General features: G+C 37.5%; 2 protein-coding genes across 2 annotated transcripts; one reads left to right on the top strand and one right to left on the bottom strand.

Annotated features, from left to right (window-relative positions):
* Positions 1 to 30,838: 30,838 nt before the first annotated feature.
* On the top strand, positions 30,839 to 31,699 carry LOC149683459 (uncharacterized). Its single transcript, XM_089871276.1, has one exon. It carries the CDS (start codon positions 30,839 to 30,841, stop codon positions 31,697 to 31,699), a length of 861 nt encoding a protein of 286 aa, XP_089727402.1.
* Positions 31,700 to 50,385: 18,686 nt separating this feature from the next.
* Positions 50,386 to 55,205, bottom strand: LOC149683458 (sterile alpha motif domain-containing protein 3-like). Its single transcript, XM_089871275.1, has 8 exons — positions 55,029 to 55,205; positions 54,769 to 54,949; positions 54,422 to 54,498; positions 54,134 to 54,350; positions 53,738 to 53,908; positions 53,475 to 53,567; positions 51,680 to 51,718; positions 50,386 to 50,414 (listed from the first exon to the last, which is right to left on the bottom strand). The coding sequence occupies exons 1-8, from the start codon at positions 55,125 to 55,127 to the stop codon at positions 50,386 to 50,388; spliced, it is 906 nt and encodes a 301-aa protein (XP_089727401.1). The 5' UTR covers positions 55,128 to 55,205.
* Between the last annotated feature and the right edge of the window lie 16,884 nt (positions 55,206 to 72,089).

Raw genomic sequence — 72,089 nt, 5'->3', positions numbered from 1 at the left:
TTAATTAAAATACCTAGGCCACAGGTCCAGTTTTAAAAAAATCCTTATTTCAAAAACTGATCCATCTATCCTTATGCCTTACTGAAGGCTACAGTGAAATATCCATGAAGCGTAAGCTTCTATTATAAATCCATGGCCTAAGTAAGGCAACTTAAGCCTTGGTCGAAACTAACATCTAAAATATAAATTAAAAAGGTATCTTAAGTATAGAATTTCAACCGAGACACATAATTAAACGAAAAATAGACCCGCCAGAGAAATTTTTAATAAATATAGTGTTATATTTATTGAAAAATATCAAGTTAAAGTTTCAAGGCGGTGAAAGGGCAAATTAGCGTCGTCTACTGTAGAGTAATGAACAATTAGCGTCGTCTGCTGTAGAATAATCTTTTGAGGTACTTACATTTTTAATTAAATTAACATACTTAGACTTAATTAATTTTGATGAAACCTGAAAAAGGCACACCTTGAATAGTTACTTGTTAATTTGAAAGTATTCCGAAACGTAACTTCGCTTTAGTTTTTAAATGATTCAATGTACAGGAGCACCAAAAACCCCATGTTATTCCTATGGGAAAATCGGCGAAAATCTGTGAATTTTCATTTAACATTACGGGAGGGTGTGGGATCTTATCTAGAAGGGCCTACCGGCCCTCTAGAATATGTTTAAAATTATAATTTAATCGTTTCAAAACTAATATGGTTTTGAACCGGTTTTTGTAATTTAGTTATTTTTTATTAAAATTTGTGATTATCGATTGGTCAATATTGAAAACTAACCAATGGTGGAACTAATTTTTTTAAACTCAATGAAACTGAAATATCAATGAATAATCTACTGAAAGAGGTATCAACCTATTTTTTTTCAAAAGAAGGTAAATAAGGATTAGATGGCTTGCTTCTTCAAACAAGATTTTTAACCATAAATAGAATATTTTGTTAATTTGAGTCAAATTTAGATATTCGGTAATCGAGTTGATATGAATAAAGCTGTTTTTGCTCATGTCTATTTTAAACTTTAATCACAGATTTCGCTTACCATTTCACAAGCATAATAAGCACTACTGAAGGGCGCAAATCTATCTGTGATCGGTAATGGTGACCAATATAGCAATTTGCCCAATTAATCAGTTTGAACTTCATTTGCACATTTCTTAGAAACTCGTTAATTTGATATGTTGCGAGAAATTTGAATGGAATATAAGTAGTTATCTCTTTCAGTAGATAATTTTTGATGTTGATATTTAAGATTCATGGAGTTAAAAAAAATTATTAAGCTTTGATATCAACATCGGTTAATTTACGATATGGGCTTATGATGGTAGTCTGTTTATAAGATTAAATCGTTACTTTAAGTGTCACTAGACAGTATCTACCTCCAAAATCGAGACTTAGTAACTTTATAACCATCTCCTAGTCACAGGATATCCGTGGGTCAATTTCTTACATCATTGACATGTGATAGTGATTAACGGAGGAAGGCTTGCTATAGCTGTCAACTTTTGGCAAGGCCTAATACCGTTTTGCTTGACTTTCGCCGTCAAATTCCTTTTAAAGCATAGATCATATAGTATCCACCCTTGATTTTCATTTAGCAACACACGTTGGATTCGTAAACCTCGACGCGTACCACGATTAGAAGCATTAAAATGCAAAAACAACACACTGACCGCATACATTTTTTTAGTAAATAACATTCACTACAGCTGTTTTGGGGGCTGACAGACGATAAAGAAAAAGCCTTCGGAGTCCGGCCCCTTAAAGGGGGTGGTTTCGAGGGAACGAAATTCAAATGCAAGACGCGTCCCTTGAATTCGTAAATACCGACGTTTAACGCAATTATAATATTGAAATCTTATACAATTAAGTTAAATTTAAGAAAACAAAGCACTACTTTCAAAGTCTAAACTTTAAAAATACGACGATAAGAGAAGGCGAAGTAACGGGCAACGAGACTCGAGAGGCAAACATTTAAATGGCAAAAATTAACGGGAAGCCAAGGCTTAGCGCAATTTCACCGCCTTAAAAAAGGGCCAAGTTTAGAAATAGATTGTGGGACAATAAAAAGGTGGAAAATTATGATATTAGGCTTATATTAAAGCTTGAAACCTACTTTATATTATATTTAAAATCCATCCATAAGCAAATCCTCAAAAAATATGAAAATGACCACGAAAAAGAACCCACTCTCAAATTTTTTCCCCTTAAAAAAAATGGCGGCCACAAACGGGGTGAAAATGGGGAAAAGAGCTATCCAAATGACGATTTGGCCGGCCATTTGGCTTGCCAAATGTTTGGATAGGGTTTGAACCAAATGAAAAGGGATTTGGAGTTACAGAATACGGATTAGTGTCATTTGGGGATGAGCCGACCCCAAATCCAAATCATTTGGATTAGGAACGATCCAAATGTAGTTAGAGAATAGGGTCCCAGGCCTAGATATTAATAAAAACTGTCATTGTAGACAAAGACTGGAAAGTGTAAAAGATAAGGTTTGAAAATGAACTGCCTGAATTAACAGATATTAAAATTTTCACTTTTGAAGACATCATTATAAAACATCAATTATTTTAAAAAATTCTTATCTTACTTTTTTTCACCAAAATTTCATTTTCCCAAAATATTTTTCAGCAATATTTACCAAGTATTTTGTCCTCAACAGTAATTGTCACCTAGAAGGGTTTATGGGATACTAGCTTGGTACTGGTTTTACATTCAACTAACATTTGATTCTAGGAGATTCAAATGCTTGGATATCTGAAAAGATTTCTCTTGAAGAATTTAAATTTTTATATTTTTAAATTGAAAATATTGCGAAGCGGAAAATAATATAGGCCTTTTCTTTGTGATTTAGTTATTAGTGTCGAAAAGATCTGTAGATTGATCGTGATCTTTGAGAGCAACACAGCACGTTAATATTTAATACTTTGAAAGCTTTACAATTTAAGAATACGTTTTGTAAAGTTTTAATACGGTTTATATTTTGTAAGCTCTCAACGATTTTCTCACGTTATAGGGTCAATTTTCTACCTAATTTTAAATTTTTGATAAAAAATAAAATGTAAAGCCGTAGTATTTTTAAAGTAACGCGCATGTTCCTTTTTAAAATACTTTCCCGAAGTAATTTTGTTGAAAAAAAGTAAGATGAGAATTTTTTAAAATAATTGATGTTTTATAATGATGTCTTCAAAAGTGAAAATTTTAATATCTGTTACTTCAGGCAGTTCATTTTCAAACCTTATCTTTTACACTTTCCAGTATTTGTCTACAATGACAGTTTTTATTAATTTATTATAGATGCCTTTGTTAATTTACTTTAACCTATATCTGCCAAGTTAATATTGATAAAGTATAAAAATTTATTACCTGACAATTTGTTTCAATGAAAAACAGGGGTTTCTTTAGTAACTGGGGCAACTAGAAAATTATGCAGCTAAAATGGTTACGTAGATAATAGTATGGACTGTGTTCAGATCTATGCAACATTGTACTAACAATAGTATTTGGACAAAGTTAATTTTGTCTGTTTTCCATCGAATAAAATGAAAATGTGGGGAATATCTTTTTATAATTCGAGGCAGAGTGTAATTCTGTAGCCAGTAAAGACAATTTTAACTCAATATTACGATAATTTTGGTTAATTTTTGCATTTCAAAATGTGTTTTGATCCTAACTTATCTAGACCAAAATGGATATATATATACTAAGCCAAATCATCTCCACGGCACCGAGCTCAGTATCCTAAGCTTGGAGCAGGTAAATCCTGCTGCATCGAAATCGAGGCTTTAACGGTCTGGAGTGGACCGAAAGTTAATTACACACTTAAATTATGCCTACATTTAAGATTAATGGAATAGTCAGATTTCATTACATGGCCTCTTTTATTTCAGGGTTATTAGGGTCATACACATTTTTAACACATTTAAGAATGTTTTGGAAAAGGTGGCAGCTAATTAATAGGAGAATATTTTGGAAAAAATGGCACCTAATTAATAGGAGAATATTTTGGAAAAGGTGGCAGCTAATTAGTAGGAGAATGTTTAGGAAAAGGTGGCAGCTAACTATTAGGAGAATATTTTGGAAAAGGTGGCAACTAACTATTAGGAGAATATTTTGGAAAAGGTGGCAGCTAACTATTCGGACAATAGATAAAATTATGGTGGAGGAATACCAAATTGGGGGTGTGGGTTAGGTGGTAGAGATAGACGAAACCAAAATTTTACAAAATGAAGTATCATCGAGGCCGTAAAGTTGACGGACAATGGATGGGATGATAGACCAAAGAAGATACACGCCCCAGGAATGGAAAGTGTAGCTTCCACTAGTGTAAATTTTTGTCTCTCCCCTCCTAGTACGCTCCAAAGGCAGGCTCGGTTGACCGAGGTATTTCCGGCTACATTGAAATTGCATAGACCGGAAGTTCCTTGGTCAACCCAACCCCGAGACATACCTTCCATTCCTGGAGCGTATATTTTCTTTGGATAGACTGGAAGCGAACGCCGTGGAGGAAGGTTCCGCATCGAATTATGTCCGGATAATTGCCGCGATAGTACTACATTATTGACTATTACTTTATATTGAAAAGAAGTATTTGTCGAGGAGGTGTTCAAACCAAGGACTTGGACATGCAGCTTTGCGAGTATTTGTGGCGCCGTGAAGCTTTACGATGTGGAGATGTGGTGTTTTTTCACTTTCTTTAATGTGTTTAAAATGCGTATGACCCTAACAACCCTGTTAAAGAGGCCATGTAATGAAATCTCACTATTCCATTAATCTTAAATGTAGGCATAATCTGAGTGTGTAATTCACTTTCGGTCCACTCCAGACCGTTAAAGCCTCGATTTCGAGGCAGCAGGACTTACCTGCTCCAAGCTTATGATACTGAGCTCGGTGCCGTGGAGATGATTTGGCTTAGTATATATATATCCATTTTGGTCTAGCTAAGTTAGGATCAAATTCATTTTGAAATGCAATAATTAACCAAAATTATGGTAATATTGAGTTAAAATTGTCTTTACTAGCTACAGAACTCACTTTGCCTTGAATTATCAAAAAATATTCCCCACATTTTCATTTTATTCGATGAAAAACAGACAAAATTAACTTTGTTAACGTTATGTCCCAAAACTATTGTTAGTACAATGTTGCATAGATCTGAACACAGTCCATACTATTATCTACGTTACCATTTTAGCTGCATAATTTTCTAGTGTCCCCAGTTACTAAAGAAACCCCGTATCAAGGCTGCGTACGCTGCTAAAACGGCCAAGTACGCCGGTGAGGATGAGCTATACTTGTTGTTGAGGGAGGCGGTAAGTGTGACCGAAGTCATCTTTGGATCCATCACACTTACCTGGCTGGGCTTATGGTGTAAAGCCTCGTCCAAACTATTACTTGACTTGGGCGTCTCAAAGTCTCAACTGCGCTATTTGAGCGTGGGTGCGGTGCAGGGTTCGCTCCGATGTTGGCGATTCTTCAATCCCATGACCTCGGTTTCTCAAACGCCTAGCGAGAAAACCGGGGTTAGACGTGTAGGAGTAGGTTGAAGTTGTGGCAGCTAATTTAGAACTTCAAAATTATACGATCTGGTGTCCTAAATTACTTTTTTTACAAAATTCCCTTCCCCCACTCCACGAGTGCTATTTGCGTCTATCAAAATTTATAAATCTGGCAAGGTGATCCCTACCATGTTAGGGAGAAAAAACAATTAAGGTGAGTCGAAACACGGTGGGCCCATTGGTAAAATAGACAGCTTCAGTCACGCTTTTTCTCGGCTCCGTGTTTTCTGGCCTAAACTTGAGTTCGTTCGCGATCGCGACCAGGGTTTTTTATTTACACGGGTGCCTGGACGTTTCGCGAAGTGCGTTTGCATTTTTTTTTGAAAATCGATCGGGTGGTTCCTTTTTGATGATCATTTTCGTCGTCAAGACCCCGAATTCGCCACTATTGAGCGGCTTCTCTCAATTATTGGAAGGGGAAAGGTCACAGGGCTAAATTCTGTTCCTGAAGTGGGTTTTGGTTCCCCAGTAGATGTGATTGCTGATTCAAGTTCGAGCAATCTACCACCGCAATCGGAGCATCCATAATGCTCCTACGTCACTTTGGACGAGAATTTTGAAGTAGCGATGGAGTCTACTATGGAAGTAGGGGAGCCATTAGTTTCTGGAGGCGAAAGCATCTCAAAATCAACACCCCACGTTACTAAAAAACGAGTGCAAGTAAACGTAGATTTCAGCGAGGAAGATTTACTCAACGAAACTGTTTCTGAGTCAGTCGTTGAATCTGCCAGAATATTTCAATAATAATACATCATCTGCGAAAACATAATATGTGGTAACTTACCTAATATCCATAGAATTCATTGATGAAAGGAAAAAGAACCGAAGAAGGTCTCGTAGGACTCCTTACGAAAGAGCTGCGGTTTCTTTGGAGGGGAGGCTGCCCAACAAGCCACCACAACAGAGTTTGGTGGTATTAAAATTGCGGTTGAAAGAGCTGCCACTGCTTTGCAGGACCTTGCTCAGGGGCACAGAGAGATGGCACAGGTGATCAAAGAGCAAGCTAAAATGAGGATTGCCGCTGCCTTTGAGAACCATGCTGCGAGTTTCGCTAAGAAATAGTTGTGCTGGGAGAAAAAACGGCCCTTTCAGGGCCATTAGACAGTAACATCCCGCCAAAATAAAAAGAGTAGTTTTTTAAGAATTGAATCGTCACTCATGATGACTTAAAACATCGGATACCCTTTGACGAGGAGATGATTTTAAAAATGCAAACTCTTCATTTTGGAGGTATTTACTGTCTAGTGGCACTTGAAGTTCCGTATTATCTTACAAACAGACTAACATCGTGAGCATGTGCGGAGTATGCTGTCTTCTCGTGGCAAGTGTTGAAAACTTCCTTTTGCAATGCCAAATCATGCACGCTTTTCTACGATAAATTAATTACACACACATATAATTAATATTAGAATTTCATTCATTTCAAAATTAATCCAAAGAATTAAAATAATTTTGTTGCCATTATTTAGTTACAAATTAACAAACAGCCTTATTTAAAATTATTCTTAAAATCTCAACCTAACTTTAATTTTGAAATCACTCTGGAGTATTTGCTGAATGATACACCATGCAGACTGGTCTTATAATTAGTAGAAAAATTGATAAAAAAATCACTTTATTTTCTACTCCACCCTCCCTATAAAGGTTAAGCATAATCCTTATACTGCAGTAAAAGGTACAGCGTCTACACCGATTTATTTTCCTTATCCATTGCTTATTAGGTACGAAACCAAAAGTGATCACCCCCTTTGATTTTAACCCCAACATGCTAAAATTGCTCGCTTGTCTTTTTCCCATTGCCGAATCAGGCATAACCAACACTCTACCATTTCATTTCATTTTAAAACTTGTGTTCTTGAGAGTAGAAAGTTAAAAAAAATAGAAGACTTCCCAATTCCAATGAAATCTGGTTCATCCGACCCGTTTTCTAATTGTTGTTCGTGTCGGTCTGTGTGTACTCGAGCCCATAGGTGCCTAGGGTATCCATGCAAGGCAAATGGTGTCGAGTGCACCGATCGATGTAACTCCGTAGTTGTGGGCAAATAGGTGCTAGTTTGCAAAAACCAGCAAATTACTAGCAACTCACGCGCCCCAGACCCTCAAATTATTGTGGGAAGAGCAGGGGAGCCAACTCGGGACCTCATCGAAGAATTGGAAAAAGGTAGCGAGGATTCGCATTCCCTAGGTGAGGATCCCAACGAAGATATATCCTCAGAAGAACTTCCCGAGCTGGAGGTTAGGTTTTGACTTTTAAAAATTAATATAAAATATGGCCAGTTAGATGGTCCGGGACATTTAACTTTGCGTGGCATAGCGTGAAAGTAGCCTAAGTCATTCTTTGTTAATTAGCCAGATTTCTTTCAAGACCATTTTAACATAAAGCATCTGAAGATAAATATTGGATGCCCGCATGATGCCCCCTTTTTTAGTTTCTTATGATGTAAATTTTATAGGCCACCCCAGCTCCTAAAAAACGTTGTAGGAGTCGTGGTGCCCGTTCAAGACGCCAACGAGACTCCGTGCGCCAACCGGCTCAAAAAGGCTGCGACAAGCCCAAGACCCGGCGATGAGGGGACATTTTCTGTTTTGGGAGTGTCTGCCGAAGCAGAGCCATCGTCTATTAGTGAAAGTATATCTAGAGCCGTTGATCGAGCCGTTGATGTACGTGTAAATATATATATATATATATATAATTTATTTAAATTAAATTCAAAGGTAAACTACATTTTTTCTAGGATGTTATCGACGTTCTAGATATTACTACTAAAGATAGACTTCTAAGAAGACTGGCCCGGTTGATTCGAGAAACAGAAAATATTTTAGGAGAAAGTATAGTAGGGCACAGACACAGTTCACATGGCTCTTAACAACATCTCTGTAAGTGTTTCAATTCTTAAGTACGGACATTCCCTACTGGCACTTCCCATAATTACTTTCACTCTACATGTGTAGATAGTCATTATGATAAATTTATTATATTTAACTAACCCCAAAATTATTATTATGTATAAATACCACTAACCTAACGAACCTGGATAATAAAGAGATCATTGTATGTCATCTAAATTTTGGTCTTAATTATTTCTTGACCTGCTAGCCATAGCTTTTAAAGCTAATCGATTACAGGGGAGAAATAATTGGCGAGCTTGCCAGGACCCGAATATTTCGAGTGTTAGGTTACATTTAATTTAAAATATTGAATAGCCTAGGCTTATAGCCGTAGTCTTTAGGATCGGACTTTTTGGCTTATCGGTAAGTGCGGACTTTTTCCCCTCCGGTAAACCAGTTTGAACCAGTTATAAAATGTGGCGTAATCGAAACAATGCAGCCCCGGAGACGGAAAGCTACTAGGACGCTTCCCCCGTGTTGGCTGCGGGAGCTTGTCGCTCAAATAGATTAGCCAATCAGAGAGGCGCTAGCGCTGGATCACGTGATCCTCGCCGTATCGCCGCTAGACGCGCTTTGTTAGAACAAAGCACTTCACAAAGTGATTTAGCCGTGCGCTTTAGGCAGTTGCGCCTCACTGACCCTGTTGTTTCAAGTATATCACCACCAACTACGACCACTCCGCCCGTTTCTGTAAGTCAAACTGGTTATCCATTTTCTAATATTAATCCTAGGGTACCGCAAATTAGGTTTAGTACAATACAGACAGGTTTCAACCCCTTTTCTGTTGCGCCTTCACAACCAAGGCTTAACACTAATACGCATGCCAATGTTAGGGTGCCTAGCTCTTATGTGAACGGTAGCCAACCATCAACTTCTGGTCCTTCACATTTTGTTCCTCAAGGAACTTTACCAGTAGCGGGTCGGGGTTCTGTAGCTTCCTATGGACCTTTACATTCCACCTCTTTTGATCAATTTTTGCCTTTTCCGGCACCAGATTCATTAATTGCCATGTTAAACGCTAAGCTTACTGAATTAACAGAGCTAGTGTCTACTTATGTAGCTTCCAGTACCACGAACAATGCTACTATAGCTTCAAACATGTCACAAGGTGCTAGGATATTAAAACCGGATTTTAGATTTAATGGTAATTGTACAGAAGCTGCCAATTTCCTGTATCAATTAGACGGCTTTCAATTGCTACATTCTTTAAATGACACCGATATTTTAAGATAAATGCCTACTTTAATGATAGATGAAGCAAGAGTATGGTATCGGCAGAAGAGGATGGAAGAGAAAATGTTCTTACTTAATTTTAAGCTAAGATTCCAGGCTTACTTTATGTCTGAAGATAAACAACGGTTAATGAGGACCATGTTAATAACTACTAAACAAAGTCAGGACGAAAGTGTGGTTCAGTTTATTGAACGTATGCAAAATATGAATTTTGCCTTACGTAATCCTTTCAGGGACTTAGAATTACTTTCCTTGTTAGAAGAAAACTTACGTCCTGATTTTAGTTTATATTTACAAAGAAATTATAATACTATTTTTGAGTTAAGCTTACATGCTCAGACAGTAGAATCACGACTTTATTATAACCCGTCCACACCAAAAATTCGCGTTAGCGCTGTTCGCTTCGCAAGGTTTGCAATGCTCGCAAGCGCCTACGCGTCTCGGCGACACATGCAAAAACCGCCTGTTTTACCTCTTGCCGAGAGATGCTTGCACTAGTATGCGAAGAGGCGCGAACCACGCGTTCGTATTGTTCAGCCAATCAAGACGCGATATCAAAGTACCACGTGATTCTTCCATTTTTTACGTTTCACCAGACGACACACAGGATATGGAGAGATTGACCGTGTTGATGCCAAGGCCTAAATAGATTAGTTTGATTTATTTGAGAAACGTTTGGAATATGGGGATACAAATAATTTAAATGAAATAAATGACGAGGCTTTGATAAATGAAGTAAGGGAATTTCCAGAACTTTGGAACAAAACTTGTTAAGGTTACCGGAACAACAGAAAAAATGATGCCGCATGGGCTCGAATCTCCGAAAGGCTTCACGAAACAAGTAAGGTGGTATCTTTTATTAATTAAAGTAGAATTTAGCCCTTTTTTGTCAATTTTTTTATTCGATTACGGTGATTTAATATCAGAAGAGAAGCTATTACATTATTATTGAAACTTAAAATATCATTCTGTTTGGAACACACAAGTGCCATGTTTAATTCCTACAGGAAAGTAGCAACCTCGATGACGAAATCATTAAGCGTACGTTATTGGTTGATCCATTGCGAACAACGCAAAACTTGCAAAAATCTTTGGCACGCCAAAGAATTTTGCTCTCTTCGCAAGCCTTGCTTAGTAGACGTTTTTTCTGGTATGAACGAAACGCGACTGATGGAAGCGAACAATGCGAATGCGTCGAACGTGGCGAAAGACGCGAAAACGGTTGGTGTGGAGGGGCTATTAACCTTAAGGATGATGATGGACTAGAAGCCAGGTGTACAGACTGGTGTTCATGTGAGATGGACAAAAACAAAGACCAGAAGATGGTGGTGTTAGAAGCCAAGTGTACTGACTGGTGTCCATGTGGGATGGACAAAGTTAAAGACCAGAAGATGGTGGTGTTAGAAGCCAGGTATACAGTCTGGTGTCCATGTGGAATGGACAAAGACGAGAAGGTGGTGGAGTTTGGAAGCCAGTAAGTACAGACTGGTGTCCATGTGGAATGGGCGAAAGACTAGAAGACGGTGGGGGTTTAGAAGCCAGTAAGTACAGACTGGTGCCCTTGTGGGATGGACGAAAGACCTGGAAATGGTGGTGTTTAGGAGCCAGTATGTACAGACTGGTGTCCATGTGGGGTGTGACTCTTGTTGGGTTTGATTGGTGTAGATTCATTGTTTTTGGATAGCCTTTTTGGATGTAACACAAATAAAACACCAATGTAAAAATTCACAAGTAAATTTTTTATTGCAATTTCAATAAGTTGTCAAATTTTAATAATAGATGGTAAGGTATTCAGAATTTGCCATTTTTCTAGGTAATTATGACAATTCTTTTCTGGGAGCAGAGCTGTGCTAATTAATTAGTTAGCTAATTGAATTTCTAATTAAGTAGCAATATTTACTTATTGAAAATGGTAATTGAATTTTAATTACCTTAGTGCTAATTGAGAAGTAATTCTAATTAATTAGTATGAATAGGAAAGGTAATTATCTAATTAAAATTTAATTAGATTTAGGATTAACTAATTAGCCAATTGGATGTTCAATTAATCTTTTAATTTAGTAAAAACTAAAAATCGAGGAATTAACTCTCGATTCATCTATTTGAATATGAAAACGGCCTTATTATATCGATGAGGAAACCTTAATGCTACTCTAAATATTTCAGCTCCTCAAAACCTGAGAAAATACTAGTACTAGTAGAAAATTTCGTAAATCATAACTGTCCCATTTCGAAATTTCGACTGTTTTTCCTACTCGAATTTATAGCAGTGTCCATGGATTTACTACTCAGAGTCCAATAAAGGAACTGTGGCAAGAAAATGAAGAAATGAGACAAATTTTAACATGACGGAAGGCTCGAGGCTTGTCTCATTTTTCGTGAATAACTCACGGCTTTCGTACCCGTTTTTTAATGGCTTTAAAACATTAAACTTTGCATTACCAAAGTACTAAATCCATGGGCACTTTTAAACTTTTATGTTTACTTGTGGTTTCTTTTTTTTTTCTTAATAAGACAAGTAATTAATTAAAAATTAGTTTGACAAATAAATGGCTAATTTCTAATTGGATTTAATTAGTTTCTGTCTAATTGGTTAATTAATTAGTTCATAAATATTTACCTAATTGCTAATTCTAATTCAATTAGTAGTCAGCTAATTAGCACAGCTCTGTCTGGGAGGACTAGCTTTGAAATGGTGACTAACAAGCTACGAAAAGATGCATTTTTCGAAACAAAGTGTGGTTTTATCCAAAATAAATTCTAGAACCCCAGTAACACGAGTGTTCCGCGTTCGAGTCCGTTCGAGGTAGATTCGTTGGTTTATGGTCTAGTCGGTAGTTACGACTAAAATCCGACTCTTATCCAACTTCAGTTGCCAACTCCGCTTTGCAGTCGGCCGTGAGAACTATAAAATAGAGTTGGCTGATAGTTGTATTTTAAGTCGGTTAATGTAATGAAGGATTAGGTCGGCTGCTCGACTCCTTACCAACTAACACGCATTTCTATCAAATAAAAGATAACAATATGGGTCTAGAGTTCGACATATCCGACGGCCTACCGATCACACTGAAAATTTCAAATTTAGTTGTAATGAAGCTTCTTCCGCGTTTCAGTTGGTTCGTGGTAGATTCGTCGGTTTATAGTCTAGTCTGCACTTACAACTGAAGTCCGACTCTTATTCAACTTCAGTTACTAGCTCCGTTTTGAAGTCGGACGTGAGAACAAACAAATAGAGTTGGCTGATAGTTACATTTTAAGTCGGTTGGTGTAAGGAAGGATTAGGTCGACTGCTCAACTCCTTACCAACTAACATGGGTTTCTATTAAATTAACAACAAGGGTCGAGAGGTCGACATATCCGACTTCCTACCAATCAATACTAAACATTTCAAATTTCGTTACAATGAAGCTTCCGCGTATGGGTCGGTTCGAGGTAGATTCGTCGGTTTATGGTTTAGTTGGCACTTACAACGGAAATCCGACTCTTATCCAACTTCAGTTGCTAACTCCGCTTTGCAGTCGGCCTTGAGAACAATAGAGTAGAGTAGTCTGATAGTTACATTTTAAGTCGGTTACTGTAATGAAGGATTATGTTGGCTGCTCGACTCCTTACCAACTAAAATGCGTTTTTAGCAAAGTGCACTAGTATATCAACGGTTTAAGATTATCTTAAACATTAAAATAAATATAATTAATATTATATATTTTCTTCGATAATTATTAACCTAAGTCCGTTGCGACGGTTTGCCATGGTCGATCCGGAAATTCCGTTGGTTGTAACGGTTCGTGCATGTTGCTTGACATTTTAACGCAAGCTAGGGACTTCCTTACTTTCTCTTCAATTTGTTTCGACAGACCAGGCCATAAAAAGCAGACTTGGCTATTGCTCTACACTTTACGATTCCTTGATGGCCGCTTTGGATCTGCTCAAGAGTTTGACTTCGCTGTGCCTCCGGTATGATTATTCGCTGGTCTCGCATCAAAATCCCATCTTGATCGGTTATTTCATGTCGGACTTGGTAATACGGCAGCATTTCCTTAGTGATTTTAGCTTTTCTAGGCCATCCATCTATACTGTATCTTCGTAAATTCATACACGTGTCGTCTTCAGTTTGGGCTTTCCATATTTCAGCTATTCGTTGATCCGTAGCAGGTAGACTTGAAGAGATCATTTGGATGTCAGCTGACATGTCTTCCTGCAGCTCATTATCTTGACCGTCAGTGGCTTGCATAGGGCTTCTCGACAACGTGTCAGCTGCGATCAGTTCCTTTTCCGGGAATGTACTGGACTATATAATTGTACCGCATCATGCGAATTCGGAGGCGTTGTAGTCGGGGTGAGAGATCATTGAGCGCCTTTGTTTGAAGAATCGAAACTAGAGGTTTATGGTCTGTTTCGAGTATTATCTTCAATCCAGTGATATAATTAGCGAATCTGTTGCATGCCCACGCTAACGTGAGGGCCTCTTTCTCGATCTGTGCATATCGGAACGGGACATTTGGGCGCCGACATTTAGGCGCCGGTCATTTAGGCACCGCCACTTAGGCGCCGGGACAGTTAGGCGCCGCGAAATTAAGGCTACGCGTCAATTAGGCGCCGGGACAGTTAGGCGCCGGGACAGTTAGGCGCCGCGACATTAAGGCTCCGCGACAATTTGGCACCGAGACATTTAGGCTCCGCGACAATTTGGCACCGAGACATTAAGGCGCCGAAACAATTAGGCGCCGAAACAATTAGGCGCCGCAACATTGCCGTAAAATTTTCGTGAAAGATTTGAGATATTTAATAAAGGAACATGACAAGTACTTTTAGGCTTAAATTCTTTATATTCAACTGACATCAGAGTTCAACGATGTTGATGTTTATCTTCATTGACTTCCCAAAACAATATGCCTTTTCCAAAATATTGGTGTTTATCTTCATTGACTTCCCAAGATAATATGTGTTTTCCAAATTATTGTTTATCTTCTTTGACTTCCCCTAATAATATGCCTTTTCCAAGATATTGCTGTTTACCATCATTGACTTCCCCTAATAATATGCCTTTTCCAAGATATTGCTGTTTACCATCATTGACTTCCCTAAATATTATGCCTTTTCCAAAATATTGTTGTTTATCTTCATTGATTTCCCAAAATAGTATGCCTTTCCAAAATATTGTTTTTTATCTTCACTGACTTCGCAAAATAATATGCCTTTTCCAAATTATTGTTTATCTTCTTTGACTTCCCAGAATAATATTCCTTTTCCTAAATATTGGTGTTTATCTTCATTGACTTCCCAAAATAATATGTGTTTCCAAATTATTGTTTATCTTCTTTGACTTCCCCTAATAATATGCCTTTTCCAAGTATTGCTGTTTACCATCATTGACTTCCCTGAATATTATGCCTTTTCCAAAATATTGTTGTTTATCTTCATTGACTTCGCAAAATAATATGCCTTTTCCAAATTATTGTTTATCTTCTTTGACTTCCCAGAATAATATTCCTTTTCCTAAATATTGTTGTTTATCTTCTTTGACTTCCCAAAATAATATGCCTTTTCCAAAATATTGTTGTTTATGTTCTTTGACTTCCTAAAATAATATGCCTTTTCCAAAATATTGTTGTTCATGTTCGTTGACTTTCCAAAGTAATATGCCTCTTCCAAATATTGTTGTTTATCTTCATTGATTTCCCAAAATAATATGCCTTTTCCAAAATATTGGTGTTTATCTTCATTGACTTCCCAAGATAATATGTGTTTTCCAAATTATTGTTTATCTTCTTTGACTTCCCTTATAATATGCCTTTTCCAAGATATTGCTGTTTACCATCATTGACTTCTCTAAATATTATGCCTTTTCCAAAATATTGTTGTTTATCTTCATTGATTTCCCAAAATAGTATGCCTTTCCAAAATATTGTTTTTTATCTTCACTGACTTCGCAAAATAATATGCCTTTTCCAAATTATTGTTTATCTTCTTTGACTTCCCAGAATAATATTCCTTTTCCTAAATATTGGTGTTTATCTTCATTGACTTCCCAAAATAATATGTGTTTTCCAAATTATTGTTTATCTTCTTTGACTTCCCCTAATAATATGCCTTTTCCAAGTATTGCTGTTTACCATCATTGACTTACCTGAATATTATGCCTTTTCCAAAATATTGTTGTTTATCTTCATTGACTTCGCAAAATAATATGCCTTTTCCAAATTATTGTTTATCTTCTTTGACTTCCCAGAATAATATTCCTTTTCCTAAATTTTGTTGTTTATCTTCTTTGACTTCCCAAAATAATATGCCTTTTCCAAAATATTGTTGTTTATGTTCTTTGACTTCCTAAAATAATATGCCTTTTCCAAGATATTGTTGTTCATGTTCGTTGACTTTCCAAAGTAATATGCCTCTTCCAAATATTGTTGTTTATCTTCATTGATTTCCCAAAATAATATGCCTTTTCCAAAATATTTTGTTGTTTATCTTCATTGACTTCCCAAAATAATATGCCTTTTCCAAATTATTGTTGTTTATGTTCGTTGACTTCCTAAAATAATATGCCTTTTCCGAAATATTGTTGTTCATGTTCGTTGACTTTCCAAAATAATATGCCTTTTCCAAAATATTGTTGTTAATTTTCATTCACTTCCCAGCTTAGGTTAGGTTTGGTTATGTTTTTTTTATTATTTTAGGATTGTTTTGTAAAAACAGGTAAGGTTTCGTGTCCTTAAATGGGGATTGCGAACATAGTCATACAGTGACGCACAGGGACAATATACGGGTTGCCAAATTGAGAGGTCATTACGGATTTTTAAAAGAAATAATGGAAATATTATTGGCACGTAAGTGTCTCGACGCCTAAATATCGCGGAGCCTGAATGTCACGGTGCCTAAATGTCGCGGCGCCTAAATGTCTCGGCGCCTAAATGTCTCGGCGCCCAATTTTCACAGCGCCTAATTGCCTTGGCGGCTAAATGGCGGCGCCTAAATAGCCAGCGCCTAAATGTCACGGACCGGTGCATATCGTCTTTCTGCCTCGGAAATGGTAGTTGATGCATAAGCTACTACTTTGAGTGTGCCGTCACTTTGTCGCTGTTTGAGAACCGATCCAATTCCGTAGAGTATCGTTTCCTTCTTTGGATCGAAGATAGCCAGAACTGGTTCTCGTGACAGGCTCTCTCTTGCGTTTCTCTCCATGTCCTAGCTACCTTTGTGCTCTGCAGACAGTGGAGTGGATGCAATAACTCTGACATCTGCGGAATGAACTTCCCGAGATAATTCGCCATGCCCAGAAACCGTTTCAATTCTATGACGTTGGTGGGTGGAGCCATCTTCGTAATTGCTTTTATACCATCTTCGTCAATTACGTGACCGATGAACTTTATTTTCCGCTGGGCGAATTGGCATTTTTCCATATTCAAGGTTATTCCTTCATTGGCCAGCTTCGTGAGTACTTGACGCAGTGTACGGTCATGTTCTTCGCGCGTTGGTCCCCCATATCAGAATATCGTCTTGAAGGCTAACTGTACATTCAACCCTACCAAAGTTCATAACCTTGTCGTGGTGGTAGGGCTCTCGTCGGCTCCATCGCGCGTGTCACCAAAACCAGCTTTCTGGGGGCGGTGATGCGAGGATGAGTCGACTTGTCTAATATGAACTAAAAATCCCTTAAGTCCGAGCTAGGGAAGTAAAAGATATGGTGTTCGGCAACCCAGTAAGTCCAAAGTCTGGGGATTTATTAAATTAGGCTTTGGCAACCCAGAAAGACCATAGTCGGGGGGTTTACTAAATTAGGCTATGGCATTGGCTCCGGTCGTTTCAAGACAAAATCCAGGCCACGGAGATTTAAATTATATGGACCTCGGTCGAGATGGTGTGTGGCACCTTGAAGTCCACACCCACTCGCGCTCCTTTTTCCCTTGGTTTCGACTCAGGTGCTGTCCCGCGTTCGGAGGCAGTGTGGTTTGTCCCTACGGAACGGGCGTGGGAAACAGACCTGGTCGATTCCATCTTCTAGGGAGTGAATGGTTTAGTTTCACTACCCTACAAGGACGTAGAAGTCCATGACATGTGAGTTAGGCACACGGGGCATGGCGCAGGAGAAAGGTTATGGTGCATCGGACCGCGGTCTGTTTGATATGACTCCTGGAGTAAGCAGGTAGGCCAGGCTTAGTTCCCTCTAGGGTTTAAGTTGGTGTTGTGTAGTTATTATACTTACTCCGCTCTTTGCGTTGAGTCTTACTAGTACTTACACCTACTCCGCTCTTTGCGTTGAGTCTTACTAGTACTTACACCTACTCCGCCCTTGCGTTGAGTCTTCCTAGTTTCGTTTTAAAGGAATGTTAAGATATACACGCGACTAATCTAAGACTTACCCTAGTTAAAGGACACCTCCAGTAAAAAAACGTTTATATTGAATATGGTGTAAAAACGCTTAAAACATCGAGAAAAGATATTTAAAAAAATTAAATATAATTAGTTATTTAGTTATTGCCAATTAAAACTCAAAAATGTAGCAGATGACAAAACAATCGGATAGTCTAAATCACGTGACTTTTAGGGAGATCGGCGCGCTGACGTCAGAGGAGTGGATCCTGCTGGCTACCGCCAAACTATATAGGTTTAGGCCTAAGTCATCCCCAGCTATTCATGTTGGAAAATTTGCAGTGAAAATAAGAAATTTTAAATAAAATTACGAATATTGTACAACCATATCGATTTGAGCCAGAAGGTAATAGCACTGATAGCAGTGAATCAGTAAGTGATTTAGGTCAAAATGAGGAAAACAATTATTCTGAACAATGAGATGACTCTATTTTTGGTGGTCGCAGAGAAAACTTAAACACCTGGTACGTTTTGTAAAATGCTTTATTATCTACCAACTTTAAAAGTTCTTAATTTTTAAATAATAATAATAAGTCCTGCTACTTCATGGATATCAATAGTTTTTTCAAACTAAAAGTTTTAAAAATTCATTCCGTGAAGTAGCAGGACATTATTATCATTATTTAAAAATTAACATTTAAATCACCATGGAGCAGAATTTTAATATAATTAAAAATTATTAGGTGTAGTTGTCATTATTGCCAGGTAATGGAAACAGAAGATGAATGTGTTTGTTGCCGAGAGCAATTAAGGGTAAAAAATAAAGCAAACGATAGCGAAAGCGGATGCATAACTCTTCATCCGGAGTTTCCTGGAGTTTGCTTAAACCCAGGGGTGTTGAGGGCGGTCTTGGGGCTTTATACACGAAGATAATTTAGGCAAAGAGTTAATCAAAACGTTGAAGATCCCAATATGTAAGTAATGTCAAAAAATGATTACCAAATTAAACGTAGGCGAAATGGATTTGAACTTTAGTTAAAGTAAGTGACCACAAGTTTAACGTACGTAAGTTATTTATAGGAAATTTAGATATACAGCCTATAGGATGTTCATACGATTTATTTATGAGCATGACTTGGGAGGAAAAATAGGTCGGTTATTCCAGCATGTGTTGTAAAATCAATTAGAGAAAGATTTCCAAGTCCGAACAATGTATATAGAGGCGTTTTGTACAATTAAATTCTTTAATAAAAATATGATTCAAGTTAAATTTCTTAGTGATTAAATCTGCTTTCATGTTTTTTAATCATATCTTCCTTGTTGGGTATTTCAAAGGAATGAGCAAGGGGTGGAGGTATTACTGATTTCTCTAAATTTTTAGCTGCTTCATCGTAAGTTTTGTAAACCTCTCTCATATGTAAAACTTCTTCAAATAATTTCTGAACGTAATCTAAATATATTATTAAGATTAAATTAAAATTATTAATACTCCATATTATGGAATGTTTGTCAATATTACTAATATTACTGTAAGTTGATTCTTCCTTCTTGAAGGACAAGACAGCTTCACCCTTTTTTGCTTTTGGGAATTTAATTGAACATTGAACTTCATCCTCATTATATTTTAAACCCTTTTGGCAGTTTTCATTGTGGTGCGGTGCAGCTAGTGCAATTCTAAAATAATTTCATGAAACTTTTTAGAGAACTTTGCTTAAAATTATCATAAGGTACCCTAGTAGCACTGCCGACGTAGGGCCTACATGGTCGTCTTTGTCTGTTACCGACGAATTGGTAAAAAGTCACTAATAAGTTGGGAGAGTAATGGTTTGAAAGTCGAAATGTCCGCCTGGAGGGACGATGGCCCGCCAGTTTTCCTACTGTTTTGAGGCTACTATAAAACGACTGTTGGCCGTCTATATGTCGGCGTCATTATGCCTACCTAAAGCCGCGCTCAATCCGACGATTTCGCGGCTTTTTAGTATAGGAACGGTAAATCGTCGGTAAAGGGCTAGTAGAGTAAGGGTTTGAGAGTCGAAATGTCCGCCCGGCAGGACGACGGCCCGCCGGTTTTCCGACTGTTATGAGGCGACTATAAAACGACTGTTGGCCGACTATATGTCGGCGTCATTATGCCTACCTAAAGCCACGCCCAATCCGACGATTTCGCGGCTTTTTAGTATTGGAACGGTAAATCGTCGGTAAAGGGCTGGTAGAGTAAGGGTTTGAGAATCGAAATGTCCGCCCAGTGGGACGACGGCCCACTTGTTTACACGACACGAATGAAATACGACTCTCATCCAACACGTTTGAGAGTCGACTTAACCGCCTGTCAGCGAGAGGTCCGACGCTTTTGCGATGATCAAACCTTAACTCGAGGCCCAACGGTTTTGCGACGATCAATCCTTAACTCGAGGCTTCATTCGCTTATAGTAAAGGATACTGATACAGTATTGAAATTTCTTTAATACATTTTCACTGAAAATCACTTAAGAATTTGTACTTTGAATATTTCAAGTAACATACAGGTTGAGCATCAATTATAACAATTTCAAATATTAAACAATGTATTCAATATTACACGACTAGTCGAATGGAAATATTAGCTGCCTAGCTAATTGGTTTCAACAAAAGTAAAATTTTTCAGGGCGAGTATAATATTTACATCAATTAAAGCATTTATTAATATTCATTGTTAATATCTTCGATTTAGCCAATTACTATCTCTTAAATTACAAAAATCTTAATGAAAAATATACACTTACAGATTTTTTTAAGGAAAAAGAAAAACATACAATTCTAAAGGGTATTACTTGACACATTTTTCTCTTAAAATGTTTGAAACCGCATAAAAATTCTGTAACTAAAACAAATTGAGATCTATTTTGGAATTCAATATTATTTTCACAACCAAAAATCTCTAAAATACTTAATATATAAGGTTTTTGAACTCCAAGCGCCCCAAAACACTTGCTTCTATTATATTCAAATAAAGAAACTGAAGGTAGACATAAACGTTTAAGTTTTGGTTTCACTTTATAGGGGTGTGGTTCCCAGCAGATGAGAAGCTAGGTTAAAAAGCAAAGGCTTATGCATAAAACTGGCTCTAAGAGGTAGATTAATTGATAATTCAATAACAAAATTCAAACCGTAAGTGACAAACGAAGACGTTTCTAGTTTATATAGTGTGACAAAGAACCTTAGCGATGAAATTGAAAGTTAGCAAGCCAAGAACTAATCATTTTCGACCACAAAAATCTCGTTTAAACGACTCAGCAGCGTCAGAGATACTGGAAAGGCTGACTTTCTTAAGCTTTCGCACTAGCAGCGCCCTCTTCGATGATGACGTGCATGGCGTTACCTTAGTTACGCCAATAGAACAGAGGCGTGTCACCTGACCCGAGAAATTACAGGAGGGAAAATTCAAACTAGAAAATCAGATGTGTTTTCTTGCTTTGCAGTTTTTTGTAACGTTATGTTTCTAGTGTTGCCAAAAATTTAGTATTATCAAATTCTGCTTGTGGGTCGAAATATAGTATAAGTTAAATATATAACAAAAAAATTTGGTGGCATATGCGGAATAGTAAAAGTAAAAAAAACCGTCCCACGGAAAAAGAAGGCCCACCAACAACTTCGTTTTTCATTTTACCCTTTTATAACGTGACCATACCGACTAGCGGGAAGGAGTTGGTAATCAATTGGCAAAAGTGGGTTACATGTTTAGGACGGTAGGCAAGCCTACTTCAAACCACCACAGTTCCAACTGTCAGATAAATGTCGGTTACTAAACGGCCTAAGCATAACTTTGCTTTTAATTTTACTCTTCTTAATCGTCACAATACCGACTAGCGCGAGGGAGTTGGTAATCAATTGGCAAAAAATGTGTTGGAATTTTCTTGACGGTAGGCAAGCCTACTTTAAACCATCTCAGTTCCAACTGTCAGATAGATGTCGGCATTGCCAACTAAAAGAAGTAGTCGGCTCCATGAGTCGGAAAAGTGTCGGAATAAGCACGGTACAGCCGACTGGACCGTAAACCGACTATTCGACCTTTAACCGACTATTATGCGGAAGGCTTTGGCTACTGGGGTAAGCGTGTATAAATTATAAAGTAAACGTTTAAGAGTTTGTCAACCTTGACTGCATGCCCTCATTGAAAAAATGAGTGTTCTTGGGGGCAAAATGTAAAATGGTCGAATGAAATCCTTCCAAAGCACTTGTTTCACCGCTACCAGACATCATTGCAACATCTTTTAGAAATAACTTATTTTCAACAACTTGAGAAACTTTAAGATGAGGCAAAGTGCCTATATGGGAGAATTAAACATTGAAAAAGTTATATTTTAAATTTTAAATATACAAATTAGCAGGGCCGGATTAAGCGATTTTGCACCTAGGGCCGAGATAATATGCGCCTTCTCAAGCCGGGAAGCATAGGAACAGCAAATATTGCTAGATGAATAGTTTAACTCAATGCGTTCTCAACTAGTCTTGGGCTCAGGACCCAGTGCCCCCTTAATCCGGGCCCATAAATGAATAATAAAAGTTTACCCGTTTTAATCCAGGTTTTCTTCCATTTTCTCAAATCTCTCCTAGTAATAGGTGGGTGGGTGCATTCTGGAAGCAGTTCCCCTGGGTGGTTTTTGTGAATATTTGATATATGATTGGGAAGACTCAACCATTTGTCAACTTTCTCTTGATTAGTTGCACTAGATGATGCGCAAAAATACAAGTGATTTGATATACTGCGTGCCCAGTTTTGAATATTTTCACATCCTTCTACGAGTGACGCTTTGGCTAATTTTTTATTCACAGCTAACATAAGGACTGCATATAAAAATATATTAATATATTAATTTTCATTTAAATTTTTTAAATGCTATCTAAAAACTTTATCTCTAATTTCTAGTGTTTCGTACGTTTTACAAGATGCCAAGCGTCAAATTCGTGTACAATTTCTGCTCGTTTTTCTCGTAAATATTTTCTTATTTGAACATCACGATCAGTGACAACTTTTCTGACAGTTATATTGTGGCTATCAAGTAGCGTCATACACCTTTTGAAGCCTTCAAGCTCCATAGCTTTAAAATTTATAACTTCGTTTGACTAAGTAAATAACAAGATGAACAAGTTAATTAAATATTCTATATATAATGCATTAAGTAAGGCAAACCTGAATTAGTTGAAAAGTTAATATTTTATTGGATTGCATGTCCATAACCGAATAACTTCCATACTTCGCATTGTGCCCTGGAGAATCACATCTTGCGTCCCCACCAATAGCTATTCCATTTTCAGCTCCCGCGCATATTGTCAAATTATAATTTTCTTCCGCTTTCCATAATTTCATTATGGATGGATATAGATAGTACTTTTGCATGGCATAGTATGTCGATAAAGATACAGATGTTATTCAGAGCGACTTAAACATCCTTATTATTGAAGTAGCGTGTTGCCCATTAAATATAATGGCCGCTGAAACCAAGAGATTCAAGATGGGCATCTTTCCATCCATAGGTTGGCTATACCAGGTATGAACGTGTGAATTGACACACCAGCTCTCAATACACACCATGGTGCCCTTCACATATTTTACTTTCGCACTGGCTTTGCAAAAACAAGTTTTGCAAAATGTAAAATGTTGCATGAGGCTCGTTAGGAATACTATGAATTTAGATTCCTGATTATGCCACTCCCTTTCTGGTTCTTCATCAGTTTTTAGCTATTTGAATAGTGGTCAACATTCCATTTAAAATCTTTCACCATGACACTTACTTCTCAGAATCAGACGAAGGAACATAAAAGGACACATTAGGGTCCTCATCTTCATTAATCTCTTCTTCATCACTTTCAATGTCATTGAGAGCATACTGAGTGCCAATATGAACTTTATATTTGGATACATCACATTCAATGTCTTTGATTCTACATTTACTTTGAGCTAAGAGTGGTATATAATATATTCAAAATTACTGATGCTAAATGACGAGTGAAAGGTAAAGTTACCTCGACAAAAACATTTCCAAAAAGTCTGACATCCTTTTGATCTGTAACGTCTAGGTGTTTATGTTTTTTTTCTTCTTTGGAGAGTGTTTCAGATTTTTCTTATCAAAATTCAAATCTGCAGTCATTGTAGAACTGTCAATCTAGAACAATGTTTATGTGAGGCTATGGTTTCACGTTAATAACCAACCATTTCTATCATTGCCTGAGTTTCAATTTCACGTTTGAAGTCAAAACATTGAATAACTTCATCTCTTTGCAAAGGTTGGAGATTATCATCAGCGTTAATTTGATTTTCAACTTGCAAGACAGAAGTCGAACCTTCGTTCATGATGGTTAATAATTCCTAACAACCAACATGGAATCATTAATAAAATAATAATATTTTAATTGGCAAATAGCAAAGTTACTTAAAGCCACACTTTGTCTACGACGTTTTACTGCTAGTTTCCGTGGGGATTTAGGCTTTTTGGTAAAGCAAAATATGGTTGGAACCGCGTCAGGTTTAAATTTTTTATAAGTCTGACTGCTGCTTGTGAACCCAATTGATTCCAGAAATTGTTCATTTCCGTTTAATTCGAGACAACTACTTTCAAAGTGTTCATGACAGAGCCTTGAATACTTATTTGGAGTAAAATCCTTTCTCCTAAGCTCTATAAGCTACTGCTTCAAAGGTTTTGGGTTTTTCAAGGGAAATTTAAAGAAACTCTTTCCAGGAGACTTTGCAGAATTACAACCAAACGCAACGAAATAAACCATTTTGTTCAATTTCTTAAATTGTTATTAAATATTTTAAATAAAACTTTTAATTGAATGCATCTAAAGAGACCCGAAACACATAAACTAAGCAGAGTCTGTCCGATCTGTCGTCTGTAAATGACTACTCTGACGTCACGCATAAGACCTGAAAAAATGAATACGCGAGCGCTATCTAACTATTTTTGGGCTCCACGAGCCTTTTTTTTTTTTGCTGGCGGAGTCTTTTAAAAAGGCTTCTGAAATACGAAGTTCTCCGCTTGTGGTCAATTAGTGGGTGGTTTTCGAACTAGCAGGGCGTTACGCGATTGGTCGGAGGTCCTTCTTTAAAATTATCCTTAAAATTTGAACCTAATATGAATTTTAAAAGCATTCGAAAGTATTTCCTGAATGTTTGACTATACAGACTGGTCTTGTAATTAGTACAAGATTTGATTAAAAAATCACTTGATTTTCTACTTCACCCTCCCTTTAAAAGAAAAAGTCACATTTTTAATGAATTTCAAAAGTCAGAGAATTTAATTTTGTTATAGTAGTAATAATGTGAATTAATACATTTATTTAGAAGTTAATTTTTGGTACTAGTCATGTTTAGATACCATAACGTTCAGACTTCTGCGCCATAAGAAATAATTGTGGAAATATGGACTGGTAATTGAAAATTGCTTTAGACGGTCAAGGGGAACCCTGGAAAAGTCATGGAATTTTAAAACTGTATATTTTATGTCAGAGAATTTCATACTAATTGGGATAATTTTCCTAAATAAGTACCAACATAAATAAAGTCCATGCTACCAGGCATTTTTCAACACAGTATTCCGACTTCTCAGCATAACATACATAAAAAAAATCACGAAAAACCCAGAAAAGTTAGTTAAAAAGCATCTATAATATAGACATATAATTCTAATTGTCATTAGAAGCGAACATTCTTATAGGTCAAAAATTATCCAATAAACAATTTTAGTTACGGCTATTTCTGACTTTAAATCATTTTGACTCGTTTAGATGAATCAACTTGAATTGAATGAACTAGTTGGGTCGTTCGTGCGAACAGGAGGTCGCAAGTTGAACGACGAAATTAAAAATTTATCACTGACCAATTTCTGCTCACTCACCTTTAAGACCCATCTATTTGAGTCAAAAATTTAATCGTCTGAAAAGGACTCGTTTGAAATTACTTCAAAGTTCTAAAGTCAATCATTCGTTTACCATTATATTTTGATTAGAATGACGTAAACCCCTCTCTCATGTTTCTGACTAATTGCTTAAGCCTTCGTGCAGAATTTCACGACCTCAATGAAATGCGATGAAAAAGTCTCTTACCTGAATATTGTATCACCTTTTGTCGGCTAGGTGTTATCTCAAAAAGCTCTTGAATTTCTGTTACGCATTTTCTTTCTACATTTTTTTGCCTCTCCGAGTGACGATGACGTCACAAAGAGGTATTACACTGGACATTTTCTGTCTGTGTGTCTGTCACCGCGTTAGCAGTTCACAGAAATCTATATTGACTTCTAGTTCATTATAATCGTTAGGAATAAGATGTACGCGGCGATCGGCTGGGCTTACGAGAAAGGTCTAGCCTCACAATGGCAGGCCTTCCACCAAAGTTTCACGCAATTTCGGCTTTTCTTATCATTTACAATAAATCAATCGCCTTATATACCATAAATTTACCGAAAAATTCTGACAAAGGTGTTCGTCAGAAGTCAAACGTTGACAATAGCTATGTTTAAAGTGATTTTAGAAATAACGTTTCTTAAAACGACTTAACTAGAATTAAGGTAAATTACACACGATTAAAGTAACTAATATTATTTATATTTATTTATTTAATTATTTATTTAAGGAAAACCTCTTAAGTGGGTAGATAGGCCTCGTCTCGACTCGGAGAGGTTTATTTTGGTTGCCCAGCTTGATTTCTTTTTCTTCAAAATAGCCCCATCATAAAAATTACCATTTTTCCTCGTAACTCGATGGAATTTTGTACGGCGTTGCGTTGTTAAGAAGTTTCTCTTCTACGTTTTTTCAAAGAAGCCTAATTATGCCAAGATTACAAAGAGCGATAAGCAAAATTTTTAGGGCTGTGCGAATAGTGGTTTATCAAACCGAATCGAATAGTAAATCTCTTATTCGAAATCTGAATCGAATAGTAAATCTCCTATTCGAAATCTGAATCGAATAGTAAATCTCCTATTCGAAATCTGAATCGAATAGTAAATCTCCTATTCGAAATCCGAATCGAGTACTCGTTCAAAGGAATATTATTCGTTTTTAAAGAAATGTAGTTCGAGCACAAGGAAGTGTGTTGTAGAACGAGTAGAGACTCGTGGCTTCCCCTCTACTAAAAAGCTAGACCTTATTTGTCCATAAAAAGGGGGTATGCATTTTGATCCTCCCTCCGTAACTAGACGAGCCCTTGTAAACATGAAAGATGACCGCGAGCCACTGACGTGGAAACCGGTTTTCGGTTAACCGATTAATTTAAATGGCCGTTTTAACCGCTCCCAAAAACTGGACAAAAAACTGGTTTGTCAGAAAACCGGTTTTATCCGGCCGTTTATGATAGATGTTGAAAAATGCTATATTCCAACATAGACCCGAAGACCGAATATTAGTACGAGTAGGTATTACCAATAGACGATAACTAATGCCGTTTTCCATTGGCATTCTAGAATATACCAATGGAAAATTACTCCACAGATTTTTCTTGGAGTGACAACGAAAGTTCCTTTAAAATTGATATGTGTTTATGGTGGTAGATTGCTAGAAGTAAACAGAAGGTAAGTAACAAGTGTCGAAAAACTAAAACTTTTAATTTTGTGAATTGAAAAAACACTGATTCGGTTTTCTGTTTTCATTTCAAAAAACCGATTAAAACCTAAGAATTAAAAAAACGGTGCTCCGAAGAGTAAAAAAACCGGTTTTCGGTTAAACCGGGCGGTATTTGACATCCCTAGTGTATCGAGTCGGAGTGCCGGGAATTTCTCAAGCGTTTGCAAATCTTATTTAAAATGCCTTTACTATTTTTTCTATTTATATTAACTATAATATGGAAAAAAGAAAACTACGCCTTCTTTAAAACGCGTGTTCTCTAGGAGAATGGAAAAATGACGTCAGAGATTGTAGGCTCGGTATGCGCAAAAATTATGCGAGGAACACTAAGTGACTAGTACGCTTATGTCTAGGCCCTAGAGGCCCAGTCTCTACTCTTTCTACAACACACCTCCGTGCTAAGACTGAGCATTTTGTGAGGGAAAAACAAAACACCAGGAACTGCGCATTCGCGTTGAATTTCAAAAAACTGCTTTATATATGTTGTGTGACCATACTAGTCCTTAACATTTTCAATCGAATACTCGTTTACTATTGGAATTTAGCACCTAGGAAACGATTACTCGGTTTATGGAACTATATTCGTTTTTGAAACGGTTATTCGAATTTCTTTTCGAATAACCGTTTTGTGAATCGAATACTCGTTTTTGTCAAAATGGCAAATTCGATTCGTCGAATCGAATACTCGATTCGAATTAAACGAATAGTATTCGAAAATTCGAGTATTCGCACAGCCCTAAAAATTTTTTGGGTTTAATATGGAAAAGTGTTTTGAAGTATTTGACGTTAATAGTTTCGTGGGAATTGGTTTTAATTATTGCGATATTTTAAGGAACTTTAAATTAATGACAAGAAGTGATATCTAGGTTTTTAGGGAGAAGGTGTAAATTCGAGACATTTCCAGCTTTATCTCCAGTTCAAACGTAGGTCCGGAGTTAATCCCCGCCGCCTTTAAATTACAGACAGCCTCGATCTCATTGGTTCTTGAAAACTCACGTCAGCGCGACGCGAATGACGAAAATTACAGTCATATTTTCCGACTAAGGAGAGGCGCAATAGTCTGGCCTCCTTTTACGTCCCCCCTTGTATTTTGAAAGGAGGGCTGGGACAATGGCGCGCGAATGCTTAGGCATCTTATACCTTTTCACTAATAAACTAGATATCCCTTCTTGTTATGGGGTTATTTTTTGTTACCATTGGTTCTTGAAAACTCACGTCAGCGCGACGCGAATGACGAAAATTACAGTCATATTTTCCGACTAAGGAGAGGCGCAATAGTCTGGCCTCCTTTTACGTCCCCCCCTTGTATTTTGAAAGGAGGACTGGGACAATGGCGCGCGAATGCTTAGGCATCTTATACCTTTTCACTAATAAACTAGATATCCCTTCTTGTTATGGGGTTATTTTTTGTTACCGTTCTGGTTTAAAACGAAATGGGGGTGATCAAGTAGATCATTTGTGTTCCATGGTTACTTTGTTTTTCACGTGTTTACTTTCACCGAGACAGTCTTCTATATTGTGCTTTGTGTTTTCGCAAATTTTGATTTCATTTATTGACATAGAATAAAATGTTAGCGTTTAAGTGAAGCGGTTGAAGATTCTTTTGGTCATGACGGCGACTATTGTTGCTGACAACAGCATGAAGAGCAAGTAGAAAGGAACACAGACGCTAGTCAGGTCAAAATCAGTCACGCTTTTCAACGGTTTCTCCCACTTGACTTGTTCAATGAAGTGATGCTTCTCAAAATCCAGAAAATTCACTGCATGCGTTTCGAACAGAGGTTTTACGCTGTCAGAAAAATATTCGTCTAGCGCTTTAATCAATTTGCTGTAATAAATTAGTACCGACCTCAATTGGAGGTTTTCTTGTTTTTGCGGACTGTTTCTGAGCCAAGAGTTGTTGTTAACAAAGTGTAAATACTCGAAGCTAACTATGCGCTCCGAAAAGTGAAAGCCTCCATTGTCGGAAAATTACTTTATACTCTCGGGGTCTAATTTGAAGAATTCTCCCGCTAGCCAAGTCATATAGGTGTCCTCTATGATCGCGGCTTTCTCCCCAAAAAGAATAGGGAGGTATCCATCACGAGTCAGACAATCCGAAATACTACTGAACATATTCTCCTGATCGAGTGCGTCTAACCAATTATTGACATCTGGGACCTGGGCTGCCTGTAGATACGAAACAAGTGACGTCAGAAGAACAGATTAAACGCCTACTCACTAAATATTTCAGATAGTCGAAAGTGCCACCATTTTTCACAACTATAGGTGGAATTTCTGATTTGATCAAGTCCGAGTGTCGATGCGATTGTAGTTTTCCGTCGTGAACTCCGTCCGCAAGTAACAACGCAAGAAAAACAGAATGAAAGTCACTCCGATCAGCCACGACGCAGCCAGCAGACGACAAGTAATGTGGGGCAAAATGGAGGGAATCGCTGTAGGGAACAATATTACATCCTGTTATTTAAAGCTTTAACCACCCACTTACAAAACTTTCTATCGCTACGTCATAATAAGAAATAATCTTTTCAAATGTAAACGAATGCTCAATCGCTTACGTTCGGCGCACAAGAGCGACGTGTTCTCCCAGACATTTTCCAGGGTTTCTTGGGCCATTTCCTTGACGACTTTCTTGGTGGGCAGTGATTTGTTTTTGTTCGTTACGATATAGTGAACGAAGAGCAAAAGTGACAGAATGACCACAGTAGACACAATTAAAATCAGCACCTAATTGAACCTTGAATGGAAATTAATGAATTGGTAATTAGCTAGTGGATTGCAATTGAGCAACATTTACTTTAGTTTACATATTTAAGACGGACAAGGAAGTGGACAAGACTGTCTTCGGGGCGCCGGACATGATAATCGTCCTGGCCGTTTCTTACTCTGGAGATGGAGTGAAGTACTCGAGTCTGCCATAGAATAATGCGCGTGGCAAGGGATACACAATAAAAGTAGAAATCTAAAACAATATTAAGGATTACTAGAAATGTTTTCATAAGTAGAGTTAAATTTTGGTCGCATTTCTCTTTCACTTACGCTGAAAGCATCAACCTCAGAATAAATTTGGAAAAGTCTTCAAAGTCAACTTTATTCCCCTCGGAAACTACCCTAAACACCGTTGACAAAATTATATAACATAGTATTATTAACAGCATTTGGTTTAATCTGGAAGGTTTGACCCAATTACTCGAATCTAATTTCATGAATACGAAAAATACTTTATATTAGGAGTTCTTTTCAAATAATCAGCCATGACATCGTATTTTAACACTTGGTTCTCCATCTCAGACATCCCAACTAAAATTACCAATTCTAAAATAACGCTATTTGCGGATGACAATAAATTAGGTAAATACATCAACAGCAAGAACGACTGCGTTAGTCTACAGGATGACCTTTACAACCTACAAGATTGGTGTATAGACAACAATATCCCTATAAACGAGGATAAAACTATTGTCGTTTCATACACCCGCAAATTAAACAAGATTCTGTACCAATATGAACTGAACGGAAAAATCCTGAAGCGCGGAAACAGTGTGCGAGATTTAGGTGTAATCTTTGACTCAAAACTTCTATTTCACGAACAAATTGATTCAACAACGGCAAAAAGTTTTAGACAGCTCTGCCTTTCCCTAAAAATAGCCAAAAATATTAACTCGAAATATTGCTTTAGACAACTCTATTTATCCCTTGTACGACCTAAATTACTGTTTGGAGCAGTAATCTACAATAGTAGTAGTGCCTCGCAGAAATTAAAAATTGAAAGGATTCAAAGGAAATTCGTACAATTCTACCACATATATTTCTCCAAAGAACGCTTCTACAGCTATAAATCAGTTCTAAATCAACTAAATTTGCAAACAATGGAAACCATACTTATGAAAATGGACACAATATTCCTTAACAAATTAATAACAAACAAAATTGACTGCAGCGAACTTCTCGGTAAAGTAAACTTTTACGTTCATAACCAAAGAATTAGGTCTAGAAAACTATTTCAACAAAATATAATTAAAAATACACCGATAAATAGAATGACTGAAAATTTTAATAAACATTTTAGTTGTTTAGATATATTTAAAGAAGGCGTACTAAAGTTGAAAAATTGAAATAATAGATCCAGGAAATTTTTTCCTTTTTTTATAAAAAAAAAAAATAATAATCCTTTGTTTTAAATTAAATTAAACTAACGTAACATAGGTAAAAGACGAAACAAATTTTGTGAATACAAACTGTGTAAAATCCCGCCAATACAACACATGTATCATTATTTTACACATTAAACTTTATATTTATTATTATTATTATTATTATCTCCCACGACTCCTGATGGCAAGAAATATTTAAAAGTTGAAATACCAAAAAGAAAATAATTCTCAAATACAGGCCACTTAACCATGGTAAACTCAGCTCCAGTGTCGTCACATTTACAGGAGTCAATTTTAATTAAATTTAAAATCTACAATTACATTTAAGATTTGAAAATGTAAATTCTACGTACTTGTAATTAAAATATTATTTATTTCACAGAAATTCCAATTCGTTCAGCGCCATTTTGGGCGACACTTAAACCGTAGCTTTTCAAATGCTAAGCGAAGACGAAATGTAGATTAATCCATAAAAATTTCAAGTGTCTCAACTTTTTTTGCCATGTTAATGTAATATAATATGATGAAAATTAATTACTCTCCTTTGAGTACCGTTTTGGCTTCGTCTATTTCAAGTCTGGTGCGGTACAGAGTTCGGGTAATGAGTCAATAATAACATTTTCACGGCTATTTTCGTTAACCAGACACTCACGCTAATTTTTTAGTTGCCAGGGTAACTGAAATGTAAATTTTGTAACATATTTTAGTAAACGGCCCGTACAATCAAATCAATACTTTTTATAATAAATAAAACTCAGATTTGAAGAGTTGGAAATGGAAACTTCTACTATGAATTAGAATCAGTTTTATGTAGGAATTTTACCCTTTCTAAGATTGTATTATCCTATAACCAGTTTCGTAAACAAAGATAAGGGCATTTCGGTGTTGCGGCATTTTAACAAATATACTTAGACCTAATTATTTTCGGAAAACTCTTTGCATTCTCTACCTTTTTATTGATTTTTCGGGACCTCCATTTAACAAGAAGGAAAGTGGTGGTAATAAAGTGCGATACAACTTCGATGTAATGTTGCGCTATCTATTTAGAAAACTTTAAAATTGACTGAACGATAAAATTTTAGATTTGAAAATGCTAATTTCGTTTGTATATTTTATTACCAAGTGATTCAAATTTACTTAGAGGCATTTTCCAAGATTCAAGTGGTAACTACGACCGCAATTTTGCAGTTAGAGATGGGCCGATACCGATATATCGGTTTAGACAAATATCGGTGCCGATACCCATGCAATATCGGTATCGGACCATCTCTACAAACTTTTATATTAATTATGTTGATGAAACGAAAACCATAACTACTTCTTTGACAATTTTATTTAAAGCAATTCCATTGATTTAGTCTTAATTCGAGTGCTAATTAAGTTTACAATATAGTGCGAATGTTTGTAAACATACTTTCATTACTACACCCTATAAGTTAGGGTGGATTATAAGTTACGTAACACGTGTATTGCAATTTGATGCTCAAAGTGTTTGTTTTGTGTTTTCATAAAATTCGATTTCGTCTGGTGGAATGCTAGATTTTGAGGCTCTACGCAAAGAGGTTGAAGATTATTACGGTAATGACGGTGGCTACTGTTCCTGACAATATCAAGAAGAGAAAGTAGAGAGGAACTCTGACGCTACTCAGGTCCAATTCAGTCGTGCTTTTCAGCGGTATCTTCCACCTGACCTGATCAATGTAGTGAATCTTCTCAAAATCCAGATAATTTAAGGCTTGCGTTTCGAAAAAAGGTTCCACGCTGTAATAAAAAACAGTCGTCAAGTGTTTTAATCGGTTACGGTAATTAATTAATACCGACAGCAGTTCGAGGTTTTCTCGTAATTGCGGACTGCTTCTTAGCCAAGATATTTGGAAAACGAAGTGTAAATACTCGAAGGTAATTATGTGCTCCGAAATGTCAAATCCTTCGTGGTCCGAAAAGAACTTTCTACTCTCGGGATCTAATTTGAGGAATTGATCCGACAGCCAAATCATATACGTGTTCTCTGCGATGACAGCTTTCTCCCCAAAAAGAACTGGCAGGTAACCATCACGAGTCATGTAGTCCCAAACAATAGTGACTATACTCTCCTGATCTAGTGCGTCAAACCATTTTTTAACATCTGGGTCCTGGACTGCCTGTAGGTACGAAACCAGTGACGTCAGAAGAGCAGAGGAACTTAACACCAAAGATTTCAGATAGTCGAAAGCTCCGCCATTTTTCACAAATAGAGGTTGAATTCCCGATTTGATCAAGTCCGAGAGGGTGTCGATGCGATTGTAGCTTTCCGTCGTGAACTCCGTCCGCAAGAAACAACCCTAGAAAAACAGAATGAAAGTCACTCCGATTAGCCACGATGCAGCCAGCAGACGACAAGTAATGTGGGGCGAAATTGAGGGAATCGATACAGAACAGAATTAAGCCTGATTAAAGAGCTAGGCCTAGCCGCATCTCTTGTTATGAGAAAACAATCCCCCATATGAAATTGTCTCTCGCTACTAACTGACGTCATAATTGGAAATATTCTTCTCAAATATAAGCGAATACTCAATCGCTTACGTTCGGCGCACAAGAGCGACGCGTTATGCCAAATATTTTCCAAGGATTTTTGGGCCATTTTCTTGGCATCTTTCTTGGTGGGCAACGATTTGTATTTCTTGGTTACGATTGAGTGAACGACGGGCAAAAGGGACACAATGACCAAAATGAACACAATTAAAATCAACACCTAATTGAACGGAGAATGGAAATTAATGCATTGGGCGGCGAAATAAATGTTTATGGAGCGAAATTTACTGCAGTGTCCATATCTAAGAAGGACAGGGAAGTGGACAACACTCTCTTGGGGGGGGGGGCGGTCACGATAATCGTCCTGCCGATTCGAACACCGGAGATGGAGTGAAATACTCCTGTCTGCCATAGAATAATGCACGTGGCACGGGAAGCAGAATAAAAGTAGCATTCTAAAACCAGATTATGGTTATTTGAAATGTTTTCATCGGTAGACTTAAATTTTGGTCTCATTTCTCTTGCACCTACTCTGACAAAATCAGTCTCGATAATTAATTTGTACATGTCATCCATGGTCATTTTATTCCCTTCGTAAATTACCCTAAACGCCATCGAGAAAATTATATTACAATTAAGACATTAACATAATATTATGAATGTATTTGGTTTAATGTGGACAGTATAAGATCCTCATTAGAAAACAGATGTACTTAATCGAATATTATACTGAAATACCAAACCTCATCGATTAATGATTAGAAATTTCGAATAATCGCCTGTTTTTAGCCACATCGTATAATATACCTGTACGATGACCTGCCCTGGTGTCGTCGTCGTCGTCGTCGTGTGTGGCGTGCCAGAGAACTATCTTTGGCAGTATAAAAGTTTTCGTTCGTCATAGAAGGGAGAGTAAATGTTAGAGTATTGAGCTGATATTTTTCAGTGTATTTCAAAGAGAAGGGGATTATAATAGTAAGTTTAAGCACAGCATTTAATTGTACTGGTAAGGTTAAGCATTGTAAATTGTGTGCTACGTTTGCTCGATATATTTAAAACGAGGGAGATTGCTGTGGCATTGCCTTAATTTAAGTGGAAGGTTTCCCACTCCCTTTAAAATTTCTGTCACCAGATAGGAGATCACGCTTTCGATCCCGCTCCCCTATCTTGCGTCGTGTTACGCGTGATCGAGTGGGCTATGGGCAGGGACCACAAATTATATTTCTGCAGTGTGCACTGCCTTCTATAATACTAGGCCTTGCAATACGAATAAAAGGGGGTGGCAGTTTGGGTATCACAAATGGCGCTAGATGTTGCTTTTCTAAGGCGGCAAATTGAAAACTATGGGAAAATGTTGAAAGCTTGCAAGAAAACGGTTAAAGTAAAGGTATTGAGTATAATATAGCAGCTGACTTAAATAAAAGGACACATTAAATTGCAAACGACAAGTTTGTTTTTAACTTGTTAAAACATCAAAAGCCATTTATCACAGTGTGGGTAAAATGTATTTACATTTTAAAGCCTTCGCAAAATATGGTAGAATGAATTGAAAAAGTGTCATCAATGAATATTGTTTCGAAACGGAGTGTATTGCTTCCTTTATAAAATCTGCAATATCAATTAAAATGTTCATCATATAATTTCTGGGATACCCATATCGCCACAATCTAGCAAATGTATTAAACTCAAAGCTTTTGCGTTGGATCTAGGTTGAGAGACACGATCCAAACACATTGATCTATTTATTGTAGGTTGGGCTTCAGATTTAACTGAATTTGACGAAAAATACAATCATACATACCCGAGGATCATTTTAGCGACAAATTGCACCCATAGTCCGCCAGAGCGTGGGAAATAAGGCTGTGGCACAGGGCAAATGTCCAGTTTAAAAATTAAATCGGAGGTCAGTGGTCCTCGGGACCACTAAGGTAATTCAAGGATAACTGGAGTCCATACATTAACTCGAATATTTTAATGATCTACTTCTCTAGTTTAGCAGACGACGTGCCCTGGTCAATGGTCATGGACCAGGTAAGTTAGTCCAGTTTAAAAAATTCCATATTTCCCACCCTGGCCCGACATAAGCGAAAGACGTGACGTCATGCGGGACTGCGGAGTACGAATTTACTTTCGTCATCGCAAAAACTTGCCTCAGAAAAGAGCCATCTAACGGTTACTAAGCGAAAATTCAAAATGTCACATAAAAAATGCTTCTGTTGTACATTTCAAGGCCTAGTATTAGAGAAGGCAGTGATGTGCGTGAGCATATTTGTTTTCACGCTTATAGTATTGGCAACTCCCTATCTCCGACGGAAGCTTATTCGATATATAATCTTTTCCAGCGTTGGTTGTCACACGCGCAAACCCAGATTTCTATGTTGGAGCGGCTAAATGGTGTCATTAACGTAGCTTTGTGCGTGCAGACAACAGACAATGGAATTACTGATTTACAGGATTTAAAACGACGAGATTTTAAATCCTAAATATCAGTATTTTTTTCGTCTTTTGTCTCCGAATATTTGTTTCGTATATTGTCAGCACACTTAAAACTAGGTTATAGATTACCGTAAAATCACTCCAGTCTAGGAGGTGTCGCCCCATATCACCCAATCTCATTTGTCCCAATCAGAAGAATTTAACCCAAATCATATTTTCCTGATTCACCCAAATGTATTTCTCCCAATTCCCGTTTGCCACAAAAGGCGATAACACAGGAATTTGGCACGAATAACATACCCGTTTTATTAATTTGTATTTTCCATTAAAAAATCAATATTTTAAAATTATTAAATAAGAGACTGTTGATCAGTGTAATTTATTAAATATGGAGTCGAATGGCTGAAAACTTCAAAAGGAAAATTTGCCCCCGTAATTCTGAGTTAGGGTTAGGTAGGTTAGGTTTGGTTAAGTTAGGTTAGTAATATTTTATAAATCATTTAACTATGATACGCCTTTTCCAAAATATTGACTTCCCAAATAATATGCCTTTTCCAAAACATTACTGTTATGTTATGTTAGGTTAGATTAGTTTAGGTTAGGTTAGGTTTGGTGAGGTTTGGTCAGGTTTGGTCAGTCTAGGAATATTTTATAAATCATTAAACTATGGTACGCCTTTTCCAAAATATTGATGTTTAGCTTCATTGACTTCCCAAATAATATGCCTTTTCCAAAACATTACTGTTATGTTAGGTTAGGTTTGGTTAGGTTAGGTTGGGTTGGGTTGGGTTTGGTTAGGTTGGGTTGGGTTGGGTTCTGTTTGGTTAGGTTAGGTTAGGTTAGGTTGGGTTGGGTTGGGTTGGGTTAGGTTGGGTTTGGTTAGGTTTGGTTAGGTTGGGTTTGGTTAGGTTGGGTTTGGTTAGGTTAGGTTAGGTTTGGTTTGGGTTGGGTTGGGTTGGGTCGGGTTACGTTGCGTTTGGTTAGGTTAGGTTAGGTTAGGTTAGGTTGGGTTGGGTTGGGTTTGGTTAGGCTAGGTTAGGTTAGGTTAGGTTAGGTTAGGTTAGGTTGGGTTGGGTTGGGTTTGGTTAGGTTAGGTTGGGTTTGGTTAGGTTCGGTTGGGTTTGGTTAGGTTAGGTTCGGTTAGGTTTGCATAGGTTAGGTTTGGTTAGGTTAGGTTCTGTTCGGTTAGGTGTGCTTAGGTTAGGTTAGGAATATTTTATAAATCATTATACTATGGTACGCCTTTTCCAAAATATTGATGTTTAGCTTCATTGACTTCCCAAATAATATGCCTTTTCCAAAACATTAATGTTATGTTAGGTTAGGTTTGGTTAGGTTTGGTTAGGTTTGGTTAGGTTTGGTTTGGTGTGGTTAGGTTTGGTTAGGTTTGGTTAGGTTCGGTTAGGTTTGGTTAGGTTAGGTTAGGTTAGGTTCGGTTCGGTTAGGTTTGCTTAGGTTAGGTTAGGAATATTTTATAAATCCTTATACTATCGTACGCCTTTTCCAAAATATTGATGTTTAGCTTCATTGACTTCCCAAATAATATGCCTTTTCCAAAACATTACTGTTATGTTAGGTTAGATTAGTTTAGGTTAGATTAGTTTAGGTTAGGTTAGGTTAGGTTAGGTTTGGTCAGGTTTGGTCAGGTTTGGTCAGGTTAGGAATATTTTAAAAATCATTAAACTATGGTACGCCTTTTCCAAAATATTGATGTTTAGCTTCATTGACTTCCTAAATAATATGCCTTTTCCAAAATATTGATGTTATGTTAGGTTAGGTTTGGTTTGGTTAGGGTTAGGTTAGATGGGTTGGGTTAGGTTAGGTTAGGTTGGGTTGGGTTTGGTTAGGTTGGGTTGGGTTGGGTTGGGTTTGGTTAGGTTAGGTTAGGTTAGGTTAGGTTGGGTTTGGTTAGGTTTGGTTAGGTTGGGTTTGGTTAGGTTAGGTTAGGTTAGGTTCGGTTAGGTTTGGTTTGGTTTGGGTTGGGTTGGGTCGGGTTAGGTTGCGTTTGGTTAGGTTGGGTTGGGTTTGGTTAGGCTAGGTTAGGTTAGGTTAGGTTAGGTTGGGTTGGGTTGGGTTTGGTTAGGTTAGGTTGGGTTTGTTTAGGTTAGGTTCGGTTGGGTTTGGTTAGGTTAGGTTCGGTTAGGTTTGGTTAGGTTAGGTTCGGTTCGGTTAGGTTTGCTTAGGTTAGGTTAGGTTAGGTTAGGTTAGGTTAGGTTAGGTTAGGTTAGGTTAGGTTAGGTTTGCTTAGGTTAGGTTAGGTTAGGTTAGGAATATTTTTTAAATCATTATACTATGGTACGCCTTTTCCAAAATATTGATGTTTAGCTTCATCGCCTTCCCAAATAATATGCCTTTTCCAAAACATTAATGTTATGTTAGGTTAGGTTTGGTTTGGTTAGGTTTGGTTAGGTTAAGTTAGGTTAGGTTGGGTTAGGTTAGGTTTGGCTAGGTAAGGTTAGGTTAGGTTAGGTTAGTAATATTTTATAAATCATTTAACTATGGTACGCCTTTTCCAAAATATTGTTGTTTAGCTTCATTTACTTCTCAAATAATATGCCTTTTCCAAAACATTACTGTTATGTTAGGTTTGGTTAGGTTAGGAGGACGTCTCTTCCTCTTTGGAGCGGTTATACACTTCAAGTAAGTGTATCCCTTATGTTATGAAAAAATAAATAAATAAAACCATCAAATTCTACTCTATTTGAGTCTTTTTGGGTATGCAATATTGGGTTAATTGGGATAGTCGAACTGGGAATTGGGTTGAATGGGAATTGGGTAAATGGGAATTGGGTGTTTTAAATTGGGTGAAATGGGGGGAACCGTATAGGAACCAGGGTTTTCTCGTGCTGAGAACCAAAGCTGGAGCACATTTTATATCGAATAAGCTGCCGTCGAAGATAGGGAGTTGCCAATCCTGTAAGCGTGAAAAAAAATTTCCTCAATAAGTATTTACTTTCGCGCGTTTTAGAGGTTCGGAAAAGTATTGGTTCGAACCTGGCTGGCAGGCAGGCTAAGCGTCCCTTCAATCCCATTTTTAACTCTAAAATTGTTTTATACCAAAAAATGCTTTTATGCATATAACATTGTTTTTAAATTAACTTTATTTGGCACGCTTCCGGCTTCTCTGATTAATTAGCACTTAGTACGTCATAAACAAAAAAGGAATGTGGTTGCTTTTCACGGTAATATCTATCGGGCCTGCCTTCTATTCCAGTACGATTTTCTCTGTTCCTTATCTCCACCATCCGTTTCCGTGTCACGTCTAGCGTTGTTCGGTAGGACTTATGCAAATTACGTCATTTCTATTGCGTCAAGTTTCAAGATAACATGACTCGGGGCTAATTTCAAGCGCTTGTTGCATATTGCTATAAGCTTGAAATCAATGAATAATTTTAATACCCAAACGCATCTATTATCCCACAAATGTTAGGTTTGCAATAAAAATATCAACAAAACTGTTTCAGTTCATAGGGGAGAAGTTTGTTATTTACTTTTTTAATTAATTTGTAACCCTAAATCAAGCTAGATTATTTTTATTCATAATTGGAATGATATTTGATATTTAAAAAAAAATAACCGTAAAGTTTATAGGCCGGGGTAACCTTACAATAAAATTAGCTAGCCCAGGCAAAACGTTAATATGACTGGGGTCATCTTGTTTTCTCTACAATCTATTTACAATTAACAGTTGACTCAGTTATCGTGTCCATATATTAAAAGCTCCTTAAGTTTCCAACGAATATACGAATAGACCACAAGCTCGCACTAAAGCCGGAGAATTAAGGTACTGAGTCTATTATAGCAAACAAGATGGCCCCGGCCATATTAACGTTTTGCCTTGGCTAGCTAAATTTATTGTAAGGTGACCCCGGCATATATACTTAACGGTTATTTTTTTCTTTTAAATACCAAATATCATTCCAATTATGAATAAAAATAATCTAGCTTGATTTTGGGTTATAGATTATGAAACAAGTAAATAATCAACTTCTGTCCTATGAACTGGAATAATTTTCTTGATATTTTTGTTGCAAACCTAATATTTGTGGGATAATTGATGTGTTTGGGTACTAAAATTATTCATTGATTGCACGCTAATAGCAATATGCAACAAGCGCTTAGAATTAGCCCCGAGTCATGTTCTCTTGAAACTTGACGATATAGAAATGAAGTAATTTGCATAAGCCCTAAAGAACAACGCTAGACGGGACACGGAAACGCATGGTGGAGATAAAGAACAGAGAAAATCGTACTGAATAGAAGGCAGGCCCGATATATATTACCGCCAAAAACAACCTCATTCCTTTTGTTTATGACGTACTAAGCGTTAATTAATCAGAGAAGCTGGAACCGAAAAAACTTACAAAAATCTCATAATATTTGTGCCAAAAAAGTTAATTTAAAAACAATTTTATATATTTTAATTTAGTATAATACAATTTTAGAACTAAAAATGGGGTTGAAGGGAGGCCCAGCCTGCCAGCTAGGGTCGGACCAATACTTTTCCGAACCTCTAAAACGCGCGAAAGTAAAAACTTAGTAAGGAAATAATTTATAAATAAAAATGTAGTTGAAGGGACGCCCAGCCTGCCAGGAAGGGTCGGACCAATACTTTTCCGTACCTCTAAAACTCGCAGAAGTAAAAACTTAGTGAGGAAATTTTTCTCAGGCTTACAGGATTGGCAACTCGCTATGTTCGACGGCAGCTTATTCAATATAAAATTTGTTCTAGCTTTGGTTCTCAGCACGACCCTGGTTCCTATACTGGAGTGATTTTGCGGTAATCTATAACCTAGTTTTAAGCGTGCTGACAACACACGAAAGAAATATTTCGAGACAAAAGACGAAAAAATACTTATATTTAGGATTTAAAATCTCGACGTTTTAAATCGGAGTGAAAGAACTTTGACTGGTAGATGGGCCCTGATTAGTAGGAGATTCGAACACCAACTGCCTTTCTAGCTTCTTCCTTGCCGCATATCTCTCTAGTCTTTGTGCTTTTTCTCTTTCTCTGTATTCTGGATTCAAACGTAGCCTTCTCATCTTTTCGGCTGATGTTTCTTTCACATTAGATGCCATTTCTGAACTCTCTCGTATTTGTATAACAGCCGAGTTAAACGGCACAAAGTCAATTTTGAATTCAGACCGTTGAAAATGTCCTAACTTAGTTCATGACTTGTTAGATATCCTGAAAACAATCTTAGTTTACCCGTAAATAGGCCTAACATAAAAAAATATATGACAAAACTACCCGTTCAAAGAAATACTTACTTGAAGTTAATTCTGAAAATAAACTATAATTAATGGTAAATTAATTGGCCAAATAAAAATTGAGAACTATGGTAACAAAATTCAAAACCAATACTTATTTCGAACAATAAGTTTTCAATTCGCATTCACAAAAAGCATAAGAAATCTTCCACAGCCGTTAAACGCAGAGTTCGCAAGAGAACAAAGGAGAAAGGATGGTCAAAGCAGTAATGCCAGGTGGGACAAATGAAATTTCCGTTTCTAACCCTTAAGATTTCCCTAGTTCAGAGCTGCCAGATTCCGCGCCTAGAACGAAAAAAAAGTTTCACTAGTGCCACCGTCCGGAGAAAACGCGAAGCTTGATCTAGGGGAAAAAAATGGCAGGCCTGAGACCTGTAGCATCAGCGGCAGTGTATGTGACGTTTAAACTTATAATTCAATGCCAAATGAAAATTAGTACTCGAAATTTCTTGCAATGAATGAACCACAATTTTCAGAAGAGAATATTTTCAAAAATGGTAAGTGTTGAAAACCTAATCACATTAATATTAACCAGATTAGTTATGTAAACTCTTAAGCCTTGGTCATAACATGAGTATAAAAATTGGTAATACTGTTTTCTTTTTGTTTAGTACCTGTTGCTCTCTCTCTTGTCAAAATTGCTAAGAGTATTACACATATTTTCCAAAAGATCCTACTGAAAAAATTCAAAAAGCTCTTCAGTCAAACTTTAAGGGAAATGAATTCACACATTATGGAATTACAAACGAAAAAAAAACACTTGTTGCTTTAAAAAAAGTCTAATTTAAAAGTACCGAAGATTGGTTTTGAAGTCAACCCTTCTTATCCATTCTTGGGGTGTTCCCCTGACGGAATAGTCAACGATAATTTGGTCGAAATGAAGTGTCCAGTCATTGGTGAAAAAGGAAACATAGAAACAGTCCTCAAGAAAACTCCTTACGTAATCAAGAAGGACGGAACATTTTCTTTGAAAGCCTAACAAATGTATTATGGGCAAGTGCAACTTAGTTTGGCCCTTTTAGGACTTCAAAGTTGTCATTTTGGAATTTATTCTAAACTGGAAGATGACTGTTTTGTTATTGATGTGCCTAAAGACCAAAAATTTAGTAACAATCTTTTACCAAGATTATAAATTACTTTTTTTAAAAGGTTTTTTTGCTTATTTTAATTACTACATTCCAAATTATTTGAAATGGAATAAAAAGGACGGAATGTAATGGCGCAAATAAAGCTGAAGTGATATTTTTAAGTTCCTTAAAATGTGATAGAATGTTACTAATTTATTGAATAAAATTGTTTTACAAAATTTCAGGAGTTCATTATTTATTTGCATTTTTTTTCACGGGTTTTAACAAGCTTGGGAACTGCGTAAGAGTTAATTTAAAATGATTTGAGGTCTGAACTTTACTTATTCCAAGCTGATAGAGCGGTGAACGAAATCAAATGCCAAGTTTTAGTTTCATGAGTGTCAAAAATACCAAAAGCGTATAGAAAACTATAAAGTAAAGGTCTTTACCGCCTGGGCTGAACGTGAAAAAGTAGGAGCCCCCTCTCTATCGCGTTGTTCCGACCCCCCTCCTCGTTAGAGCCGGTACGATGCCGCTTCGTCGTGGCGGAAGATTAAATTCGCGTAGTGTTACACAAGGTACATGAGTGAGTTGGCTAAAAAATATAGCTCCACTAAATTTCGTATGAGTTGCGTCGGCTGCTTATATTAGGCCTAAAGCCCTAAAGACGAGTGTACCGTTCTGTGACATCCTTAGGCTTTTGGTGACATTTTAACGAGATAAATAATGACTGAAGGTTTAGAGTTAACAACATTGTTACACCGTTATGAAAAGGACGATATTTTCGTTACGGATAAAAATGGGAAATTGAAAGAGGCCATAGAATTCATGATCGAAAATGGTAGTTTGAAAGAGTTGTATTGCGTACTTCGGTTTTTTTGGCTTTAAAGCTAAAAGAGCAATCTGCTCTCTGTGGTTTTTTCCGAGGCATTTCAAAAACGAATTATAATAAAAACGGCTTTATAATATTTGAATCATTAAAAGAACTACCACGACAACCACATATTCTAAACTAAACTTGGTAAACTAGTCTACTTTAAATATTTAAATAACAATTAAATTATCACCTTGGGAAGTTAGGAAAAAACGTCGGGGTACTTTAGGCCTTGCCCGCCTGACTTAGCGTGCCGTTACCGTTAACGCGGTGAACCTACTTCGATTCCCGAAGACCCGAAGCTTTCCCGACTCCCGTTCCGGGGTTGTTTAAAAAAAGCAGACGATATTTTAGTGTTTCTATTTTTGCCCTGAAGTAGCCGCTAGCGTCGCAAAACTATTTTTTGCTTGAGTATGACGTGTGCCTACGATTCGGATGAGGTAATGCAAGTGGAAGGTGATTGGTTGGGAGCTTACTTAGACCCCGCGAGCTCCTCATTTTACATGTAAACCAAAGCCAAAGCCTAGGATAAGTTACTGACCTTCACTTTATGGTTTTCTATACGCTTTTGAAAATACCCTATCTCGAGACTCGTAGTTTCCCCCATTCTTGGCCCTCTCTACCTTATTTGTCTATGAAAAAGGGGTATGAATTTACTGTTAATATTTTTAATGATCGCATCAAATAGACCAGTACTTTGTAATCCTGTTAATGAAATTAAAGAGGTGGCATTCAATATTCCATTAGAAGCATTAACATAACATGTATGATTTTCCAAGGTGTTGACCATAATGCATTTACAGGGTTGCCACGGAATATTCAAAACCAAATTCCCTGACTATTCCAGGTTTTCCCTGACCTTTTTCTGAGATTTTCCCTGACCTTTTAGGCCGAAAGTGTAAATGTTTACAGCACGTTTTAAGTGCTTATAATTAAATAAAGTCTCTACATTTAAGTTTTCCAATGTATTTTTCACACCAAAACGATTAAGAAACACTTTTCACCAAATGATTAAGAAACATTTGAACTATAAATAACAGTCTGGTAGATTTCTTTAGAGAGCATTATAACTTTACAAAAACAATTCTAGACATTTTTTAGGATTGCTCTAGAGTTTTTTGTGTTAAGAGAGAATGAGAAACTTTCATTACTCTTTCAATAAAGACTTATCCCCAGAAATTTTACCTACTAAAATAAAACTCACTGAATTTTCCCTGACCTTTTTGGCCCATTTTCAAATTCCCTGACTTTTCCAGGTTTTCCAGGTTCTCCGTGGCAACCCTGATTTATCATTGTGGTTTGGAGTGGTGCATATGTCGGTCTTAGTTTCCTCGGTAGTTTGTTGAACAGCATCAATCCCCAATCTTTCAGCTAGAATTTCTGCGTCTGCTGGTCCATTTATTTCAGCTGTTTCTCTTGCATGCAAAGTTGGAGATTGTGAGAGCTGATTCCTTTTTTTCAGTCTTTCAAATCTCCCATTAGCCTTGAACTTTTGTTGATCATGTTTCCTTAACAGGAGTTTTTTGGAAGGAACAGCCAAGGGTCTAAGTCTGGGAGGGTAACTTAACTTATCTACAATAATAACTCTTATTATAATTGGTTTTAAATTAATATTATACGCTTAAAACATACCTGAATGTTCATATTTCGGTTTAAGGCGGTAATCCTCTAATTTAAAATGAAGGGAGCAGACAACCATGGACTTGGTGTGTGGTTTACCCATTTTTAAAGCTATATCCCATTGTTTCGACAATTTAACGTCGCGTGGAAATTTACACCCATACACGCTGCAGTATTTAACCATTGTTTAATTACGTTTAAATAAACAGCAAAACTGGCAAAAAGTTAAAACTTAGCCTAATATCGAGCAGATAGTTAAGTTGTTGATTTAATTTTATAATTATCTTTGAATAATTCAATTTAATTAACTCTAATTTAACCATGAGTATGTTGATTGCGTTTGTCATTAATGGTATCGCCGGGATTAAGTTACATTTAAACACCTGATTAAACTATCTAATCATCGATCATCCGTTAAGCCTTGGACCTTGCAATAGGAGGCAGAGAGACAACAAAAAACAAACTAGTATTTATGACATCTCACGTTGCCCTCTATTGAATCTCTCAACAACTATCGTTAAATTTATTACTTAAATAATATAATTTTTTTTAAATATAATAATCATATTAGCTAATTATAATTATTTAACTTTAAATGAGTATGTTTCATTGATTTAAATCACATTGCTAAAAATTATTGGCGGGCGCTAGGCAGTCATTCTCTCTACTCTCTCTCCTCTCCCACTTACAAAATCCAGCTGCAGCTGGTTGGCGCGCGTCGGGAAGGGGAGGGTAGGTGGGGATCCACATATTTCTACCTCTCTCTACTCTACAGTCTAACTTAACTCGGGTTTTGTACTAAGCGAGCGTAGCTTCGTGGTGCGTGCGCGGGCGGGCGTCTTCACTGGCGTCTCGTATAAATTGGGACATCGCAGGTTCGAGGCCCGGCACCGACGGGAAAATAATTTCAATTGAAATTAATTACGTTACGCCACCTATGAGGTGTAACGTGAACTACGGGTGAATTTCGAGTCGAAAATTCGTGGGAAATTTGAAATTTGAAAAGTTTATTTATGACGAATCTCATCAGGTCACACCAAAATCCAGCCAGCCGACCTGCCGACCAGCCGTCCAGCCAACAGAGGTCGGAACAATCGTTTTCCAACTCTAAAGAGCGGCAAAACGAAAAATCAAAAACTTAAGTTGTCGGAAAAGTTTATGAAAGGAGAATATGCCTATAAGAACTCCTTATTGGATATGATCTTTGAACAAAAATACCTATTCCAAATACTGTGGTTGGATGTTAGTTAATTTTCTTGATAAATTTTAACATGAAAGGATATTTATTGATCTGGGAAAATTTCGGACGCGAGAGATTTTGATGAAACAGATCCAAGGCATTTATTCAAAAGCATAAGCATGATATAACGAAGAACTTTAGGAAAAACATATATCATGATTTTAAAGAAATCTTAAAATGTCTTTTATTATTTAAAATAAACATCAATATTCCTCAATTATTTTTCCTCTTACAAATGCCTTGTACACCCCTGTTGTGTATATTACACTACAATGATTACGACTAGGATCGATGGTATAAAACGGAAGTGTATTATTTACATGGTTTAAAAAGGTATAACAATCGTCAGTGTTATTGTGCCTGGCAAACATCTGTTATAATTTATATACATCTTGCTTATCTTACCAATAGGCGATTTGGTCTAAACTTATGTTTTTTATAGATAAACATAACAAAAAGGAAACAAGGTGCCGATTTTGTCGATGACCTAGACGAAGAAATTGATAAAGAAATAAACAAAGTTGATAGGTGCGCAAAACCAGGTCTATCTATTATTTAATGGTTATGCACAATAATCAATGATGACAGATTGCTTCCATCGTACACGAAAGCGAGGAAGAACGGAGAAATTCTGTTAATATGTAGCGGAACGAGTGAAGTTGGTTTATGTTGATTTTCAACGGCCTTGCGAAGCTACCATTTTGGAGGTGGTAGATAAATATACTGAATTATCTAAACAGAGGACGGATAATAATTAAGCTAGAAATGATGAATAAGGATTTTTATTCATGCTTAGTATTGTTTGTATCCAACATACATTCTTTGTTTTTAGCAAAGAATATAAAGGAAGGTTGTGATACAAATTCCAGATAATTAGGGTTTAATTATTATCAGAAGTCCATTAAATTAGCCTAGAAAGTAACCAAAAGCGGGGTTTGGGACTCCCCTCTCTTGTGTAGCAATACTGGAGAAGGGCGACACATTCGCCACCTCGCGATAGTTTTTCTCAGATCTCCGGTTTAGGTGCGACTCGTACGCCAAAATTTGCCCTATTGAGAGAGAAAAAACTATTGGCTGAAAATGAACACTGTATTCTAGAGGGCCGGTAGGCCCTTCTAGATAAGATCCCACACCCTCCCGTAATGTTAAATGAAAATTCACAGATTTTCGCCGATTTTCCCATAGGAATAACATGGGGTTTTTGGTGCTCCTGTACATCGAATCATTTAAAAACTAAAGCGAAGTTACGTTTCGGAATACTTTCAAATTAACAAGTAACTATTCAAGGTGTGCCTTTTTCAAGTTTCATCAAAATTAATTAAGTCTAAGTATGTTAATTTAATTAAAAATGTAAGTACCTCAAAAGATTATTCTACAGCAGACGACTCTAATTGTTCATTACTCTACAGTAGACGACGCTAATTTGCCATTTCACCGCCTTGAAACTTTAACTTGATATTTTTCAATAAGTATAACACTATATTTATTAAAAATTTCTCTGGCGGGTCTATTTTTCGTTTAATTATGTGTCTCGGTTGAAATTCTATACTTAAGATACCTTTTTAATTTATATTTTAGATGTTAGTTTCGACCAAGGCTTAAGTTGCCTTACTTAGGCCATGGATTTATAATAGAAGCTTACGCTTCATGGATATTTCACTGTAGCCTTCAGTAAGGCATAAGGATAGATGGATCAGTGTTGGAAATAAGGATTTTTTTAAAACTGGACCTGTGGCCTAGGTATATTAATTAAAACAACTGGCCACGGTGCCACTCACTGTAAACGTACAAGGGCAGTGAACGCAATGTCATGGATAATTGTAATCGTAGAGTGGACTGTAAAAGATACGGATTTGATAGTTTAAAAATCGTGGCAGGATGTTGGTTTTGAAATTGACTATAAAGCTCGGGTTCTAAAACGAATTGTGAGCCGTATCTTATAAGAATTAGTAGAAGTGTAGAACCATTTTTAACCTCGTCCTAGAAGTGAAAAATTTCGCATTTCAGGGAAAAAATTGTTTTATAATAGATTAATACAAATGCAGACTGAAGGAACAGATATTATATAAAAAAGGACTTGGTTGCCCAAGCCTAAAAAACAAAACGATAAGAGTTTTTTCCAGTTGACTGAAGCGCGGATATTTTATTTTTCTATATAATTTTAAAGACAATCCGTATTTTACTACTCTTTAGAATTTAATTCAATCTCCTGATTTTACTGCTAATGGATTTATTTCCTATAAATTAATTGAAATAAAAAATTACTTATCTCAGATTTTTCAACAATTCCATTTTCGTAAAATTTTATCCTGAAAAATCTGAGAGAAGTAATTTTTTATTTCAATTAATTTATAGGAAATAAATCCATTAGCAGTAAAATCAGGAGATTGAATTAAATTCTAAAGAGTAGTAAAATACGGATTGTCTTTAAAATTATATAGAAAAATAAAATATCCGCGCTTCAGTCAACTGGAAAAAACTCTTATCGTTTTGTTTTTTAGGCTTGGGCAACCAAGTCCTTTTTTATATAATCTCTATGGGGCCGGAAAACGCCCCCTTCCACTGTGAAACCGAGCCCTCTTTAGCATCGAATCAGGAGAAGGGATTGGGGGTGTGAATTTTGGAACAATGAAGGTCATTCAGTTTTTTATGACTCTTCATAAACCTATTGAAAAAAACTATTTAACGACCTTGGCCGTTCCTTGTTTTATTTTTTATAAAGCAAACAATCTACCCTTTAGAGATCCAGCGTTCATGGGCTGAAGAAGTCACGCCCCGCTGACGTCCAGAAAGACTTCCTAGAAAGGAGCTCGGGAATTCTAACAACGTTAGGAAAGGGGAAAATCTTTAACCCCATATCCATGGAGTTAAAAAGAGTTCTTTCCCCATCAGAGACGTACGATATGCCAGCTATTGTAATTGTTTACTTCCTAGGCTAATTTAATGGACTTCTGGTGTTACTGATATCAACCATTGAGATTGGTTAGTGAAATTCGGGAATTAACGAATTGTGACTTTCCATAAAGAAGAACTTTCTATGTTGGAGCTTGTTTTCTAGTTTAACAAGGTTTTCAATAATTTTAACACGACAACTAGAGAATATAATATTTGAGGCAAAGTTGCGCAAAATTGGAATGCTCGTTTCCTTTGCTTTTAAGGCATTTTTGAGTTACATTTTTTGAAAAACCAAATAAAAACAAGTGGCCTACTAATTTTGTTCTGTTATTTGAAAATCGTAGTTATTTCGAAGCGGAATATAAAAAATAGGAAATCATTCCACCGTTTTAATTATGGTGTTGCCTTCTGTCGCCAAAACGTCTGTCGCTCGCGAGCCGTGACAGGTAATTTGCTCCATAGAGCGTGTTGCATGCGACACCGTTACTATGCCAACAGGGACACGTCTAACTTAAATTCTTCGATAAGGGCAACATTTTTCATTTGAACTGTAGGCTCAGACTGTCAGAAAACTATTTTCAAATTTTGATGCTGAGAATTATATTAATCTACGTACCCTCGAATCATTTCACCCGTGATTAGGTAAAGGCAATTGCATTTCAGAGTAAAGAACTTTTAAAGTGTGAATAAAAAATGGAAATGCAATGGAAAATAGGACAGTCAGAGGACCTGATTAGGCGCTTCTCCTGAGCGCGGGGGCATCTACGGCGTCCCCAAATTGTCGCTCAACATTGAAAATAGGAGCCACGATTATGGTAATTTAAAAATGGGTGATCATTTCAAAGATTACATACTTTCCTTTTATTGAGAACGAGATAATCCGCCCAGTGTTCTGGACTGGTCAATAAATACGGAATTTACGTTCATTTTTTATAGAACGTTACACCATTTAATGCATAAGGAAAAAGACTGTATACTTTTATTCAAATTAATATGTTTTGCAATGGTTGACTTAGAGTTCAAAACCGAAAACTTAACTTGCGAAGGAATTTATAGAAAGTTATTAATAATAACATGAGTTAATAATATGTCAGCTCCCTATAAGTTACTCAGGCTCCATAGGCGTAATGTATCCACCGATTTCTTCTCATTTCGCCCGCGCGGGAAAAAATCCGAATGTCGCGCTCTCTCTTGTCGAAGAAAAATCCCGCTCGTACGGCTCCTCGACCTCGAGTCGTCGGCTGCTTTTCCACCAAGGGAGTGTTTTAGTCGTGTATGTTTATGTTTTAACAATTTAACATTAAATCATGGCGTTTGTGTCAGTACTGAGACAAAAAATGCAGGAACTCAATGCAATTTGCCGATATTGATAACGAATGCTAAAGATAATAGTTGTTATTGTTACTTGAAACGAGAAAATTATACATCGGCTAAATCCAATACGAATGGCTAAAAGTGCGCCTCTTTTTAGGGTAGAAAGAAACTAAAAATAACAATTTTTTGGAAAAGGTGGCAATAAACAAGCTAATCAGCCATAATTTGGAAAGGTACCAATAATTAGGGGTAAAACATATTCCATTTAGAAAAACTTTGGAAAAGGGGAAATTTATTCAGTTGATAAAACTTGATAATAACAAAAACAGGCGCACATTTAGCCGCTCATAATCCAATCCTCTGATCTCTTAACTGTTTTCTTAACTGAGGCTACTGAGCGAAATATTCGGCTGCATAAATACCTCCGATATCATTTGCTAGTTTCCACTATACGCGCTTCCTGGGAAAAACCGGAAAGAAGAGTAAATAAGATTTTCGTTCACGTGGCGGCCGCAGAGCGTCGCATATAACTGGGAAGCCGGCGGCGCGGGAGTATAAAAATGAATTGCCTGAGTAACTTATAGGGAGCTAACATATTATTAACTCATGGTAATAACCACAATAGGCGGAGACTAGTCCGCTATAGACTAGTCAATAAGATACTTTTACATTATCACGAATTTAAATCCACTACAGTCACTCACTATGCATACCATCATTTGGAGCTGGGTTCCAAGCCACAACGATCATTTCTAAGGAGTAATATCAATACATTCCGGTTAATGAGAGTAACTTCCCGAATGACTAATTGTTGAATGTTAACACTAGAAGTTGCCACTCTCATTGTTTCTATAGAGTCGTCAGGCTAGTTTCCCTTAATGTTCTAGAATCTAGAGAATTTCTAGTTAACTGTAATTTTTAGTACTGCTTAACGATTTAGTTCTCTTTTCCTAGTCGCCTATTGTTTAACTTATTTACTTTAACGTCAGCGATTAATCTTCTTGTTTGTGTATTGTTTGAAATATTGAATTGTTCAATGTTTTTTGGTTCGAGAATTCACTGAATGACAAAAACTATTTTAAATTGGTTTTAGTACTTAAACTAAGATAATTGCTACTAAAATGTTCATTATTTTAAGATTTTAAATCAAGTAAAATAGTGACAATAATCATTTTGAAAATTGTATTAATTTTTGAACTATGTGACTAAATGGATTTCTTCACATTATCACTCGTGAATCAAACTCTTATTGCCGCAATCGAAAAGGCAAGACATTATTTGAATAATATTCTATTGAATGGTGGTTGCCCGCGTTTCAGCAGAGTTTCATTTTTCACACCTTAATAACGTATCTTAAGACTACACAAGGCTGCACAAATAATACAGTCACCATAAAATTTTGTATAACTACAAGTGGTTTATTTTGTGAAAGAACCGCTGCAATTACAAATTAAAGCTTTAAAATTAATTTTAAATGAATAAATTTCCGACCTTGTTATCATCTGCGGTTGCACTATCGATTTATATCAATATCATCCTTTTTATTTGTAATATCGATACAGTCGAATAATGGAAAATACGGTTTTGATGAAAGAGTATGTCTGCACAGGAAGAGATTTAAATCGGTGTATTAAAGGGAGGGTGAAGTGGAAAATCAAGTGATATTTTATCGATTCTTCTACTAATTACAAGACCAGTCTCCATAGCGAAACATCCATTTAATATCTCCGAATGATTTTAAAATTCAAATTAGTTTCAGGTTTCAAGGCTAATTTGAAATAAGCCCCTCCGACCAATCTCGTAACGCCCTGCGTTTTAATTAACAAAATTCACGTGGCACGCTCCGTGTCGAATGAAATTTATCGCGAGATTTGATAAAAATTGCGCGCGATGTGACTGTCGTGGCACGAAACATGGAGCGTGCCATGAGAATTTTGTTGATATGAAGGCAGTGGTTTACGCGATTGGTCGGAAGGGCTTATTTCAAATTATCCTTAAAATCTGAACCCAATTTGAATTTTAAAATCATTCGGAGGCATTGCCTGAATGTTTCACCATGCAGACTGGTCTTATAGTTAGTAGAAGAATCTATGAAAAATCACTTGATTTTCCACTTCACCCTCCCTTTAACGGTAGATACTGAAAACGTGCCCTTATAATAGCTTAAATCATCTTAATGATGAGTAGAACTAAATCTTAATTAATATAGCAAATAAAATATCAAGCGGTCTTGAAGCTGACGCTGTAACATAACTCGATCGTCGCCTCTAATGTTTAAGATAAACATTTCTTCTCTTATTGTTTGAAGGGAACACTGTTAAAAAAAACTGTTCAATCCAACACAAAAACATGTGCAGAGTGGTGACTCTGAGACAGCACAGATTTTTGACCAAATCTGCACAGATTGAACCATGTCCTAATGTGCACATCAATTTGATTGTGCAAAGTTACACAGTAGCACGGACATCTTTGAGAAGGCAACCGACCAGCGACAGCAAGAAAATTTACCATCTTTGAACGGACAAGCGACCATCAACGGCAGGAAAAGCGACCATCTTTGAACAGAATATCGACCATCTTTGAACAAAATTTCGACCATCTCTGAACAGAATATCGACCATCTTGAACGGAATATCGACCATCTTTGAACGGAATATCGACCATCTTTGAACGGAATATCGACCATCTTTGAACGGAATACCAAACATCGTTGAACGGAATATCTGCCATCGTTTAACGCAATATCGACCATCTTTGAACGGAATACCGACCATCGTTGATCAAACTATAGGCCATCGTTGAGCAGAATAGCGACCATCCTTTTACAGAATAGCGACCATCCTTGAACAGAACAGTGACCATATTTGAATAGAATATCGACGGCTGGTACGTCGACCATTTTAGACTAGAAAACTCATTTTTGAACGGAACAACCACAATCGCTAAACGCATAACCGACCACCTTTGAATGCAAAGCCGCTCGATGTGCCTTGATGAAAACAATCATCCAGCTTTAAGCACCTTTCAGTTTGAAAATTAACCTGACAGGGACTATATAAAACAGTTCCATCGTTTACGTCAAATGACCACTTTATTTTTCATTTATAAAAATATCTAACTTACAATTAAGTTAACAATATTGCAAACACCAGAAAATATTTTCTCACAGCTAATTTTAAAAACCACCTTTTGAATATACTCCAATGTTTTTTGTAACCCAATCGGATATTGGAGTTGGAATGCATAATAGCCAGCAAACAAGGTGGTAACTCCATCTTGAATGATTTTAACATCAAAGGTGACACCTTCAATTTGTACCGTCAAAGGTGCATCCAAATAGTTATTATTCGAAAACATCAATACAGGAGTTGGTGCCTTGGACTTCTAAAATTGAAAATGCACATTTCAAATTTGACTATTTAACAGCAAAAAATAAATGAATGACTATTTCATACAGTTGATGTTAAGTATAAATCAAGTTTTTCCCCGAAAATGCATGGTAACAAAAGCAGACTGGCATTGAACTGCATAACTAGTATAATTAGAAAAAATCTAGTTATCCCAAAACTAAATCGTCACAAATTACAAATCTCCATAGACATTTCTGATGAAATCTTAAGCTACGTATAAATATTCAACGTCTAACAAGTTAAATATTAGAAAAATCTCCATGGCATTTTATTGAAGGGCTAACCACTTAGGAAATTTTGTGGACAAGATGGTAGATTTAAACTTCCGTTTTTTAAGAAAGAAGTTTGTTTTTAAATCAATGTTCATTGCAAATATACATTGTATCAATTACCCTTAAATGCCTCTTCTGAAGGAACCTCTTCTTTTTCCCTAAGAAGGCCTAGAATTGGTTTCGCATGTTTCATCTTAGCACATAGCTGAATTATTCGGGTTGCAAGGGGCTCGATATGGTGTTCTAACACCTTTTCTGCTGATGGTCTTATATTTTGTAGTATGTTAAGCTCTTTTATTAGCTGAAAAAACAAATCAGAATTATAGCTCGAACTATCATTTTTAAATAATCCACAACATTGCTTAAAGTGGAAAATATACCTTGTTAGTTTTCGTCAGAAATGGAAATTTCGAGACTATTTCATCCACTCTTTTATTTCCATATGCCATACTTTGACGATACGAGGCAGTCCTTAGCATTTTTCTTCAATTAGTGTTTCATTGGGAATACTTTGGTCTATTTCTTTGTTAAAACTATCAGTGTGCATATTTACACTATCTTCATCTTCTGCCATTCTAGAAATAAGCTGCTATAATGAAAACTATTAAACATAACAAAATAGAAATGACTTCGCCACATAAATTGCAACATACCTATAGGCAAATCCGTTTTCATCCCTCAAGTGCATCGACCTTTTTCTTCTGTAACTACTACTACTTAGTTTCTGGATTTTTGTTACTGGCCTCCAAAGACGGTTCATCCGGATCTTCTTCTATCACCACCCCATTCCTTTTCCTACTGTGAATGGCTTTCATTTTCTTAACACATTCCAAGTCATCCCTACTACACCGCCCATGACGAAATTTAGTGTGTAGAGCTTCAGCCCATGTGTCCTACAGTAAGATATTTTCTACAAGTTGGAATATGAACCATTGATGTAGGAAAAATAGCTTTTTATATAACTAAAATAGTACAATTGCTCATTATTGGACGGTGTTTGAAAAAAGTCAAACAAATTTAAATGTTAAAGGGATACTATCAAATGAGCAAACTTAAACTATGGCACGCATAATTTCATGAAATAATAGGTAAAAAATAATAATAATAGGTTAAAAATTGCTTTTATGGGAATTATTTGTAAATGCAAAATCATAGCTGAAAATGGAAGTCAAATTATTGAAGGGAACTGTAAGCTAATATTACTTTTGGTTAATAAAATTACAGCGTGTCTTTCTGTGCACTTACATATGGATTTCCATTTAGATTATTCAGCTTGTCCTTAAGGAAAGGATATTTTCGAACTAGTGCACTCGCTACCTTGTTACGTTCATCTTTGGATGGATAACTGTAAGAAATAGGAAATTAAATTATGGTCCCTTCTAGAGTGTACGTCGACGAAGTATTATCTTACTAATTTTTATATTTTGTCAAGTCTTCGTAAAGAATACTTATTATTCGGGGCCTATATTTTCTACCAAAAACCCTTGCATCTTTCTCGTTTATTAATTTTAATACATCTGACGGAAGAGTTGGTATGATGTAGGGGTCTAGGATTCTCTCCTCAGCTTTGCTGCAGGAAGGCTGATGTTCCTCTGGCTCTTTCCTAAATGGGAAGTTTGGAACTGGACCTTCAATTCTATAGTTCCAGGAGTAGTGTGATTCTTAGAGTATATTTTATGTATTAATAATATATATACACAGAAAAAAAGTGTTTAGGTTTGCGACATCTGAACATGTTACAAAGTTAAACATTGGTGTGAGGTAATGTTTATTGCTTCAATGTTGATGTCTAATTACATCTCTGTTTCTCTAAGGATCCTTAAAATGTGTTACAAATAGAAACACTTCTTATTTTATCACGTTATGAGGTAAACACAGAATAATCTTAACACTAAGCTAAACATCAACGCTTGCCAGGTGTTATTTAATGTAACATGTTTTTAATACGTTGGTATATGGTTTAAATTTTTTAAATCTTTATTTTATGAAGAGTTATAAAATTTTAGAAAAACAATGAAAAAGTGGAGGTATATTTTGCCACAAGGTGAATAATCTAACACCTTGTGGCTATATTCATAATGTAAGCCACAATGACTTTCATTTTATATTGAGAAAAGGACTTCCTTTACTAAAATTTTGATTAAAATATATGTATAAAGTGATGGTTCGACATGAAGAATAAATAAGCTTTCTTGGCTTTAATATAAAACAACATTTCCAACAGGTCGGCTAGATTTGTTTAAATAGGTATATTCCCATTGCGCAGAATTCCATTAGACCGCATCCCGCCAAAGTTTCTAATGAATTTAGCCCAACCGCTGGTGTTGGTATTTACAATTCAAACAACGCTATTTGTAAAATTAAGCGACCTCAAAAGTGCTAGCGTTTTCAATACATTCGTACTGCTTGGAAGCGCCACTATTTGACGACTATGCAACAAGATGATAATAAAAAACGAACTCGGTAAGTTTTCAACACCGTGTGTTCTAAATATATAATATAATAGTATACACAAAAAGTGAAAATTGGGCTTGGGTTAAGCATTACACAAAAGTACTTTCGTACAATAAAACGTTCTTGTTCAAAACCAGGTTAGGTTAGTAATATTTTATAAATCATTTAACATTGTTACGCCTTTTCCAAAATATTGATGTTTATCTTCATTGACTTCTCAAATAATATGCCTTTTCCAAAAAGTTACGGTTCGGTTAGGTTAGAAGGACGACTCTTCCTCTTTGGGGCGGTTATACACTTCAAGTACAGTAAAACGGCTGGCTTAAAGTATTTTCATAATGAATATAATATAAAAAGTAAATCAATATTGGCAATTGATTTTATTATGTCATATGTTGCTGATTTATTACTATTTTGTTCTTATAATCCTTAGTTCTAAAATAATAATTTAGAAAATGTTTGGATCTAGTGTTCATTTTACGTAGGCCGTAAATTGTTTTAAGTTCATTTAATTTAAATTCCATCGGGAAAAACCTGAAGTGCGGGTTTTTCGGTGCAATGGGATTGTCCCATTGAACAGCATCGTAAATCCGCCAAAGTGAGGGTTTTCGGTCGAATGGGGTTGGTTCGACTGAATGGGATTCGGCGCAATGCTAAGGAAGCGTTTAAATAAAGCTAAGTTGAAGTTCAACGGAAATTTTGTTTACGCACAAGAAGTGGCACTCGTTTTTCGTTGTTATCCCTAAAGTAACTTAATCTTATTATCAATAAAATTTTAAAATATATTAGTTTTCTAAGTTAAGGTGTTTGAACTTGGTTTTGCACGTGTGCTTGTAAAAGGTCAGAGGTTGAAAGGGATTATAAGCGATGGCTATTCATAGAGGTTTTTCAAGTTATACAAAGGGGAAAGGGTTGTATAGAAATCTTAAGAATAACACTTGCAAATTTAGAATTGTACGGTAGAAGTTTATAATGTGAAGTGAGGAGCACGTTTTGAGTAATTAAAGCGAAACTTCGAATATTAGATTCGACATGCTGGCCGACCCCCTGAACAAAATGTGGAAGCGGTTACTGAAATTTATCTAAAGGTTTGTGTAGACTGGTTCGTGAATTAGTAGTCGCGTTATTGAGTTTTTGGGCGATAATAAACGGAGCGATTTAAATCAATAAAAAATAACGTAAGTTTTATTAAACCAAAAATGATAAATGCGAAAAAAAACGACTAAGTTAAAGTAATACGTTAAAAAATACTAAGTTAAAGTTCGACGCGAGGGTCGGTTGTTCGAGGTCTAAAACCCGGCTAGGACCGTTTAAGCGTTAAGTCCTAGCGCTGAGTATAGCCAGCGAAGAAAGCGAGAGCGGGTTAACCTATAAGCGAGGCTTGACCTAGAGCGAGAGTATGGTGTCTTAGCGAGAGTGACCAAAAGAGTTCTGCTGTCGAAATAGTGGGAGAGGCGAGTTTTTATACTTTTAGGTGAGGTCAGAGGTTAAACAAGTTAAGGTGTTTGAACTTGGTTTTGCACGTGTGCTTGTAAAAGGTCAGAGGTTGAAAGGGATTATAAGCGATGGCTATTCATAGAGGTTTTTCAAGTTATACAAAGGGGAAAGGGTTGTATAGAAATCTTAAGAATAACACTTGTAAATTTAGAATTGTGCGGTAGAAGTTTATAATGTGAAGTGAGGAGCACGTTTTGAGTAATTAAAGCGAAACTTCGAATATTAGATTCGACACGCTCCCCCCGATTGAACCAGGAGTTCAATAATTAAAATGTTCATTAAAGCGATTCACTTAAAGTTCCGTAAATGAGTGGTTAAGAGCGAGAATCTGCGGATGACGTTCAGCGTAGTAAAGCGCGATTTATCCAGGTGTGGATGCAGGATAAGGACCTTGGAGTTCTTGGCGATGGATTGTCCGTTGGCGAGGCGTTGGACTTCTTCCGGGAATTGTTCCTTTTGGGTAGTGCGGACCCAATATATTTCGGTAAGGCGAATGTCGTTGGCGGTTGGCTCACTCGTACGTCTTTGACCCTTGAAGCGAAGGTTATGAGGGAAACGTAGAAGCCAAGCGGTGTGACGGTATAGGTTTTCCAGAGAATTGAAAGCGTTAATGTTGATAAGGGACTTTTTAGGCGGTGTCGTTATCGTGCGTCCGCGTGTGGGAAGGTCGGCAGCCAAGAGAACCGGACTTGACGTAGCGGCAAAGGGGATGCGTGTCATCCGGTTGGTTTGGAGCGCGTGGTTAGGAGGCCTTAGCCTTCGGCTATCGTACCGATTGAAGTCCCGTGGTTGCGACGGTCTTTCGGGGGGTCGGCGATCAGGTTCGAAGAATCTCCGTTCTAAATTTTGAGCGGTAGCGCGAGTGAACACGGAGGCGCGTTCTGTGTTTTCGATTTCCCTTACCGCGTATAGAGCGAGGCCTTTGATTTGTCCAGAGATTGGTCGGGTTTCCAATTTTGGCGGTCTTGTGGCTGGAGCGGTGCTAGGTAGGGCAGCGGTCATCTGGCCGGCACCCGGTAGGGTAGAGATTCCATTCTCGGTGGGCGTTGGAATTCCGGTTGGCGGCGTCGGCGTGCTGCTAGCGATAAGCGATTGAGATCCGGTCAACAGGGTCTGCGTCCCGTTGACGGCTGGCGTTTGCGACCCGGTCAGCGTGGTGACTAGGGGGCCGTGACTGGTACGCGGTTGAGATCCGGTCAACGGGGTCTGAGTCCCGTTGCCGGCTGGCGATTGCGACCCGGTCGGCGTGGTGACTAGGAGGCCGCTACTGGTAGGCGATTGACGTCCGGTCAACGTGGCGACTAGGGGGCCGCTACTGGTAGGCGATTGACGTCCGGTCAACGTGGCGACTAGGGGGCCGCTACTGGTAGGCGATTGACGTCCGGTCAACGTGGCGACTAGGGGGCCGCTACTGGTAGGCGATTGACGTCCGGTCAACGGGGTCTGCGTCCCGTTGGCGGCTAGCGTTTGCGACCCGGTCAGCGTGGTGACTGGGGTGCTGTTCGTCGAGGAGTTCGCGGTGAGGCTAGCGGCGGCTGCTATAGCGGTAGCGGCTTGATCGTGGTCCTCAAGAGCTTGTCGTTCTCGTGATTGGGTTCTAACGAGATCGTCGATATAATCCTGCGATGTTTGTTGTTTCTTTTCCATCTCAAGCGCGGTGGTAAAAAAGGGTTCCATTGCCTCATTTATTTTAATGAGATTAAGTTCTTTTGTCTTTAGGATAGTGAGGTATCCTTCGATAGCGGCGTAGTCGGGATTCGGTTTTCCTAACTCCATTTCTAAATTTCTCTTAGCGCGAGAAGCGGATAGCTTGGTGGCAGTACGTTTGGATTTTAAGCGCATAAAGTCATCCATTGTTTTAAAGTTTTACTCACGAAATAAGTTAAAGTTCGGTTCACGAAAGCGTAATTTAAGCGATTACAGCGTAGTTATTTTCAAGTTGAAAAGTTTTTACTCACGAAAGCGTATTTTCAGCGATTAAAGCGGAGTGGCGAACGCGTTAAATTAAAGTACCTCATGGTTTCCAATTTGGTTGGGGATAGAAATAAATATCATTGGATTTATTCCTTTAATTATAAACAAAAAAAATATTTTAACATCAGAAAGAGCACTTACCTCTTTTTGTTTGATCAGTAAAAATTACAGCTATTTTACTTCTTCTATCTTTGCCTGTTTTAGCAATGTTTAAAACCTAAACATATAATCCTGAAAACATGTTATCCAACTAGGCATATAATCGTGTAAACACGTCTTGTTACTAAGCAATATAATATAATAACATTACATATACCACCTTAAACATGTTTTAATACTAGATATGACAAGCGATCAACACATTTTGAACCCAAACATAAGGTGTTGCAAACCTAAACCCCATTCTCACTTAAACATGATAAAATATCTGTTGCATTGTCGAGTTTAGGCAAGAGTTTAGTTTCTAAACACTTTTTTCTGTGTAGCTATTTTACGATCTACCTGATGTCATTTTCAACATTATTTGATGATTTTAGTTCCTTTTCTGGAATTGCTTTAATTTTTGATCTATCTTCTGGTAGGCCATCCTTGAAATCCCAATCAGGCCAGTCGTCCCAGGCTGTGTAAAGCTGACCGAACACGTATCAACCATTTTGGCCAATGTCAATCACATTGGTAGTTGACGTTGATAAGAAGCGCGAAAACAGTCCTCAACCTTATCAATATTGATGCTGTTTGTTGAGATGGCCATACGATTATATTAGGCTTTATATGTCATGCATACTATAAAGATAAGTTAAATCATTTGTGGTACCTGTATACGCCTGGTCCTAGCCATCTAGCCCTAGCAATTTAACTAAGTTTCTTAACGTAGTCTGTTTTAAAACTATTAAAATGACCTTCATACTTTCGATCCCAAAGTGGCATATTATCCAAATATTAATGTGATATTATTTACAAGCATATGGATATGTACTGATAAAGGATAGCTTATAATATTTATATAGAGCACAATATCTAACTATCCAATAGCCAAGTCTTGCTGGCATCCAACACGCGCTATATTTTTATCTACAATATTTATGACCTCATACGAAATTCTTCAACTATCTTCCTGTGCTCCTTCTTCCACTCATTCTTGGTTAGAGCTCGGCATTATCTATCCATTATCCAAGTTATTTTATCTTTATCCATACTCTAAAATTATCCACAGAACGTACATGTTAAATCGTATTATAATCCACAAATATGTTTATAAATAATCGGTTATCCACCAATTTGTGGATAATGGATAGAAAATGGCGAGCTCTATTCTTGGTTATACCTTTTTTATTTTTCCCCATGTTTTTATACTAATATCAAACAAAACTACGAGTTATTGCATATAAAGAGTTCGCCATATTGCTGCCTCAGCATCTAAGCACGTGATTAGACGTTTCCTAATTGGCTAGTTGTCTCATCAATCGAAGTTGATGTCGACCGCAGTAGACTTGAGTCTACTGCGGTCAACCATCAATATTGATCCTCAATTTAGTTGATATCAACTAAAATCAATGAAAAAACCGTCAATTTTAGCGAAAATTGATACGTGTTCGGTCAGCTTTAAACACTTGCACTGTGTCAATTTTTGTTTGGAAAACAATTTCTATCTCTCTACAGATTTCTGTTTCCACAGCACTGGCTAAAACCTTAATACACTTCTTTTTTTGCTCACACGTAATGTGATAGCTTCTCTCCATTCTAGATTATGTTTTCTTAAAGAAAATAAAAATAGTTTGAAGCTCCATAAAGAATTTAAGACAAATGACAACTTAAATATAATTAAAAATTAATTAGATTATGTTTTTAAGCTTTTATATTTTGTTAAAGAAAAATGAGTGTTTATATACATAAGACAAATGGAGTTCCTTTTAAACGTGTCTGATTTAAACTATCGACATTGCAAATTCTGTGACTGAATATACTAACATTGCTGGATTCATGTTTATACATTTCCAACGCACAATTATCAATCTCCTGCCCTGGCTCTATAACCAGCCACTCGTTCAACTCTTGAACCTCATATCAATTATTATGTTTTAAATATATTTGGAAACTTAAAAGGCCACCACACACGTGCCATCTTCCGAACACTTCAATCAGATAATATATTTTTAAGAAAATGGGCAAATCGCTTTTATTCACCCTTACAAAAATCTTCTTTAGAACTCTTTAGAAAATTCCTTGGGAAATTTCTTTAGAAATCCTTATGGGGTTCTTTGAGAAATTGGGGATTATTGGCCTTCTTCTTTGGAAAATGCTTTGGAACAATCTTTGGAATTTTCTTGCGTAATAACTTTGGAATTTTCTTGGGAAATATAGGGAAGATTAAGGGGTAAATTAATTTAGCCCTCTAGAAACGAGGATAGTTCTCACATGCAGAACCATATCCCAATACAGGGAGTGAAGTTAAATATAGCGCGGGCACTTCTCGCATGCAGTGCGAAACTGCTTTTAAAGTCAGACATTTGATCGACTTAAAACTAACCGATAACGGCTGAAAGTTTTAACCTTGTGCAAATGTATGGGGTACTAAGTGGGTTTTGGAGGCTTCAATGACCAAGCAGTAGATACAGATGTTGTTGTTAAGTTTAATAATGTATTTTCACTGAGAGTTTTTGAGAACCAGAAACGCGTTTAACCTAATTTTATCTACAATTTTTTTAAAAAAAATATTTATTTGGGACTCTAATTACGCTCGAAATAAAGATACAATGTCACCAATGAATTAATTTTAGGTTAGTTTTACTTTTCAAAAGCGATAATTTCGACTGCCAGCTTATAATCCCTGTAAATCTAAACATAACGATTTTAATTACGCGTATTTTACTTTTAATTAAATTTATCCTTTGCATAAACACCTCACGGATTATTGAAGGCAAAAAACAAAAATAGGTAAATATGATAAACCATTTCAGCACTTGCTGAGACTTAGCTACGGGACAAGCCTTCTTGAAACGTTTTTAACTTTTTAGCCATCAAGTCAATGTCTAAGCAAGAAAACTTTAGCTAAACAATTTGGGTAAAAATATTTTGAGATAATTATATGTAAAGCATAATTGCAAATATATCTGGCCCTTTGAAATTCATCTCTAGAATTCTTAACGTATTTCATTGGAAAATAAACCCCAGACTTTCTTTGGAAATTTATCTCAAGAATTCCTTAAGAATTTCCTTGAAAAATATTCCATAGACGTTCTTTGGAAATTGATCTCAAGAATTCTTTAGAAAATTCCAAGGAAGTCTTTGGAAATCGTTTCATTAGAAAATGATCCCAAGGGCTACGAAGAAATTCCTTTAGAACTCTTAAGAAGATTTTTTTAAGGGTTTGGAAATTTACCTCTAGAATTCCTTAAGAATTTCATTGGAAAATATTCGTTATACCTTCTTTGGAAATTAATTTCTAGAATTCCTAAAGAGTTTCTTCGGAAAATAAACCCTATACATTCTTTGGAAATTTACCTCTAGAATTCCTAAAGAATTTCTTTGGAAAATATTCGTTATACCTTCTTTGGAAATTAATTTCTAGAATTCCTAAAGAGTTTCTTCGGAAAATAAACCTTATACCTTCTTTGGAAATTTATCTCTTGAATCCCTAAAGAATCTCCTTGGAAAATAATCTCAAGACATTCTTTGGACATTTGTCTCAAGACTTCTTTAGGAAATTGAAAAGAAAGTCTTTGGGAATTGTTCCTTTAGAAAATGATCCCAAGGGGTCCATAGGGTTCCAAATAATGGCCTTTGGAATTTTTAAGAACATTTTTGTAAAGGCATAGTTACTGGAAAGATGAAGTTCGTTTTATACGTTACATTTTTAATTCTTATTGTTGAAGCAATTTGGTTAACGCAGGCATGTTAAAATATGTCCCTAATTCTTGACGAAGTGTCAAGGGTAATGTGTTAAACTTAATGCTGAGGGTTTTAACAAAACCGTCTCTCTCTAATCCGACATCTCCACTTCTTTCATAACACTGTAACAACTGACGCCTTTTAGCAAGTGTTACGCAAATGTTAATGAAGTTGCGGGAACTTTCAGCTACTTCTTTGAAGTACTGATGCTTTCCCTCAAACCGCATGCACCACAACAGAATTAAACGTTCATATTTTAAAATGAGTCTCGCGTAATGCGTGACAAAGTGCTTTTTTGGTATAAATCGTCCATTTGGGATCCCTTTCATAATAAAATTAAAGTCATTTACACGTTCGAATAAATATGGCATCCACGTGGGGTTAATTACTGGGAATATTATTATTTCTAATATTTCAATAAGCGTAAGTAGCAATTTCCAATATTCGTCCTCATTATGAATAACATTGCCAAACATTAAGGGAAAGATGTACAAAAGGCACTTCATTTGGGCAGCTGTGCCAACAAGTCGACATGTACCTCGAAGGACATCTTTAGAAATAGGAATACTCATATCCTTCACCATCAGCTCGCCATATGGAAAATTTTCAATAGTGGAATTAATACTAATCAAAGATGTCATATTTTCATTTATCATATGATTAAAAACAAGTTTAAGAACTAATGGTACAACGCATTCATAAAAATCATGCATTATATCGGGAGGTAATGACTCTGTTACTTCAAAATGAGGAAGAACCGATAAAGGACACGGTCCTTTGACTCCATATATCGATTGATTTTCCGTATTTTCTAGTATAGCTTGTAAATGATACTGGTGGACCTCTGGACATCTAATTAGCATGTCATGCTCATAAAACGTTTCAGATATTTGCTCTTTTCTAATCATACACACCCTACAAAATCGATTAGAAGAAAAGCTTTGCTGAAATCCACCCAACCCATTGCTTGAAATTTTATCTGCAGATATTGTAGCTAATGCCCCTTTAGAATCTGGTTACGGACTGAAATTCCTGATAATTGCAGAACTTCGAGATCATCCAGAAGGGGTTTAGAACCTTTTCTTATCCATATTGTTTAAGATCAGGATACCTTACAACAAGAGCCAAATTGATGCTACTTAATTTAATTCTAAAAACCGGACTTATATTTCCAACAACAAAATATATTAAGGAAATTTTATGTTTGCCCCTCTTAGCTCCCAGGGGATTGTTTAGTTCAACCTCATCTAAGTGAAAATGCAAACGTAGAGCAGAGCTATCTTTGCCAAAAATGGGGTGATTTTTACAAATTGAACCATCATCGTAGTCTCTCAAATATTTGCTAGGAAGTTTTGGTATGGTTATTTCAGTCCAAATATTGTAACGCCTGGTCATTTTCCATCCTCGATGGCTTCTCTCTTGTTTTGGAGATTTTCCATGATTCTTAAAAACCCACACCTTTGGAGCAAGGGGCTAACTAGAGCTTTTGAATAGAGAAGGAAAGAAACTGATTGTTATCGGCTTATCGTCAACACGGAGCAAAGGACTTTACCTTGTAAGCCCTTGCTACCCTTTTTTGTATATTTCTTTAGATTTGGTTTGGCTCTCCTTTGAGAGGGTCGCAATAAAGTGTACTATTTTTAAACTTGCCCCAACCGGCTTTATTATTATTAAAACTTAGTCAAAATTAAGTTAAAATTTTGTAGCTCGTTAATTAGCCTGTAGGCTCAATAACACTATCGACCGCTACAAATTTGGTGGAGGCGCCGGCCTGCATTTTATTAAATGCTTCTGATCTCTTGATCCTCAACGTAGTACACGCCAAATTTCACCCTTTCTCCTGGCCGTGACTTTTCGTCACTTGGACTCCACCAACCTGCCGTTTTTCCTGTCTCGCTTTTCCGTTGAAAACTGCGGGATTCAACGTCTTTTCTGGGGCCCGGTACTTTGGCTGTTCTGGATATTTCTCGGACTGCGGGACGACATCTAAGGACCCGTTCTTGTCCTTTTTCAACGGGGGATTTCACCGTTCGACCTGCGGGTCAACGGTTCTAAACTTTCACGTCACACAGACTGCGGGGACGTCGACGATTATCGAGCTTTTTACGTGCCGAACTTTGTGTACGCCTTAACAATAGACATTGTACTCTTCTGGACTACATCTTGTGTCTTCGATTCACACTCACGTCAACCTTGAAGCTCATCTCATCGTTCAGGTCACGTTCAATTTTGGTTCCCAATTTTATTATTATTATTATTATTGTATTTCGCCGTTCGAGACTTAGTTATTGTATACTTTGTTAACATTCTCGTTTATGGCTAAGCCAAACAACGCTCTTATTCGCCAATATAACACGCGAAATCGTCCCATTCCCGATCCTTTATTGAACGCGGACGGTCATAATTCCGACGAAGATACTGACTCGTTTCTCGACAGTGATTTGGATATCAAAAATTCCGAACCCATGTCATCCGAGGCTTCGCAAGTATCTTCTCCGGTCTCACAGTCGTTGGTGGCTGCGAATTCCGGAGCTAGCATCACAATTGTCACGACAATGAGCTCTGGCGTAACGCCGAGTACGCCAAATTCCGCCGATATTGCCCAGATACAACAAATGTTGTCTAGCTTTATCCTGGCCCAAACTCAAGCTCAAACGCAATTCTTAGCAGCCCTAACTTTACACACGCCACCCTCGACCACAGGAGGTTTATCTAATACTCCTCAAAATGTTATATCAAATAATCAGAGTACTATCGCTTCGATTACGTCTAACATCGGGCTAGGTCCAGCCGTAACGGCTTCGTTCAGACAAGTGGGGTTTTTAAACATATTCCCGGGAAGGAAGTTTTTTAAAAAAAGCTCTCCAACGTCACGTGAGGTGTAAGGAAGCCCTTACATTCTCCCACCCAAAAAAAAAGTCATGGTAGAGCTTCTGGCTATTATTTTCTTTTCTTGTTCATCTTGGGGAAAAGACAGGCCGAGACGAAGTGGGTCGTTGCCTGACATCTATGGCATCGCTGGACTTCGTTGTCCGGGCGAAGAGAACTCCTATCGTTTAGCAGGGGATGTCTGCCTTCGCCCTTTTGGGCTTCGCTTAGCCCCGAATCCAATGAAATAGTGGGTCGACGTTGCGGCCAAAAATTTGCCGGATGGTCCAGGTGCATGCAGGGGTATTCATATCGTCTCCCGGGCTCTAACCTGAAGTTGGCACAGCCCAACCGGGAGGGAATTGGTATTGGTCATTCCGGTTCACGGCTGGGACCAGGTACTGTTCCATCCACCCTGGATGGATTAAGCTCTACCCAATCCTGCGGATCGGGTGTTAGGATCAAGACGTCCTCCTCCCTTTGGGGTTCCATTTGACTCGCGGTTACTTTCTGCTCGGGGTTCACCTGGCTTTCTTGGTCCTTAACCTCCGGCTCGAGGTTCACCTGGCTTGCTTGGTGCGTCACCTCAATGGCATGGGGAAAATAGGTTGGTACAGGATGAGTGAGGCCTAGGTGCAGGGGAATAGTGACCCTCACAATCCCATGGCTTCGGAGATGACAGATTTTACACGGGCAAAGCCCCATTTCCAACCGGCGCATTATCGGCATGTTGATTCTTACCAAGGGTCGGCGTTCCTCAATGATGATAGGAGTTACCAGAGTGGTTGAATTTTGGTATCCCAGGAGAGAGAGTCGAACATTGTCCATCGTCCTCAGGATCAATCCAGGGGGGAACTCCGACCATCTACCACGAAATTCCACCTCCATAGGAAGGGGGGTAAGGGCTGTCAATTCCTCCTCTTGATTAATCAGGGCTCCAATGCTGATGATTACTCTGGGTGCTGAGAGCATCAGGGTCCCGGGAGCTTCCACTCCCCCTCGTCCCGCAAATTACCGAACATAAAAAGTTCCACCAGGAATCTAGTTACGAGAAAACGGTTGGTTAGCTTTTCGTACCTGTTCCCATGGGGGTTTTGAAATAGCGCGGCGAGAAAAACAGAAATTATCGGTATCTAACAGGGAGATCTTATTCATTCTCAGGTAGACCCCTACTTCATAGGGGGATCCAAGCCTTTTTACCCTGTCCCCTGGGGGAAAATAATAGATATCCAATACCGGTCCGCCAGGTCTGACCTTATTTCTATACACTACTTCCCGGATCCATCCCATTCTAAAGGGCTTGGCATAGACTTCTGGACATGCTTCGTCCTCATCCGTTGAGCTAGAGCTATCGTCTCTAGTGCTTAAGGTACTATCCGAATTAGTGAAATGGGGTGGAGTAATGAGTTCTAGAGCCTCGTCTGGGGCGATAAACTGAGTCCTGAGAGTAGGGGGAGGATCAGAAAAGAATCCTTCCATATTCGTATCGGTTTCTTCAGATGGGGACGTCATCTCTGATGGGTCAAAAGTATGGTCCAGAGCGACGGCTGGGGTGACCTCTGGGTCATCGTCCTCCACAGGAGAGTTTGGACTGGTCTCCTCCTCCTCAATACCAGTTCCTCGTTTGGTAGCAGCTTCCGACGAGGATGAATTTTCCGGCCATAGGCCCCTTTGGGTATGATATAACTTAAGATGACTGATATTCCGAGTACCCACGTCCTGACCGGATGTAATATCTCTTAGCCTATAAATTAAGGGATTGATTTTCCCCGTAATCTCATAAGGACCCTCCCACTTTGGACTTAATTTTCCCATGAAGTTACTATCGGCACGGGAAATTCGATGTGTCTCCAACCACACTAAGGTTCCCACTTCATACTCCGTGGCTTCTCGGTGCTGATCGTAATATTTCTTCTGTTGATCTTGGGCCCTCTTAGCTAACTCTTTGGACAATTCGAGTTGCGTCCGTAATTCCTCTACAGCGGAGAGTCTTTCTTCAAAGTCTTCTAAGGGCATCCCTATTTCCAAATCCCACGGAACCCGAGGTTCCCTTCCGTGATTTAAAAAGAAAGGGGACCGTTTAGTTGTATCGTGGGGGGCGGAGTTCATTGCGAACTGCAATAACCCCAAATTTGTATCCCATTTTCTATGGTCCCTTCCTACATATAGAGAAATCAACTCTCCCACTACTCGGTTCACTCTTTCAGTTAAATTAGTTTGGGGATGATAGGGACTGGAGTATCAAGGGGTGATTCTAAGGAGCTTACAGGTAGCTTTCCATAAACTGGAAACAAATTGTCTTCCTTGATCACTAAGAATTCGTTTCGGCGAACCCCATCTGACTATCAAGCGCTGCAAGGATTTGGCACAAGTTTGGGCGGTAATATCCTTTAATGGAACTAACTCGACATACTTGGTGGCATAGTCTACGAATACCAGCAAATATTTATGCCTCTGTTTACTCACTGGCAAAGGCCCCATAATATCTACCCCAAGCATATCCCAGGGTGTGGTTAACTCTGTGGATTGCATTAACCCGGGCGTTTTCCTATTCCGGGCCTTATGCCGTTGAGAAAGTAAACACCCCCGGACATATAAAATCACGTCCCGTCGAATAGTAGGCCACCAGTAGCGATATTGAACCCTTTCTAGGGTTTTATCCCGGCCTCTATTGCCCGAAAGGGGATGATCATGGAGAAGTCTCAACACTTCCTTACGGAATTGAGAGGGCAAATAGATTTTCGCCGGGCGAGCCCCTACAGCTTTTCGGTAAAGTATATCATTTCTTAGTTCCACTAGATGATGTGTGGCGTGGGGTTTTCCCAGAAGGTCTATAAGAGAATTGAGGGCAGGTTCGTCTCTTTTGGCTCTCTTGATATCCTCCAGGGTAAAAACATGGTACATAGCATGAGGGGAAAAGGAAATGCTTTGGGAGCCTTCACTGGAGGATTTCGAGGTTGACGCGCTAGCTTCCTCGCTCCCTGAAAGATCCGGAGACTCCAAAGTCTCCCCTGTATCCCGATCCGATGATATACTGTCCACGCCCATAACCAAGAGACTCAAGGGGGCCCTTGATAGGGCATCCGCCACTACATTTTCCACCCCTTTTTTATGGATAACTTTGAAATCGAAGGACTGGAGATAAATAGCCCACCGAACTAATCGGGAGTTGGGTTCTCTAAGGTTGAATAGCCATTGCAAAGCCCTATGGTCCGTAATCACCGTAAAGGGATGGTTCTCCAAATACGGCCTAAACCTTTTTATTCCCCACCAAATGGCCATGCATTCCTTCTCGGTGGTCGTATAATGAATTTCCGCGCCATTCAACATGGTACTGGCGTAAGCAAGTGGTATCTCCACGCCTTCCTGCTTCTGGGACAGAAAAGCCCCTAATCCTTCCCCACTCGCATCGGTGGTCAAAATACAGGGTAGTTGTGGGTTATAGGCCCCCAAGGGGGGAGCCTTGCATATAGCGTCCTTTAGTTTTGAAAAGGACTCCTCCTCTTTGGGTCCCCATATAAAGGGAGTATTCTTACGTTTTAATTTATTCAAGGGGGCAGCAATTTTTGATAAATGGGGAATAAACCGGCAATGCCACCCGGCCATGCCCAGAAATCTTTGAACGCCTTTCACATTGGAAGGCCTAGGGAAATTCACAATGACCTCGAGTTTTGTCGGATCTATATGGATACCGGACTCATTAATAATATGTCCCAAGACTACAGCCTCTGATTGACTGAATTTACACTTCCTCAACTGTAAGGTTAACCCGGCATCTTCGAGGCGATGAAAAACGTACTCCCGAGCCTCCAGGTGTTCTTCCCAGGTCGAAGAGGGTATTATGATATCGTCTAAATACACAAAGACAGAATAGAGGTCTCCCTCCTTGAATATCTCATCCACCACTCGTTGAAAACTTGAGGGGGCATTACACAGGCCAAAGGGCATCACGTTAAACTCATTTTCCCCGGTATGAGTAATGAAGGCAGTTTTGCATCTGCTGTCTGGATGTAATTCCAGCTGCCAATACCCGGATTTTTAAGTCTAGAGCAGTGATATACTTAGGACACCCTATTTTTCCAAGTGTTTCGTCAATCCAAGGTATAGGATAAGGATCTTTGATAGTAACCCGATTTAACTTCCTGAAATCTATACAAAACCGGATTTTATTCCCTTTTTCCTGAACTAATACTACTGGAGAGGCCCATGGGCTAAGGGAAGGTAGAATGATCCCATCCCGGACCATTTTTTCGATATGCTCCTCGATGATCTTTTTCTTAGATTCACTTGCCCGATACGCTCTACTGGCTATCGAGGAAGCATCCCCAGTTCTAATTTCATGGTAAACTAGATGACACCTTCTTACTTCGTCCGAAAACAACCGAGGGAACTTAGTAAGAACTCTTCTCAGCTCTTCCCTTTGTCTTCCATCCATTGTCTGCGATTCTACAGAGCAGACGATCAAAGTCTAACAAAACCATATATTTAACTAGAAAATCCTTCCCTATGATAAAATCACAAAACAAAAAGGGTACGACAAAAAAGTCATGGGTGAAGGGTTTAGATCCTATTCGGAAGGATAACTCTACCTTTCCCCGCGTAAAAATATAATGTCCGTCACCTAAGATGACAGTTCGCGATTCATCGGGAATATCCGGATCATCGATCCCTCGGACCCTACAGATATGTCTCCATTGGCCAATATGAATAAAAGTGGCTTGGGCCCCCGAATCTAAGTAAGTAAGGAAGGACCCATGCTC

The sequence above is a fragment of the Phalangium opilio genome, unplaced genomic scaffold, assembly GCF_054372755.1.
Source record: "Phalangium opilio isolate 3A_F unplaced genomic scaffold, DU_Popi_V2 ptg000037l_1, whole genome shotgun sequence".
NCBI lineage: Eukaryota > Metazoa > Arthropoda > Arachnida > Opiliones > Phalangiidae > Phalangium > Phalangium opilio.
The sequence above is the reverse complement of the archived record's forward strand: the minus strand, read 5'-3'. Positions and strand labels throughout refer to the sequence as shown.

Coding starts and splice junctions, on each gene's coding strand:
- LOC149683458 (XM_089871275.1), bottom strand. CDS start 55,127: ATGCTAAGGACTGCCTCGTATCGTCAAAGTATGGCATATGGAAATAAA. Junction 53,909..54,133: donor GGTGGTTTTTAAAATTAGCT/GTGAGAAAATAT, acceptor TTATGCGTTTAG/CGATTGTGGTTGTTCCGTTC. Junction 51,719..53,474: donor CGCTTGTCCGTTCAAAGATG/GTAAATTTTCTT, acceptor ATTACTCCTTAG/AAATGATCGTTGTGGCTTGG.
- LOC149683459 (XM_089871276.1), top strand. CDS start 30,839: ATGACATCGTATTTTAACACTTGGTTCTCCATCTCAGACATCCCAACT.